The sequence below is a fragment of the Larus michahellis genome, chromosome 5, assembly GCF_964199755.1.
Source record: "Larus michahellis chromosome 5, bLarMic1.1, whole genome shotgun sequence".
Classification (NCBI taxonomy): Eukaryota; Metazoa; Chordata; class Aves; order Charadriiformes; family Laridae; genus Larus; species Larus michahellis.
The window spans coordinates 75504880-75576292 of record NC_133900.1 but is presented as its reverse complement, the minus strand read 5'-3'; the positions used below and the strand labels follow the sequence as shown (position 1 = coordinate 75576292).

The 71413-nt window shown below is 46.8% G+C and overlaps 1 protein-coding gene across 1 annotated transcript; it reads right to left on the bottom strand.

Moving 5' to 3' along the window:
* Positions 1-22845: 22845 nt before the first annotated feature.
* Positions 22846-56436, bottom strand: PDGFRA (platelet derived growth factor receptor alpha). Its single transcript, XM_074588080.1, has 23 exons — positions 56258-56436; positions 48900-48960; positions 47211-47525; positions 43983-44246; positions 43102-43232; positions 41549-41720; positions 41256-41445; positions 40655-40770; positions 40055-40181; positions 38891-39084; positions 38324-38418; positions 38084-38216; positions 33479-33583; positions 32662-32772; positions 32224-32377; positions 30927-31093; positions 29773-29888; positions 28761-28883; positions 28039-28150; positions 26176-26275; positions 25961-26066; positions 24568-24803; positions 22846-23517 (listed from the first exon to the last, which is right to left on the bottom strand). Exons 2-23 carry the CDS (start codon positions 48946-48948, stop codon positions 23370-23372), a joined length of 3264 nt encoding a protein of 1087 aa, XP_074444181.1. The 5' UTR covers positions 48949-48960; positions 56258-56436; the 3' UTR covers positions 22846-23369.
* Between the last annotated feature and the right edge of the window lie 14977 nt (positions 56437-71413).

Here is a 71413-nt window from a genome sequence, read left to right as displayed (position 1 = left end):
TGCATTCCACAGCTTCCCGTTTCCTGTAAAGGAAAACGATCTTAAAATATATAGCTAAGCCACAGGCAGACAGGAACAAGCTAATGCATAGACTGGCTCCACCTGTATAAGCCAGAATTTAAAAAAAAAAAACAACAGCAAACAAATAAAAAGTCGCAAAGGTGAAGTTAAAGCAGACAGCACCCCTTCTTAAACTTTGAAAATTTTTTCACTTCCAAGTGTCAGGAAGCACAAAACTGTACCCTGTGTAGGCTTTCAAGCTCACTCCTCACTGGAGGTGGCCTCTTATTCCTTCCACAAGCTTTCTGGCTCTGAAATAATTTGTTCTGGAAAAGTGGTGTCTGGCACAAGGATGCGGGGCCGAGGGAAGCTGCAGTTCACAGGGTACCGAGCAGCTGCCCCAAGGAAGCAACATGCAGGGATACAGGACTAACCTGGTCTAGCCAGCTTTGAATAAACACTACAAGCGTCCCTGCTTCACTTCAGCTTTCACAGCAAGGTGGCTTTGCCTCTTCCACTGCTGCCATGCGTTTGTTACCTCCTCTGTGCATCACTGGCTTTGTGTGGGCACGGGCAGGTAAGAAAGACAGAAAAAGACTTTTTACCAGGGTCTGTTGGGTGAGGACAAGGGGCAACAATTTTAAACTAAAAGAGGGTAAGTTTAGATTGGATATAAGGAAGAAAAAATTTACAGTGAGGGTGGTGAGGCACTGGAACAGGTTGCCCAGAGAAGCTGTGGCTGCCCCATCCCTGGAGGTGTTCAAGGCCAGGCTGGATGGGGCTCTGAGCAGCCTGGTCTAGTGGGAGGTGTCCCTGCCCACGGCAGGGGGTTGGAACTGGGTGATCTTTGAAGGTTCCTTCCAACCCAATCCAGCCTATGTTTCTATGATTTTATGTAGGACGAAGGATGAAGGCCAATCTGACAGTGAAATCAGCAGAGATGGCTCTCACCATCCTGGTTGTAGCCTGGAGGCTCCTACCGCCCAGCTGGGTAGACACTCAGTGCAAACAAAAGTTAACAATCCTGCCCAAAATAAAAATTAAAGAAAATACTGCCACTGCAAGGCAACCTCTAATTCCCTGGGAAAACTATGGACAAAGCCACATCAACCCATGGAGATACTAGGCTGGTAAAGTGGCAAAGCCCTTGAAGCTCCCTTCTCACTGGGAGCCAGGTTGTAACTCCCGATGAACTTGGCAGAAGCTGGAGGACACCCATCAGGTGGTGGTGGCATCTCCGAGCCTTTCCCTGCTGCGCTGGGAGCGGCGTCGCGGTGGGTGAATCACACTTGTCACCGGCTCCTGCCGACATCCAGTTAGTGCTGGCACATGAGCTGCACCTGAAAAATCATTTCTGACTTCTGCTGGTGCTCAGGTTTATTAGTCTTGAATTGAAGGGCTGGAAAAGGCTGGGACTGGGGTGAGAACCTCAGACATCTCCTCGCCGTCTGTGATGATGGAGCTCTTCAGTGCTGCTGGTAACCAGGAGGGTGGTATTTTCTGTGCTAGTGTAGGCAAGGAAAAGTCCTATTAGAGAACCTGAGAGGCTAGAAGAGAAAATAAAAACCTGAGAGTAGGCATATCCCAGAGCACGAGAGTCTGTTTTTGTCTCGTGCCTTTGACTTTGCTGCATCTTCTGCCTCCGCTGATTACAGAATCAGCTTCTTGATTTTTCTGACATTTAGATGTTGTTTTCTTTGTTTGCAGATTCTTACACATGGTTTCCAGTTCTGAATTTGTCGAGCCAGGCATCTCAGAAATCTTTTTTAATATCAGTTGCAATTCCTACTTTGCTGGCAACCCTCTTCTGGGTTTCCTTACTCACAGCTTTTACCTGTGTCCCAGGATGACAAGAATCTGCTGTGTCCCCATTTCCCTTCTCTTAGATATTCGTTTATGAGGGGCCTCTCTGGTTGGCAACAACATTTTTCCTGCTTCATAACAACAAGAAAAAACTGTACCATGATGTTTTCAGAAGGCAGTGAATGCAACAGAAAAGCTGCCGCATGAATTGAACGTACAGGCTGGTAGACCCCACGAGGTCTCCAAGCCCTTTGGTGTGACGGCAGTCACCTCTACCATGGTGGGGTGGGACTGCAGATCGCCTGAGGTGTGAGGAGAATGACTGAATTCCCTAGAAACATGTGAAACCGAGAAAGTGGCTGGTCCTACAACTCTGTTTATCCCGTGTCCTTCAAAGTCAGTGGGGGCTCTACAAAACTGGCTGGCTTTGGATCATGCCCCCCTGCTACCTTCCTGCTGGTTTGTATGAAATAAGAAGGGCCAAGTGTCTACACAAACCCCATCATTCATGGCGGGGGTCTACATACATGAAACAGAGCTGCACACAGATATATGTGTGTGTGTGTGTGAAATAACTGCTGTGCTACGGGAAGTTAGCTTAAACCGACTTTTTTTTTTTTTCCAGAATTAAAACCAGAAGGTTTTTCCAACTTCAAATATTTATACGAACAGGAGTACTGTACTATATCAATCAAACACTCATGGACTAAAGACGCATTGAAATCTATGTACCTGATCTCTCAGAGAGCTCTGTGAGCTGCTCGGAGCTAGTTTATGTTAAAAAAAAACCCCAAAACCTAGCCCAAATGACAATACCAGAGCTTGTTAGTTCTCTGTTTACACTGTGTGAACTTAAGTTACCAGCACGACAGGAGAGGATGTATATTTTAGATAACACAATCTGGTTTCTATCTTTTGTATTTTTAGATTTTAGTCCTATCAGTCTTTTAGCCAAGCAACCGAGTATCAGGTTTGACTATTGTTGTATAGAGGGAAAAATCCCAGCTTATCTTAAAAAAACAATAGGTTTGAGTATAAAAAAAAAGTTAAACCTAGTAATTCCACTTGGAAACTGAGGCAAATTGCTGAAACCCCGCTTTCAGTTCATGAACCTTGCAGTGATAAAATAAAAGGAAATGGATTTGCAGAATTTTTGATTCTGTTGCATGCCTTTTTGTCCCCCGTGAACAGAAATAGACTCTGAGAACTGCCTTCTAGAGGCATTATTTCTCAGCAATTTCCATAACATTTCAAGTAAAACATCCACTTTTCCTCTGCCTGCCCTGTAAACACCAGGCTGAGAGTCAAGCCAGATCCTCCGCTCCTTCCACGGCCCCATGCCCAGAGCAGCTCCAGGGGCTGTGGGACCTTCTGGGAGCATCTCTGCTGCACGAACGGGCCACCTTCATTTTCTGCCTCACTTACTGCTGCTTCCCCTCACCCTCTTGCTCTCTGAAATAACATTTCAAGCTAATGAGTCTGCTTCCGGCCTACTGAGAAAAATTCGGGGCCTTGGAAGATTTATTAGTCGCAGATGAGGTGGTTGGGCAATGCTGCTGGAGTCGCAAACTCCGGTTTGGGTGGAATTTTTGGCAAAGATCTGACTGCTCTTGGCAAGCAGCAGACAGAGGTCATGGAGGTAATTACCTGTGGAAACCCACCGGTGCGATAGGGCAATAATTGTGCCCCTTGGCACCAAACATGAGGATAATAAGGAATTGGTGAAGTGCCATCTACAGTTGGGACGATCTTGCATATTCCCAGGGAATGGTGTATCGCTACACGAAGCTAAGGCCACCTCTGCACCCTTGAAAGCCATCCTGCTGTCCCAGGAGAACGGGTAGGTCATGAAGATCTACCCAACCTACCCCTAGGGGCCTACAGGAAGGATGGGGAGGGACTCTTTATCAGGGAGTGTAATGACAGCGCACAGGGTAACGGTTTCAAACTGGAAGAGGGTAGATTTAGATTGGATATCAGGAAGAAATTCTTTACTGTGAGGGTGGTGAGACACTGGAAGAGGTTGCCCAGAGAAGCTGTGGCTGCCCCATCCCTGGAGGTGTTCAAGGCCAGGCTGGATGGGGCTCTGAGCAGCCGGGTCTAGTGGGAGGTGTCCCTGCCCAGGGCAGGGGAGTTGGAACTACATGATCTTTAAGGTCCCTTCCAACCTGAACCATTCTGTGATGCTGTGAAGATGACCATACCCTGTTGTGCCCAGGGTTCAGGAGCTGGCTGTGGCCAGGCAGTTTCCCTCCCTGCCACTTCTGTACCTGTTGTGATAACCACCGCCTGCACTGGGCTAGCAAGGCTAACTTGGTTAAAGAAGGTTCGTGCTGCACTGTCTGTGAAGGTCAGGATATTATCCAAGCTGATTTCCACAAAAGCAAGCAAACACAGGATGCAACGGGAGCCGAGTGCATGGTTAAAATAAATGGGAATTTTGCCTGAGTAAGGGTTGTAGCTCAGGTCTTTAATACAAACCAAGTCAAGAAAAATATGTTTGACTCAGCACTAGGCCAGCTATTTTAAAAGCTTTGAACAACACCTCTGATGTGACTGACCTTGAAGAAATTTGTTATTTGTGGTGCCATCAGCCAAAAAGATTTGAATTCTTACTGAGGCTTTGCAGGGTGGTTTCCTAGGAAATTTATAGCAGTGGTAGCAAAAGCAGCAAAAGCAATTCAGATAAGCAAATAAGTAGATCCAGACCTGCATTTTTCAGTAGATGTAAAACGTAGAGCCAGAGAAAGAGCAGAAAATTTCTGTTTCACATAAAGGATAGTACTTAGTAATAGATAATATACCATTAACGCATGCTTAATTTCCAAGGGGCAATAGATAGCTCGTAACTATAGTGTATAACAACCATAGCAGCTTTTACCGATGGGCTTCAACTTGCCAGGATGACAGACTAGATACCCGGGTGCTGTGTCGTCTCTCCCTTTGCCAGTGCATTCCTCACGTAGGCTTTCTCTGCTTTCGACAGGGATGCATCCTGCTGCCCTCCCTCCCGCCCGCCACAGCCACCCACGCTCCTCCCCAGCCCCACCACCCACCCCAGCGCAGGGATCGGGCTTCTCTGCTCCCGCTTCTCACCCCTCACCTCACAGCTCTGTTGATAAAGATCCTGATATAGCATCTTTCAGCCACTTAATAACCCTTTTGAAACAGTGCCTTAACATACTCTGTGGAAAGAAGTGCAAAGAGATACTTGGGGTCGGTTCCATCTCAAAAGCAATCTTGGAAAATGTATCTACAAACACTGGCAGAGTCTCCCGCATGAGTTTCTTTCCCCTCATTACTACCAACATATTTATTCCTGTCATGCCTGCACAAGCATGTCAAACTTCGGTAATGCCTTAGAATCTGCAGGAAGATTTCTGAAGGTTTGCTTGGCCCCTGCCTTCCTCCTCTTCCTCCGGTGGCCTCCCCTGTGCCCTGTGCGCCCCGGCACCCATGGCACCACCACCCGATGGACCGATAGGCAGTGCAGGAAGCCCTGAGGGAGGCTGAATTCATATTGATTCTGGAACTTCTGGGCACTCAGATAACCTCACCGCAACTCCAAGCTGACTTTTGCTTCGGTGGTGGCAACGCTCAGCTGTCCCCACCGCCTGGCTGTTTTCAGCCCTGTTGCTTATTCCATGGGGTGACTTACGATCTTTGCTCTGTTGGCCATGAGGAGCACTACTGGTAAAAGGACAGAGGGAAGGGTCTTTTAAAGACACAGGTGATTACAGCCCTGTGACAAGAGTCTGAAGACTTTTGAAGGTTTCTCTTGAGAACAAATGAGGTATCAGATGTCATCCTAGGAACACACTGACCTGCTCACTTCAAGATATGCTGTCAAAGAAAATAACTACCTGATGAGTTTTCTTGTTCAGCACTATAAATGCTTCATAGTCATGTTTCCATAGTTTCATATTTTTCTGTAGCCACTATACTTATACCACACGAGCAATAGTAAATACAATACTTGTTGCATCCACAGCTACAGGGCCTTGGGACATTATCCAAGATTAACCTTTTGGTTCATCTGCAAAATCCTCTAGGCACAGCGTCTGCCTGTGTCATCCTTTAGTTTAATATGTCAAATATGAGGGAAGAGGCAGAGGCACCGGCTGGAAGCTGTAAACGCAAATATCTGGGTGCCCTACTCACCTTTTGGCATTTAAACTCCTCTTGGTTTCAGCAGAAGTTTAGGCACCGCTATGTCACCTCTCTCTGCGAAACCTGAACACGTTGGTGTGCCTGCAGTGAGGGTTTGGAGAGGGTCATCTCCTCAGGAGACTCAGCTCATGCCCTACAACAGGGAACAAACGGGCTCCTCTTCAGTATCCTTGATTTTTTTTAATGCCAGCTTTGGTGCGCATCACTCCAAACGGGTACCACAACCTCTCCCCCGACTGCAGCAGGGCCAAGGGACAGCACATGCCCGACGCCGTGCTCTGGGAGGTGCCCAAAGCCAGCCTGGATGCATTCGAGTGCGGGTGTGCCCAAGGCATGGGATGGAGAAAGCCAAGAGAAATGCCCGAGACACAGGCAGGTTGAAACCCAGAAACAGAGGGGGCTTAGCAGAAGAGGAAAGCAAGAGGGATGAATCACTAAATGAACAGCAGCGCACTGTTTCTTGTTTCGTACCCCACTTAGGAAAGGATGTGATTTTCTGATGAGCGATCATGGGACGGAGCAGAGGCTAGCCAACAAGCGACTTACATAATAAGCTTACACTAAAGGATGTGATGCCAGAACACCCTGCAACAAGGATACTAGAGAACAGTTTTAATAACATATTCCAAACTTCCTGAGGTTGTTTATACCTTACTTCAGACTGATGAAAAGCTTTTCCTTACATGTGGACTGGTGTGAAATACCTTTTAGCTAGTGCTAAAAGACCTGGGGGTAGAAGACAGCACATACTTTCTCAGCTAAGGACTGAAGAACTGCTTATGTACCTCAAGAAAAAAACCAGTCATGCAATTAGAAGATATGGGGTTTACTCCAAAGCCTTTCCTCCTATAAATTAACATCTCAAACAGGAGATTAGCTGTTATTTTAAAAGTAATTTTATGGTGTAGATGTTATTCTGCAGCTTTTTCTTTCTCAGACATTGGAAAGGCTCTGGGAATCCATGAAGAGCTGTGAAACATCACATGAAAATTGTTAGTCTGACCAGAAAGAGGGCCAGATTCGCTTCTGCACCCCAGATGTATTGCTCATGCAAACCCCACTGACAGTGGCACAAAGCTCAAGAGTAACAACCATGAATCAGACCCAAAGTCATTACAGATTGAGACTAGTTACTAATGAATGGCTTGTTTGGTGAGCCGTATGAAAAAAGATGGTGTTTTCAGTACAGATCCTAGAAGACAGATGTCCACATTTCAGAAATTACTTCCAAACTGGCACTACTTGGCACTCTCAGAAGAGAGAAAAAAAGATTTAAAAGAACACTCTTAATCTAAAAACATATTTGTGTCTGAACTATATTTACCCACTATGGCCTGTGAGCTTTTGAAGGAAAGACTCAGTTCTGCAGTTGTGTTGTTGATTGTGGCAGTCTCTAGATCTCAGAAATACTTTAACGCCCCTCACCTGAATTGCTAAAAGCCAAGAAAGCGTGTAGATATTTCTAGTTCACTTTCTTCTACTGGGTGTTGTGCCCCTTTACCCAAGCATCTCCTCCACTTGTTTCCAGCTCTGAGTTACTGAAATCGTAGAATCATAGAATCATAGAATCATTTAGGCTGGAAAAGACCCTTGGGATCATCGAGTCCAACCATCAACTCCACTCTACAAAGTTCTCCCTTATACGATATCCCTTAACACCACAGCTAAACAAGTCTTAAACACATCCAGGGATGGTGACTCCACCACCTCCCTGGGCAGCCTATTCCAGTGTCTGACCACTCTTTCTGTGAAGAATTCTTTCCTAATGTCCAGCCTGAACCTACCCTGCTGCAGCTTGAACCCATTCCCTCTTGTTCTATCGCTAATTACCCGTGAGAAGAGACCAGCACCAACCTCTCTACAATGTCCTTTCAAGTAGTTGTCGAGAGTGATGAGGTCTCTCCTCGGCCTCCTCTTCCTCAAACTAAACAGTCCCAGCTCCTTCAATCGCTCCTCAAATCCCCCAGAGTTGCCAGGTGAGCACCCCGGTACAAAAGGATTTAAAATCTCCCCTGCAGGCTCAGGCTTCTTCATGACTTTTCATAGTCCTTTGCGTAGCTCGGAGACTGGAGAAGTCTCCACACCCAGAGAACCCCAAGGAGCTGCAGGCTGGGCACGTATTCAGGGTGAAGGAAACCCCAGTTTTGCCCTGTTTTCCTCTATACAAGGGGATTTGTACCTGCATCCCTTCCCTGGAGACGGCCTTAGCCTTGCAAAGTGTTGTGCCTTCTGCAGTCTCTTGATGTGGTCTCACTTCGCACATTACATTTGAACATGAATGGCTCCGGAGAGACCATTACAGTGCAATGATTAGGGCACCCAGGTGGGAGCTGGGACACGCGGGACCACCAGCTCTAATAAATATTTAATCTTTGTAGGCAAAGTGTTAACAGCTTCAGCGGGGGGAGAGACTCTGCACCCGCCAGCCCCGGCTCAGCCCGGAGCCTCCTCAACCAGGACTGCGGGAAAGCCAGGTTCCAAACAGATGGTGGAGTTGAACTTGGATCTCCCAAACCATAAGCCTGTGCTTTAGTCAATCTGCACATCCAGCCCAGTTAGTGAATAGCGCCAGGGCCGCCAAAGCCGCATTTTTTTTCTCTCACGCTAAACGATTGATCAAAACAAAAGGAAACATCTCCCCCAGGCTCACCAGTTAGTCTTGCTGCCGATCACGGCCCCACAGGCAGAGCCAACGTTTCACAACAGCTGCATTCTTCGGCTGTCAGCGCGCATCCTTTAGACACCAGCAGGAAATAAAGCACGAAACTGGAGACAGGAAATTGTTTAATGACAGAAATTGGCAGAGACAGGTGTAATCCTCAAGCTACTTTTAACTCGTTTTAGGAAACAAGCAGGTATCATTTTGACAGCACCCCTTAAGCAAACAAAGGTAGAGATTCCAGTGGTGAGATGTGGTCTTCCTGGAGCGCCCGGCCCTCGTTCTGTTGGTAAATAGAGAATGCCAGATTTATCACAGCTGGAATGGGAGTCTTTGTCAAATCAGTCTAGAAAAGTACATTTTAAATTCAGCTTTCGCTGCCATTTATTGTTACTGTTAGATGACGGTTATGGCGTGATACAAATTGAAAGAAGTATATCAGTATCTGCCCTTGATTTCACAGCTGCCGAAGAAACACCAGCTTTGCCTCTGGTATTGCCATTTCCTTACCTACAGCTCCTCCTTTGCTGAAAAATTTGGGCCAGGTTTAACTTTGGTTCATTCAGTCTTCCCTACCTGTGGACTTCTCTCCGCTCTTTTCCTGCCTTTTCTCATTAGCCTAAAACACACAGTTTTGCTTCTCAGTTCTCTATTCCTCATTAATCTTATTATATTTTTTTTTCAAGAAACTCCAGGAAGCACCAAATTTAAACCAGGGAGATGATTTGCATGCTGGGAAGAGTTCGAGGTTCACACTCCTCTACTGCTCCTCGTCGCGACCAAGAGCCCTGCAGCCTCGCTGACGGCTTCCACACACACGGACGGGGTGGGTGGGGGGGGAAAGGACAAACACCACCCCTCTCCAGCTGTGCCTTCACATACACAGACAAATCCTGCTAGGAAATGACAGGGAACAGCTAAAGGAAATGGACTTCAGAGATACAAAATGCTCATCTCACCGAGGAATGGGTGAGATGAAAGAGGAGGTGGTGTCAAATCCCAACCAGACCCTGCCCGGACACCTGCGACTGTGTACATGCAGCCATCCGAACCCGCAGAAGACAAAAAGCAGACGGACAGCTCAACTTGATAAGGGAATGTGGGTATTTCTCTCGTTAAATGCTAACGACTGCACATAAGCCAGAGTATAAACCTGGCCTTTGTGAAAATGGGAGAGGTAAATAAAGGTTCATCATCGTTTTCTTGCAGTTCTGCTTTATGGATGTGAATACTTGAGACTGAAGGCAGTGCCTGGATCTCCTGTTGAGTATAACCCTTGAACTTTCTTTTGGTTTTATTCAAATTACTGCTAATTATCTAAGCTCATCCAAGCAAATTCTGGTACTGTTTAGCACAGCTTCTGGGATTCTCATTTTTCAAAAGTTACTAGCAAATTGAAAAAGACAAGAGGAAGGATTTTTATTTTTTTTCCTGCCAAAGCATGTAACTGTGCACATACTACTACTTAATCAGCTGAATGCTGGTGGTTTTCCCAGAGAATGAAGCTCTGGAGAAGGAGCTCCGAAACCTTCTGTGAACTCCTGTGGACTTCTGTGCTGGCAGAAGGAGAGTTGGACTGGCTGTGTGCTGTATCAGATTGCTCTGCCATGTCTTAGCGACGGATAGTGAAGTCCCAGCTGCTGGAATCGCAGCTTCTTCACTTTCATTTGTACGCAGCGCATTGCTAGCTCTCATCATTGCAGATGAACATCATCTTGTGAAGCAAGCACAACTTGAAAGTCCACCAAGAGGAACCGAAAGAACTCAGCGTGTTTTGGCTTGGTTTTAAATTATGCCTCGGAGGATCAGCCTTGATTTTTTGTTATTGGGTACAGCGATGCTTCAGGTTTTTCCTGAGTGCCATCATCATTTTGCCCCCCACCACCATTTTGCCCCCTAGATGTCTATTAGCATTAATAAGGTCAGCCAGTGAGGAGCATATAGCACACTATGTAATCAAGACAAACTTTGAGTCAAAATCCTTCTAAGTCATTAGGAATCTTTCCAGATTTGTACCAGAAGATACATAGGGATGAAATGGCGTGTGAGGACATTTTGGATAACTCTGTTTTAGATAACTCTTTGATAATATATTGGAAGCAGAGATGGGAATGGACCTTCATTTACAAAGGATTGAAGGGTCATGAATTCAGGATCTGGAGATGGAACTGGGGGGCTGCGGCATATTGTCCGTTTATTGTTTTGATAATACCATTTCTCTGCTTTTTCTTTCTCTTCTCCAATAGACAGCTCTTGTATCAAAATACTTATTTTTTAAAGAGGCTGTTTTCCTGGACAGTCACTAACATGTACGTACGTCCCTTCGAAATCTGTAGGTTTTGAACCCAAGACCAAGCCGTGATTCAAAGTATTGCAGAGAGCACGGAGCAAAGTACCGCAGTGAGCACCGAGCAAAGCATCGGTGTCCTCCAGAGCGATGTTCAGGAGGATGAGTCACAGCACCTGCAGGGAGGGAAGAAGGAGTCAAACTGATTTTCCAAAGTACTGACCACTGACATATCATGGGGGCGATGGGGCCCCAAGGGAGGGGAAGGACAAGAAAGGACAAGGGTATTGCTAGTTTGTGGTGTGATGTGATAATGATATGTTTGCACAATTAAGAGGAAGCTTGTTGCATGGTTGTTCTGGACCTTTCTGCTAAATTCTTCGCAAAAAGAGCTGAGCTTGCTGAAGCCTAAGCTGGGGGTGGGGTATATTGGGACAGGACGCATTGACACAGACAAGCCCGGTCACTGCACAGGCAGTCCCTGCTCCTCCTGCTCCCCTAGGACCCTCTTATTACCTAGCATCCTTTGCTTTCATTGCTCCATAGAAAACAAAATTTCATTTTCATGCAAAGTTTTCTCTCCAGAGAGAAACTATGGCCCTTTTGAGCAGACGTATAGCTGTACATCTACATATTTAGCAGAATTTATTCTACAGAATTACTGACAACTAAGGTCACATGCAAAGGTTGATATGCTGAAACCGCGTGTCTGCATTTTAGACAAAATTTCAACAAAGCCTTTTGATGTTGTCATGTTAACATAATAAAAATTTGGAAAGATGCATAACCTCTGCAGTAAACTAATATTCTCTTTTGCTTTGAAGTAGTTGTATCCCGCCTTTGAGGACTTAGAATTGCAGAGCTACTAAAGCAAGAAGAATTCAGACGGTTAGCAAAAATGGTATGTCTTAAAGATGCGCCTGCTCTACTAAAAAGATTTGATCTTAGCTTAGGCTGTGGGTCACATAAGATAGATAATAATTGATTTTCCATTGCTGTTACTAAAATGTTTTCTATAAAGGTCTTTTTGACTAAATTAAACCTCCTCTTCTCTCTTCTCATCTTATTTTTCCCAGATTCATGAAAAAAAATGAAAAACTTCCAACAGTCCCAAAACTTTCTGCTGGGTATTTCAATGAAATAAGCAAATTGTGTGTTTTAATGAAAGCATCTTTCATGTGTATTTCATGAAAGATACAGAGGATATATTTCAATGCACCAGTTGACCAATAGTTGGAGTGGTTGATCATTCAAAGAGAGAAGAAGATACAGGCATGTACTTGTTTTTGGACATATTAACAATGCAATCTCATGGCATCATGCCAGGTTCAACAACATAAGAATATCATAAAAATCATATTTTTTCGATATTTTAGCTACTACGTGGCTACTTGCCATAAAACTCTAGCTAAGTGGAAGAAAGGGTGGTTTGGGAAGTTGACAGGAGGATTAGTTGTCAGCTGTTCAAATCTAGCCCAGGTTGCCAACAGCAATAATGGAACTACCACTGCTACCATCCGACAGCTCTTTGGCCTAAGTGAAATGAGTCAGTGGACTACTCCAACATTTTTAGGTTACCCGTCCCTCCAGTTTCTAGACAATATCATAAAATCTCTCAGACCAGTCCCCAGAAGAGAGGTGTCAATGCACAAAACTCAGCGAGGGTGTCTTGAGTGACGGTAAGCACATCTAGAAGTAAGAAACTTCAAGACGGAACCACAAAATCCTCTGAACCTTAAAAGGGCATCCTTCAGTGCAGGCTGGGACAAAGTGGCTGCTTTTATGGTTTTCTGAAGTTCTCCTGGTGATTTCCTCAAGGCCAAATCCTTAACTGTCCCTGTGTCCTTCTAAGTGGTCCAGGAGTGTCAGGCTTTTGGACTTACTGTTCTTGGCCAGATCCTTGTGCAACGCTGCTTTGTGAATGAGAACTGAGGTGCTTTGTCCTGGACAACGGTGACAGGGTTTGGTCCTTACCAGGACTGTAGGGTGTGTTATATGACAACATTTACCTTGTCCCAGTGTTTACATGGTCTTGTTCCCTCTCCCACCACATACAACCATATGGGGGTCCATCTTCCTTCCTCACCAGCAGCAGATCCAGTGCCACCTCCTGTTGTTGGATGGGTCTCCTGGGCCAGAGCTACCGGTCCTCCCATGGCAAAATTCAGACAAGTCTCAGCAGTAGGGCGGGCAGTACACCTGTGGCTGGGGGACCTCAGCAGGATCTTGGGGACAGCATGGTGGACAAGATGCTGGGGCACGACACATAGTGTTGGAGGGAGGAGAAGAGAGGGAGAGAGGTTTGCCATGAGCTACATCATCACCGTTGTGTAGATACATGAGAAAACTCTTCCCTTCTGCTTGACTTGGCACTCTCACAAGTCCCCTGCTCACTCTTTGATGTAGGAGAAGACAACCTGAGCAACATTGTGACAAAATTCAGCACTGGCACAGCAGAGCTCCCCTAAATGAGAAGGTGTCAGGATTAAAGTGCAGTAGGTTTGCAGACAGAGGTGATGTCTCTTGCGATCCCTGCCTTGATGGCTGGTAAATCCCAGGCAGCACCAGCAATGTCTCTGACCAGTGTGAGGTTGCAAGGCCATGGTGGGGTTCGGATCCCTCCTTTATGTTGCTCCTGGGACATAAGGGTGAGGGCCCCCTGGGCCGACAGCAGGCAGGCAGCAGGCAGAGATGTGCCTGGTCACAAGCACCGCTGTGGTCTCGCTCACGCATGTGAGCCCTTGCGTCAATGATGTTCCCAGGAAAGGAGGCTCTCACCGGCAGTGTTGCGGGCGGAGTGAATAACTTCACTTGTAAGAGAGAAGCAGTGAAATTTTATTAACATAAAACAGTGATTTAACAAAGTTAGTAGTGAACGCGACAGTGTTTTACGAGATTCGATGCCAGGGTACACTTGATTATTTACGGCATAGAGGCCAGGGTCAGACAAGCTCTCAGCGAGACCCTCCCGTTGAGTCACGAGGTTCAGAAAGGACCCCCTGGCTTTCTAAACTCCTTCTCAGACAGGAGTCGAGGTGCGGCTGAATCCAATCCTAGTCCCAGACTTGGTCAACGGTTTCTGTCTAAAGGATTATATATGCGCAATCAATCCTTATATCACTTAGCTAAGATTTCAAAGTTTAGCATGCTATTAGTCACTTATCAAGAATCTGTTGCGGCAAGGAGTCTCTCAGCCTCGAGGAGAAGAACCTTAAGCGAGCTTCCCCACTCAAAGGGAGGTCCTGTCATGCAGCCCGCTGCCGTGCAGGAGAGCTCAAAGGGCTCTTGGGCCGTCCGCTATTTATGGAGTAAGATAATTGACCTATAGTCATATTCCCATGGGAACAGGATACCTAGGTTTCCCACTCCAGACAGTGTTTTGGTTATGTTGCCAGCCATCTCCCACAGTTCAAGTGCAACTCATAACAACTCCCGCTGATGGCCATGGCTTGAGCAGGACCTGGGAGGGGGGAGAAGGGGAGAGCACACCGCCACAGGCTCCCAGAGCCCGCTGCCACAGGGCAGAGAAGAGGAACAAAACGCATCTTTCATGCCGGTGCCCTGCCCGCAGCCTTGGCAGTACCCCAGCCAGGGCGGCTCTCCCACCTCCATCCTCTGCCGACATTTTTTTTGGAAGCTACCAGAATAAGAAATCCTGATAAATACTTCCCTGGAGTTGCAAGGCAACTTCTAACAGCTGTTCCTATGAAAGGTCTTTGTAGCAGCACAGTCTCGGTCTCCGCGCAAGGTGTCATAACACACGGGATGGGAAGGGGGGTCCTTCTCAGGAGGGAGGAGGTAGAAGTGGATTTCAATGGGGGAAAAAAAAAACCCAAAAGCTTGCTTTCTACATTCTCCATAGAGAACACGGCATTTTCAGGAGAAAATTTGAATACCAAAATATTCGAGCCAAAAAAATAAAGTTTTTAATTTTTGGCAGCTCAGGACAGGTTTAGGCTGCTCAGTTTTTGACAGTAAAGCAACATATATTCGCACCATTTTTTTTTTCCCCTCTTCTTCTTCTTTTACAGAATGCTGACATTTTCAAATGCATTTTCTCTCAAAAATGCAGTTTCTCTTGAACATTTTCAACGACGCTTTCTCACGGTATTTAATTCTGAGGGTTTCTCACTGCCAGGGGAACAGCCGCAGATGTAGGGAGGAGCTGTGGAAACGCGTTAGCGATGCAGAGTCTCGGGATCGGCTTGGAGCGGCGCTGGACCACTTCAAACCCTGGCCTTTGGTGTTGTCTGATTCTGAAGCGGGGCAGGGATGTGGCAGTGCTCCCAGCTCGCTTCTCCCGAGAGGGGGGAAAGCTGAAAAGGTTGGGTGGAAGGAAAAAGAGCCAAGTCAGATGTACCTTTGAGCAAATCATGCGGTCTTGGCAAGACAGCAGAGAAAAAAAAGCAGAATATGCCATGCCCCAGCATCGTCTGGCCAAGCCTTACAGCCAGGGAGGGCATCTCTTGACCAGCCCACAGCTGTATCGGAGCAGGGACCGTCCCCTGTGCTTGCAGCCAAAGGCAGAAGCCCAAACCTCCGTGTTGCTGCACTATGTCGTAGCTGGGATTGGTATAGAGGGTCCTCTACCCATTCCTGCTTTTACATATATAAAAGCGAAGCGCAGGCAGCTCTGAGCGAAGCCCTGGGGGGTCAGCAGCACCTTTCTGCTCAGAGCAATCTCCCTGGGCCATCCAACGGAGTCACAGCTTGGAAAACCGTGGGAAAGTCTTGGGACAGAGAGGGAAAACACTCACATTTAACTGAATTCGCCCACATTTTCTTACTGAGTAGAAACGTTATACCCGTATTTTGGCTACAGGCATCTTTCCTCCCTCAGGCTGGTCCACCTCCACTGACTTCCAGCCAGAGGAACTCCCATTTCATGCACGGAGCATCAGAGTAGTGTACACACATAACCAAAACTGCCAAAGGCAGCCACCAGAAACTGCACCGAAAGTGACGGAAATGTGCTGATGAAATCCCACTCCCCCGCTCATCCAGCCGATCAGACTAGAAATGATGATGGCTAACGGGTTTCTCAGCTCCTCCGAGCAAACAGCCTGGAAATATAAGTCTTGGTTTGGTGCATGCCCAGAGACTTGAACTAATAACACTTGTCTCACATGTAAGCAGCTGCAAAAACTGATATTTACACAAGGATTCACAGAGATGAAAAAAGACTGCTTTTTTTTTTTTCTAGATGACAAGCTCTGGTTCAAATGGGAATTAATTTGGGAAAACCCTCTGGTCTGTGTCATACAGCATGCCAGGTTAAATAATGACAGTAGACTCTTTTTTTTTTTTCTTTTTTTTTTTTTACGGTTGAAGATTGGCTTTAAAGCACTGACATCATTCCCACATGAATATAGCAGCATTTTTACCTACCAAAGCACCCATCATTTTGCATGTCAAATAGATTGTGAGCAAAACAAAACTCTATCTTTGAAAAGCAATCAATCAACGGGCTCACAAATGCACTCGGTATAAATACAAATACACCGAAATGCGCTTGCTGGTGGGAGACTCTTTTTTACAGAGCCGTTGCTGGTAACGCATGCGTGCTTGGCTTACCTTTGACAAGGTGGGTCCAATTTCAAAGCTTAGAGCTGCCTTTAAATAAGCATTTCTAAGGCGCGGGCATCAGCTGGCACATGCTACTGCTGGCAGCGCAATGGCTGTTGTCTCAGCCACCCAGAAGTAACATGCAGAAGATGTCTTTTACGAGGCCAATTAGTAGAGCTGGAAAACACAGCCCAGTTTTTAAATATCCAAGCCCTACCTCAGGTCCTGACATTCCTTACTTCTCGTTTTTTTTCAGATGGTTTAATAAATCACATCCTCCTTCTCACAAAGCTTGCGTCACTTTTATGGAGAAATGATGGGGCAGGTGATGCTGCCGCTGGCAGAGCGCAGCAGGGCTGATGGCAGGGTGGGTACGGCAATGTCTGGTACATTGGGTTGCTGCAGGATTTGGAAGCGCTTACAAACTCGAACTAACCCTCGAACCTGCATGCCTTCTGGGGGTTAGAGTTTGGGGGTCTGGCTACGTACATTAGACTTGCCCCAACTCTTTATTTTTTTGAATCCCATGAATGCACGTGAATCCGGCCCTTGGCTCAGGGGTGCTTCTGGCTCCTCATCTAGCATCCACACAACACTAAACCCAACAGAAGAATGAATGCAGAGGAGATGGACGCAGTCTCAGCTGAGTTTGGGATATCTAAGGTCTCACTCCTCACTATATTTAAAATCATATTTTGTTCTAAATCTCTCCTTCTCTCCACTAGAGGTAAGTTTCTTGAGGGAAAAAGGCAGAGTGTCCTTCAGCGCCGTCAGGGATAGCCTGGCAGTTGCCAGTGAAGTCTCCAGCTTTGCAGAATCTGGGCTGTATGCTGTAACACAAAATGGATAACCACGGCCCAGAAAAATCCCAGGCAACATCCCTGACTCCCGTGATGCTGTTTCAGTTTTCACATTGGTAAGAGTAGACTTGAGTACATATTTCATTCTTAAAAAGGAGTGTCTGCTGCAGGCCTCATCCTATGGAAAACTATGGTTATCATAAAAGGTTCAAAGTTCTTCCAAACAAAACTTTTGGAGCTGATGGACACCACATGTATTCTTTACCTCCTATTGCTATAAAGGCTCCAGCTGCTCTGCCTCTGCAGTAGCAGCACATCTGTGCTGCTGTGGAAACAAAAACAGAAAAGGGATCAGGAAAAGAAGAGCTATTTAACAGATTTTTGTCTGATGCTTCCATCTTGTGGCCAACTCGGAAAAGAAAAGTCTGGCTCTTTGTTTCGGTAAAGGTATTAACAAATGTAAGGAAACATTGGAAATTGCAAAGGTGTTTCAAATCCCTACCTGCAGTTATATGGATGGGAATGAATTGGGTTTGGAAGGTAGCTGAGTTTTCAGTGCCAGCAGAAGAAGGGGCTGGTGCCTCCTCTGCCACTCGCTGTGGTTTTGTCTCACGTGAGCTGGCTGTGCCGAAGGGCGCAGGACAGAAATGGGGACAGGTGGACAAGTCCATGAGTGCTGAGCCCAACCTTCACCTTACTGTAGGCATCAGTGGTGGGAATCCCATGGCTTATGGACTCTTCCTCAGCTCCTGGCTTCATGGGCCAGCCCAGGTCCATGAGGTGACTTTCCCTCTTTGTTTTTGAGCACATGAAAGGCTCTCCTTTGCTTTCCTTTTATCTTTCCCGGGGATTATGCCAGCACACAGCTCCCTTAGCACACAAACTCTAAAGATGGGGATAAGGTGATGGGACATGGCCATCCTGCTGAGACAGTTGCAAGGGCACCATGCCTCAGGTTCCCAGAGCCACCTTGGGGTGGCTGGATGACTTGCTTCTGGCTGATGAATGTGCTTTTGCACCACTCATAGCAATCCAGAAGCTTAGCCAAAGGTCTGTTCACCTTTGCATTTTGTTGATGTTTCCTTCTCTTTCCACTACCAAGAAAAGCTCCACCGTCTCTGAAGCCACCCTTCAAGCAGGTGGGTGCACAGGGCCCATGTGGAAAGCCATTCCCTACCTTTCCCTTCCCATCCCAGCCAGGAGCCCACCCATCTCCACTGGTCCGGGCACCGTGCTGCTCTCCCCCCAGCTCATCTCTCCGGCCTCTGCCGTGTGCCACTGTGCTCCCTCGACATATTTCCAGCCAAATACTCCACGGACCTTGAGACAGGGAGCAGGACGATGAGCGTGACTCCCACCAGCCAGCCAGACTGTGGTCATCAGTGGAGTGAGGGGTTAGGCTTTTGCCCAAAATGGATCTGCTTCAGCAAGAGGGTGAGACGTTCACCGTCCATGCTCCCCAACATGGACGCATGCACTCACAGGCACACACAGCCACGTATTCTGAACACAGGAGCTTGCATTCTTCCTCTGTAAAGGGCAAGAAGAGGATGGGGAACGGAATCCAAGCTCTGTTCCCAGCTACAGGCTCTTGCGTGGAGAGGGATTTTGGTACCACCACCCCTTACCGTGCACAGCAGGAGTAATGAGTCCATCGGTCCTCATGTCTCACACAGCTGCTGAACTTCCAGAAGAGCAGATGCATGGCCAAGCAGGACAGGAAGTAAGGACACAAGCGCTGCCATGACTCTTTCCCCAACCCCTGGGGTGGCAAGAAGTGTTGCTTGTCCATGCAGCGTTGTAGGATAAAGACTCCTCTTCGACAAGGACACAAAGAAGGGGGAACCTACTCTAACTCTTATCTAAGGCAAGAGCCCAGGCTGCTGCACCCTGTTTGAAGCAAGGAGGGGGTTTGCTTTGTGAGGAAGTGGTGAAGGAGAGGAAGATGTTAGGTGAAGAGTTCATCTCCAAGCACGTTCTAACAATGGTGACCACTCCATAGACAGGAGGTTGCCAACCTGCCTGTTCACAGGGCTTTCCCACGGCCAGCCTTGCCTGGCTCCCACTGGAAAACCAGGACAGGCTCCAGTGCAGAAAGTGCAGGTGACCAGTTTAACTCTGTTTTCAGGTTGAAATCTTGCAATTCTCTCCCCATTCACATTCAGTTACGTCCACTGTGTAAAATTCATTACTGCTGGAGCACAGGACCATGGGACAAAAATCTGGTTTGATTCATAAAGAAAGTGAGCCCAGCATAGGTTTAAAAAAACCCTGCAGCCGGGGGCAGCGAAACCATGACCACCTAATCCTCTGTAATCATCAAGCGCTTTAGGCTAAAGACTGACATAAGTCCCTTGTTGAAAGCAACCTTTGCATAAAGCCCTTTATTGTACACCAGGGCTAGCAGCGGCGGAGCGTACATCGCAGACAGGAGGCGCAGCATCCCATGCGTCCCGTGTCCCCCCTGCTCCTCGGTGTGTGTCGACCAGCGGGCGTCGAGCCCCCCAGCACAAGAAGGGTTTCATCTCCTGCGAGGAGCCCCGTGCTCACCTCCAGGCAGGTGCTCAGCTCCGGGCAGCAGTCGCTGGAGCACCACACCTGCCATGTTTTGGGGGACAGCATGGCTCCCCACAGATATCACTGGCTCTCCGGATCATTTGCCGCAGGCGCTTCCCCACTGTGCCCGCTGGAAGGGCTCAGAGACCTGCTCCTCATTGCTGCCCGATGGCTTCGCAGGGCACTCAATTAACCAGAAACATTTTAGGGGGAAAAAAACCCAAGCAAGACTAATTCTTTGTGACCATCTTTCAATAAGTGAGTATAGACCCCTCACATATCCTTAAATTATATATCATTTATTGAAATATAGAGATCTTAATTTACAGGATTTTTTCAAAGACAAAATATCAACAGGGGCATTTTTTGAAATACATTTTGTGCCTACCGTCACTCAGGCCACTTTGCCCTTCTTCAAACATTTCACAACAGCCACCATTTTGGAAACACTTCCTTTTTTATTATTCTAAAATATAACTTTTGGACATTCAAAGTGCAACAGTTAACGTGCCTGTGGAATATATCACAGTAAAAAAAATATAAACAAAGGCAGTGATATAGCTGTCATAAATGTTTTGGCAGTATTCTAGAAGTCTATATAAAAATACTTATATACATATTGATGTATAACATCATCATATCTCACGTCCTTCATCATGTAATAGGACCATTTTGTACAAGTTGCAGACCACACTGTAAGGAATTGGTTGGCCATTCCAAATCAAAAGCTGTGTTTCGCAGGCTAACGCTGATTGTCGTTATACAATTACTGTAGCGAAAGGTTTGGGAATATCTCTTCCAGTGGCTTCTCAAAAATTAAGCCATAAAAGAAAAAGTCTGTAATACTGATAATATTGTAAAACTAAACGAATCATCCTCTCACACGTCTCCCTCTCTAGTCGCTCCCCTCTCTTCCTCTGCTTCTTATTCCAGTTTCCAGGCCAGCTTATCTGATTCCAAGCCTGCAGCGAGCTGGGTTTGGCTAGACCCCCGCCATGGATGCAGTTCATCTACACAATATTTATGACAGGATGGAGAACCAACGTTCCCATGCACCGGAAAGTGAACCAGCTCTCGTTCACGTCCACCGTTTGGGTCTAGCCCCGAGGTGCGCTGCGAGATACTGAACGAAACTGGTGAGGGGAAGGGGAGACCACATGAAAATGTCCTTAAATTCCAGTAACTGGTATAATAAAGCGCACTGGGGCTGATTTTCAAACCCTGAAGAACACTAGGCCATGTGCAAAAATGCAGGTGAAATTACTTGCCTAATTTGAATGTGTAGTTGTACTGACTACACATGCAAATTAAGGCACGTGTGGTCTCAAGTGGCCATTCAGATATCTGGGATACCAAACAGATAATTTGTGTTTCCTCAATTCATAGTTCATAGCTGGAGGGGGACTTGACATCGTCTCATCTGTCCTGGCTGTATGGAGAGTCTTTATGTTTCACAGTTGTCCCCGTACAGAGCCCAGTGACACGCATTTGGCTGAAGCACGGCTCCCGGGCAGACACTCGGTCGTCATCTGTTGAGTGCAAGAAACGGAGGACGCGCCATCGCTCACGGTTCCTTCTGATTGTCAGCCTCCCTCGGGGTGGAAAATGTGGGTGCCTCACTTCAGGTCCCGTTGTCACATCTGCCGGATGCCTGTACGTGGCCTGACGTTTTGAAACCCAGGCCCGGAAGCATTTGCCTGTAACACTGACAATAATACATTCGCTTTCATTTGATCCACAACTGTCCACAACGATGAAGTCAAGGGGACTTGCGTAGCTTTTCGTAGGGCCATTTCAAGTTAAACCGTAGTTTAACATGGCAGCATGTTCTGTCGGGCACTGCTGGTCCGTCTTTCACACTTCCTAGGAAAAATAACTGCAACAGAGGGATGGGTTTGCACCCCGTTTGCATTGGTTGTGTCGTGCCAGAGGCTGCGCGCCTCCTGCAGGGCGCTCATGGCACTGAATTAAGGTTAAGTTTGAAAGTTGAGCACCAGAAAGGATGGGGCCCTTCGCAGTGATGTACCTTTTTTTCACATGTAAGTCTTCCAAAGCATCGTATCTCAATAACACGTCGTACAGTGATAGCAGTAATCGTAACACTTTGCTTGTATAAGTGGTGTCAAAAAAACAACTATTGCAGGCTGAGAGCAGGTTCATTTTCGTGCACCTTCTTCTGAAAAACACTCTTGGAAGCAATTATCGTTTGTAGTTACAGTCTGCAAAGATAATAGTCAGAGTTTTCTGTTCCTGTTTAAACCTGAAAACTAAGACAAGAATATTTGCTGCAGAATTATTTCTGCTTATTTAAGCTGGAGTTCCAGGCTGGGAGAGATGTCTTTGTTCCTTGAGCAGTTCAAATATCAAATCAATTCTTCACAGCTAACCGCAGGATAAGATTTCTTTTGAGTACCCATGAAACACTAATAATGGGATGTTGCTGGTGATTTATCATGAACTTCCGTTCTCGAGCATCTTGAAAATATGGCATAAATTAATATTTTTTAAATTAAATTTTTATAACCTCACTTAATCAGAGGGCAATAATTTCTTCCAGTATATCTGATTAGAAAAACTACTCAGCTCATGATAGAAAACTAAAACTTAAGTTTTTCTCCACATTAAAGTAGTTTTAGGTAACCAGAGCAGTTACCATACTGCGTACAGCCAAATAACAGAATTGTTTCATAAAAATTTTCAGGTCATGAATTTTTTCTTGAGAAAAAAAGAGTTTCTTGAGACTGTGCTTTTGCTGAAGGACAATGAATTATAAAATATACATTTAGTGTTACTGAAAACAGTAGTAGTATTATCTTGAAAACAGCTATCTTCTATAGTTAATAAAGACTTACTAGGTTTCTAACACCTATTATAGACTGGTTTTTAATTATTATTATTATTATTATTATTCCCCTTTACTTGCATTAATGGTAAAAAGTAACACGTTTTGTAGTACCGGTCAGTCCCTTGTGGTTTTAGACCTTTTTGGTCCAAAAGTGGTTTTTGCATGTTCTTCAATTCACATGATAGTTCAACAGCAGCTGACATTGAGATTGAGGGAGGAAGTACACAAAATTCATGAACGATCTCTTCTAAAATCCATGGCATATGTTCAATGTGCACCTCAAAAGATCCTTGAGTAGTCAGTTATTTACATAATTACAACGGCGAAGTATTGCTGCAGTGGAAATTCGATCCATCAAAGTCATATGAATGCCCTTGAAACACAAAACTGGTCTGTTTGTGGCCTTTTCCTTCATCCTCCTACCAGTTCGAATGGCAAACAACACTGAGATGCTACTGAAGTACTGCAAGAAGCAACACTAAAAAAAAAAAATCCATCTTCAACGTGTCTCTTTCATTCATACTCAGGCTGATTCCTCTGCCCATCACTGGGAGTTTCTCTGTACAAATCCACCTCCTCTTCACATCCTTGACATTGCAATAAAGTGGTTTTCTCTGTGGAGCAGAAGTCTGTAGATGACACGGCAAGCTTCCCCGTGTGCAGAGCTGGAAGATGTCCGTGGGGTTACAGGAAGCTGTCCTCCACCAGGTCTGAGGAGTCAATCCCAATGTCGTCCATCATGTCAATGTCCTCAATGGTCTCGTCCTCTCTCTTGATAAAAGTAGAGCTACTGGAACCAGTTTCAATGGCACTTTCTTCAGAGGTCTGGGAACTGGAAGAGACAAACATCTCAGAGAGAAAATACTTGGCGAATGTGGCTGGGTAAGTACTCCAGTCTCTAGCAGAACTGAACACCATCTCTCCATGTGCTTTCTGACCCATAATGCAATTTTAGGTGTCTCTGACCGCCTCTTTCTTAGGACAAGGCAGATCTTGTATCTCAAGAGTAATGAACAACCTTCAGATTAAAAGGAGCATGTTGTACATATGTTCCTCCGAGCGCTTTCTGCCAGAAACTCATTAGAGAAGTAGCTTTATGACACTGCTGTGACAATAGGTCATTTGGGTAAATCTAGGCAGGTCAGGTGAAAATAAGATAACAATAACAGACAATAAGATAATAATAACAGAGGGAGGTAATAAATCTTAATCCAGATAGTGCTTCTTAGACACTTCATTCATCCCTCTCTTGAAAATTGCACAAAAATATAATAAAGAAGACGTTTCTACCTTGCTAATTCTATAAACTATGAATTAAGTGTTGAATTAAACCCTGCCATTCACAGTAAGGGTTACACAGTGTTGTGCTCTAGTGGAATTGGTCATGCAAACTGACAAGGCAGCAGCAAAAAGTCCTGAATACCCTGCTGTCCATTAAAAGAATACCATGGAAGATATTAAAAACAGCTTCTCCCAAATTTTAGAGCTGGTCTCACGCAAAAGAAATCAGTGCCTTGAGACCTCACATGCAGCTCCAAGGCATTGAGCTGTAGGGGCAAGATGTGTTGCAAAATGTGCCCACAGAGCCACCAGACAGCCGCTGTGACTTGGCCAAGCTAGCAAGGGAGTCCCAGTGACATGCAGGAGCACTCTACCAACATTCACCTTCCACTGGCAGTCACAAAAGAGGCCAAATTACGTTATTCCGATTGAAATAACTATGACCATATTGCCATACTTACATGGGACCTTCACAATAAGAAGTCCCAACAGAGCCAAGGAAACCATTTGAAGATTAGGATGCTAAAAAGTGTTAATGCGTGTCACCAAACGTGACCCAGAATGGTGACTATGGGCTACGTGGTCTGTAAACCTCACATACCTGTGCCTGTTCCTTTTGCCAAGCTCATCTTCAGAAACAGGGTCAATGTCGGGCAGGGGGATGATGTACCCGCTGTCAGCACTCAGTCTCTGCTCATCAAATCCGCTCTCCCTGTCCTTTAACTTGTCTTCATTCTTGTAGGTGACACCAATGTAAGCGTTGTCACAGTCCCCTCTCATGCGTGTGACAGCTGGGTGGTCACTTTTCAGGAAGTCCAGGTGAATCTTCTCATAGCTCTGAAAATCACAGAATCACAGACTCACAGAATGGCAGGGGTTGGAAGGGACCTCCGGAGATCATCTAGTCCAGCCCCCTGCCAGAGCAGGGTCACCCAGAGCAGGTTGCACAGGAATGCATCCAGGCGGGTTTGGAATGTCTCCAGAGACGGAGACTCCACCACCTCTCTGGGCAGCCTGTGCCAGGGCTCTGCCACCCTCAAAATATTCATTTCAAACCCCTCATTAGATGCTATTCACTAAGACCACCTTTCTTCAGATGGGTAGCTGTGATTCATTAACCCAGCAGATATTCTGCCCTGTGAGCCAGCAACAGCGGATGGAGAAGCCCAGCATCTTCAAGTCGTTGGGAATTTGAAGCCAGTTTTAGAAGATGCAGGAGTGAGTGTCGCAGCACAGAGCAGACAAACAGATGGGAAAGAGGGGTAGTGAGAGGGGGAAAGGAATGAAGGAATGAAGGTAGGTGGGAAAATGAAACACTGAATGATACGACACAGGGTAATGGCCTCAAACTGAAAGAGGGTAGATTTAGATTGGATATCAGGAAGAAATTCTTTATGGTAAGGGTGGTGAGACACTGGAACAGGTTGCCCAGGGAAGCTGTGGCTGCCCCGTCCCTGGAGGTGTTCAAGGCCAGGCTGGATGGGGCTTTGAGCAGCCTCGTCTAGTGGGAGGTGTCCCTGCCCATGGCACAGGGTTGGAACTAGGTGACCTTTAAGGTCCCTTCCGACCCAAACCGTTCTGTGATTCTATGATTCTGTTAATGATGGGACAGGCAGAACTTGTTCAGAGGTATCAGAAGTGTGTCGGAGCCAAAGAGGGAATAGGGAGGTTATACGTGTGGGCCAAGCCGTGCCTTTTCTAGAATTCTTTCACTGTCTAGAAAATCCCATGAAAATATGTAAAACCCATACTCCAGTAGAAATATTAGGATTCATTAGAAATGGAGAGTTCTGCTTCCCAGCTAATACTGCCAAATTGCTTCTCTCAGTAACCTTAGTTTCATGCTCCCCCAACATGCAATGACCCTGTCCAAATCATGCAATTCATGTAGGGTAGGATGTGCCAGTTCAGTGGTCATGGCTCTGATGGCTGGAACAACACTAATAATTCCCTCTAAAACAGTATTTAGAAAGAGGAAGTTCCAAAGAACAAACCTTTTTGTACTCTCCGGGCAACAAGCTCTCCACAATTTCACTCAAATGGTAGAAAGAAGGTCTCTTCTCTGGTTCACTGTTCCAGCACTTCACCATGATCTCATACCTGCAGATAAGAGGGAAATCAGTTTAACCAAAATGAGCAATCAGACAGAAACTAAAGCCAAAATTGTCCAGAGACTGGCCAGGTGGGGGAAAGCCAAATGCAGACATACACTTCATTGGTGGCATGATCGGGTTTGGCCATTCGGTAGCCGCTCTTGATCTTGTTGTAGAAAGTAGAATCGACCATCATGCCAGGGTATGGTGTGCCACCTGCACATAAAAGAGAAGAAAAATTACTACTCCCTACTTGACTATCCATGCAGAGATCCCAAAGACTGTCTCGCTGTTAATGTCAAAAATTGTTAGCGCTGTAATTTGACATGCCACCAAAATTAATCTTTCCTAGCCGATGTTTCACGTTAGAGCTGTTGCCTTGACCATGTTAAGCCCTGATGTGAAATGCTGACTAAGGAAGATTGAAGCAGGTACTACCTGGAAAAAGATCCTCTTGTGGTGTTTATAGAGTGTATTAACTGGGCACAGAGGCTGGGTGATACCTGGATCAGGTCATCAGCCTGCCTTCAGCAGACCTGAGGTCATGGCTCTGCTCTGCCACTGACTTTCTGTGCAACTTTAGGCAAGTCACTTGCTCTGTCTGTTTTTATTGCCTCTGGCGTCTGCACAACAGCTGAGAACGACGTGGTCTGAGCTATTCTCCTCATCCCGGCTGTAAGGGCAAAGCCTTACTGTGGGTCAGTCCCTCCATGCCCAAGTCTTCCCACCTGGGCAGGTGGCTTTAGACAACAGCAAACACGTCGGGTGAGTGAGTTGTCGAAAGGTCTGGACTCAGCCCCTGAGCTGACACGGTCAAGTGATCATTTGGGGCTACAGCGTACAGACACCGCTGATGTATAAAAGGACCGTTCAAGCTGAAGTCAGTGTTGCAGCAAGATGTCAAAGTTGACTTTCTTAATAAACACCTGAGAAATATCTTTCTCAGGCATAGGAGGCGTTAGACAATGTTTACACCAGAAACCTCAGCCCTTTCAAAAGCAGGATTTTCACCTAAAACTGGGCTTCAGAACGTTCCTTGTAGGTAGGACAGCGAAGCACGGGCTGAGCTGTGCCTCGGTTCCTGAGATATCCAACAGCACTCCCATGCCTCCCAGGGATGCGGGTGAATGGATGTTTACAGGACCCTATGATGCCCAGAGATTACAGTAATCCGTACTGCGAAGAGTGGGGCAACTGCTGTTTTCTGAGAAGCAGCTCTATATGATAACTTATTTTAGAAAATAACATTAGGCTTGGGGCTGCTGTGGGGCAGCAGTAGATGCCATACAGGCGTGATTAATTCTGCTCAGAGTAAATGTGGGCAATGCAGGCCTACTGGAGCAGGCCAGCCACCCGCCCGGGAGGCTAATTAATCAGGCTGAGGAAAGAGCCAGGCTGTTCCCAGCTGGGAACTGTATATTGTCTGTAACTGCTATAGATTGTCATAACCACTTTACGCTGCCATAAACCAACTGTGCGAACAGTGCTGACCTGGAAACGAGAAATCAGCGTCCCAGAAGATTGACATTTGTTTTCTTTCCGTAATGGGACTAAGACGGGCTTTTCTGAAACGTATACAAAGAGACTGTTTCAAACCAGCCGCTGGGCTGGGCTGCAGCCCCCGGCGCCCCGTTGCAAGGGAGAAGCATGTTCCTTCTCCTATTATCCAGGAAATCTATCCTGGCCCAGCATACCAATACTTTTCCATAAGAGCTTTTCACTCAGTGCTTTCAGTTTTCTAGTAAAAAAAAAAAATAATAAGTACCTTGCCAAAAAAAAAAAATCTAAAGAGAACTTTGGGAGAGTATGGACATTTCACTTCACACCCAACGTGGGGATCTGAAACCCCATATAGAAGAATAACTAACAGTTGATTTCACATGTGTATTTTTACTGTAGAATTTGAAATACTTAATGTAGAACAGCTGGAACTGAAAAAGCTTAATCACTACACACACAAAAGTGTTCACAGTACATACCAAGAGAAAATATTTCCCACAGCAGAATGCCGTAAGACCAGACATCACTTAACGTTGTGTACAGATTGTCAAAAATGCTTTCAGGTGCCATCCATTTTACTGGGAGGAAAGTCTGTAGCAAAAAGAAAGAAACCCCGAACCACTCAGATTAGCCATTAACACGCTTCCTATTACAACTGCTATTAGATAGCCAAGATTAAGTTATCTCTAATAAGGAAAGTTGTGTTAACCTGGCTAGTATTTCTTTTTGATTCCACGTAACACAGCCATACCAGGATTATAAGGAATGTTACTATTTGCTCCCCACAAAAACTAATTAAGCCATAACTGTATTCGTTTTATTACTAGCAAATGACCAGGCTGATTGAAGGTATGATAGGAAAGCTGTCATTCCTGATCCAGGTCTGATATGTCATCGGCTGAAGTGTCACTACTTTACACATCACAGTGACAGTTCCTTAATAATTTATCCAGTCACAAAACTTGCCGGTTAAATTGTAAGCCTGTGAAGTCCTTAATGTGGCCAAGTACATTTCAGCTTTAAAGCAGAATTAGGGAAGTTACAGGAATTAATGAACTGAGGAAAAGTTGTTCTCAGGAGCGTTCACCCCAACGGTCAATTAGTGTAACTAACGCTGAATGGGAAGAACATTAAACAGCATTTAAAACTGATACTTCTCATTTCGGTTAAAGCAGAGCCCAGGAGATTAAGAAGTACATACACTGCCCTTGGAGACATAGTTGGAATCATGCATGATGTCTCTAGCCAGCCCAAAGTCACAGATCTTCACGATTTTTCCCTGAGCCAGGAGGACATTACGAGCTGCCAAGTCACGGTGCACACACTGTACGGAGAAGAAAATAAGTTGTTCACAGATGTGCTAATTCCACAAGGGCCATTTCCCTTGCAAAGATCGCTGAAAGAAGATCTGTTAGCTGATGGGCACAGACTTAACAAGACCTTCTACTGAGCAGGCACCTGTATTGCCCCGCTGGCAGGGGCAGGGAGGCCACCAGCCCTCAGAACCAGCGAGGGCTCACCCAGATGTACTGCAGTGGGAAGAAGACAAACGATGCCACCCTTTCCCCTTCTACCCATCAGGTACTAATGATATGTCTATGGTTCTGACCATGGAGATCAGACCACGGGAGGGACTGTTTGCAAGGGCATGTAGCGATAGGACGAGAGGCAATGGCTTTAAACTAGAGCAGGGCAGGTTCAGATTAGACATTAGGAAGAAGTTCTTTACAATGAGCGTGGTGAGACACTGGCACAGGCTGCCCAGAGAGGTGTTGGAGGCCCCATCCCTGGAGACGTTCAAGGCCAGGCTTGATGAGGCTCTGAGCAACCTGATCTAGTTGAAGATGTCCCTGCTGACTGCAGGGGGTTGGACTAGATGGCCTTTAGAGGTCCCTTCCAACCCAACACATTCTATGATTCTGTGCTGGCTTGTGACACTATGGACCCTCCACCCGGACTCTCCTTAGATCCACCACTGTGTCTGGCTTGCTGCCTCCATGAATGTTGCCGGCTGCAATGGGAGAAGAGGACTGGCGGCTGCTTTGATCTTTCCAGCCATGGTCTCAGTTGCCAGGTAAGCAAGAAAGCTGTCTACAACCCCAAAAATAATATTGTGTTGTGTCGTATTTTCGGAATCTAAATCGAAACGCATAGTTGGAGATGAAGATGTTTCTACACTTCCATATAATTTGCTTACTTTTTTATTTACTTACATTTTTAGAAGCCAGGAATTCCATTCCTCGTGCAACCTGGTAGGTGAAGCTCAGCAAATCCAGTAGGCTGAGGCCCTCCGAACTGTCATCTGAGAGAAGGTTTTTGACTTCTGATTCTATTGAAAAAGAGAGAAAAATGTGTTTATGCTGTGGAGTGTGAAAGTAACATCCATTTCCCCCTACCTATCATGATTCTGAGCTGATGACTATAACAGAATGCCATGACCAAAGCAGTCTTTTCATAATAACTAACCACTTTTAATGTCTGCATCAGTCACTGACGCGTACTGCATTCTTAAAAACATCCAGTATTAAATATAGGTCTTGTTTTTTCTCCTGTCTGTATTTTTTTTCCCCAGAGAACTGCAGGAAAAGGTGAAGTTGAAAAGGCCCACCGAAGTGTTTAGCAGGTTGTTTACAATGCTCAGTGCATGGTACGAAAACTTTTATTCAGAGGTGGTGCCTTCATTAGGTTTTTGTGTATGCAAGTGCATTCTTATCCGTTTGCTTTTGCTGAAGGCTGTTATGTTTCCCAGCAAGTATTCACTGGGACTAATCCAATACCAGCAAAAAGGGTTAGGAATTCTATGGCAACAGTGTTTTTTTCTTATGAAAAATGTCAGCAAAAATCACAGTCAAAATTCAGTGACTCATTTACCCCGACTGTCCTAGAGCGCAACATGAGTACATTAGTCTGCCATGGAAATCTGGGACTGGATAGGGTTCAGTTTCTGAGGCCTAGAGGCAGAAGTGACGGTGCCTATTTTTAAAGCAAAGCATATTTGGTTTCTGAGAAGAGGGCCGGGGAATGGGATGCATTCGTTATCCTCATTACATAATCCAGGAAAGTATTTGGGAGTGTTCTGCATTCACTAAGTGTCAGTTAATGTGACATGTAAGTGGGAACAGAGCGATATACATTTACTATTATTATTGTCCACTGCTATTGCTCAAAATCTGGCGAACTACGAGGCTAATAACATCGCTGCATCCAAAGAGTGCCTCCAGCCCCACTGCAGAGCGCAGCCCCTCAGCGCTTCGGCAGAGAAGCGAACGCACACCACGTCCATAGAGACATCAAAAAAACCAAATTCTCATTTGTGCGAGAATTATTAGTATCAATGATGTATGCAGAAGGGACAATTCTCTGTTACCTGAGATAGATTTCTTCTTATAGGAAGCAGGCCGATCATACACAGACCTCTGAATATCAGAGTATTTGGATCCCTCCTTCCTTTCCAGCATTGGCACGTACTGAGTGGTGTCAGCTTGTTTCATGTCCATGTATTCTCCAGTGTTTTCAAATGATAATATCACATAACTGAAATCGGGAAAAAATACAGGTGCATCAGCTACTATTGCCCAGGCGACTTCCCTGCCAGGGCATCCTGTAGCTCTAACAGTTCTCTTATGGTGTACGATTGTGTTACTGTGAAAAGTAAGAGTGTAAGAGCTGGCTTCTTGGTAGGGGATACGTAAAGATTATGTATTACATCATAGTCATGAGTTACCACATATTAGTACATGTTACCATATATCACTGTAGTCATACACAAGGGCTTCAAACTCATCCTTTTGTCAATAGCCAAGCATATAAACATGTATTGTCTAACTTCCCAAAATGCCACTAATGCAGGTATTACTACCTAGGGCTTTCAGTCCAAGGTATTCCAAACTATAGATGTAATTTATTCATCCAAACAGTTTTCATCAAATCCAGTCCTGCTGAACAAACCCCTGCTGAGGTGAATAGTCCTGCCTGTCCTCGGCTACCAACTCAGTTGGTCTATTTGCCTGAGTGGTTTTTCTGAAGGAATCTCTGTTCACCTTCTAAATACTGGCTAATTTTATGACATTGCTTTACTGATGAGTGTATGATGACAAGCTTCCTCCTCCGTCATCTGGAAAAAGTTATGGGGTGAACATTAACCATAAGGAAACTATTGAGACTGGCTAAGCCGCCGGTAGATAAAGGAGAGTACTTGAGTTTGGAGAGCAAACTCTGCCAGGTTGTTTGAAAGGAAGGAGTTTTAGACAGTGGAAATTCCCCAGGCAGGGAAACAAGGAAACCAGGTAGTTGCGCTTTACTTTTAAAACTTGGGTGGGTAGAGGCAAAAGGATGTTTTTACAGAAAAGAGGAACACTGGGCCATGCTTTATTTCTGTTGAAATGTTCTTTGGGACCTCAGGATGCCTATGGAGAAGCCATGGTGGTCCTGGGGCTGCAGGCATCTCTACACAAGGGAAATGTGGATCTAGCACATGTGTCAGGGAGACTGGAAAAAAAGTGCTGAAATCTTCCCAGATCTATGAAACCTGATAAATAAAAGTCTAATAAGAAGAATGAGGGAGGGGTCTAAACCAATGAGTGAGAGGGATGGAGTAAGGATTAGTAATGACATTTCCTTAAGTTGCAGGTCACACTTTTTTTTTTTTTTTCCTTTTTTCCCACCTTCTTGTGCTTTCATCAGCTGGGTTCATCCCAAAGATATCCAAATCTTTCTTTGGCTTCTCTGGGTGTCGGCTCAGGAAATTGTCCCTGTTCTTATGCAGATAGTTCACCAAATCGCCATAAAAGCAGTATTCAGTGATGATGTAAATAGGACCTGATGAAATAAAGCAAAATAACGTATTGATGAGTGGAGTCTTTAAAGAGAAAAAAAAAAAGACTTCAAAAATAGTAGAAAATAGCATATAAAGCATAAAAAGCATTGGGGGTTAATACATTGTTATTTACTAATTATGACTGCAATTACCAAATATCAAGTAGGTTTGTGAAACCTTTTATTTGCTTATATCTGTTGTTAAATCCTTTATTTGACAATTGCGTGCTTGTTAAACAGTGAACAACGGCTCGACAGCAAACCTCCATTTTGTCAGCCAAACCCACCTGATTTTGTACAAGCTCCGAGCAAATTCACGATATTCAGGTGGGGCCCGAGGTGCGTCATTATCTTCAGTTCGGACATGAGCGCCTGTTTTTCACTGGATCTCGCGGTAGCTGTTGGAAAAACACACCAGCCACTCAGTGAGAGCGATCGCCTTTTTCCCCATAACAAAGGATTTCTCCTTGCTTGACTCATTACAGCATTGTGACCATGGTTTCTTGAAGAAGACGGTTCCTTTACTTGACAAGGGGCTTTCTTAAGACGTGGAGAGGAGGCACAAATCACTAATAGGGGACTCATGTAACCCAGCTCAATAGCTGACCCAGCCTATTTGTCCCTCTGCAGGGGTACAGTGGACTGCCCAGGTGGCACAGAGGCACTCTACAAGCTGCTAGTTTCAAGACAAGAAAGTTCCTTGTGGTTCCTCCGGAATCACTGCACCAGATTCTCAGCTCATGAACCGGGAAATCTTCAGGGAACTTAAGATTCTCGCATGAAACCTGCCTATTTCTGCTCTGTTGCATTTCTTTCACTTGTTCACAAACGTTCATGGTTATTCTATCTTCTTCTGAACTTGTGGAGTTATCGTGGCTGCTATGGTCCATACAGCTAAAACCAAACTTTAGATGTTTTCAGAATACTGCCTGAAACAACTGAAAACACCATGAAGCAATCTAAGATATAATTTTAAGTTTCAGTCATTCCACAGTACAGTTTCAACTTTGGATATGGAGAAACTATTGATACACCAGCAATGCTGATACAGCCCCGTGGGAATGTGCTCTACCTAGCTCGGGAACCGGAGCCGCAACAACTTACGTTTCAGCATTTTCACAGCTACTTTCATCACCGGCTGAGAGCGACTCAATCCATATGCAGTCCCTTCGACTACTTTTCCAAAGGCACCAGAACCAAGGATTCGACCTGAACACAGGAAAGAGGGTTATTTATTTCAGAGAGTAACAGCAATTCGCCTCGTTTCCCACTGCCTCTATGGGTTGTGATTCTTGTGTGGAAAGAGCACGTTCAAACAGCCAGGCCACTGGAGTACTGTGTCCAGTTTTGGGCTCCCCGGTTCAAGAGGGACAAGGAACTGCTGGAGAGGGTGCAGCAAAGGGCTACCAAGATGATTAGGGGACTGGAGCACCTCTCTTGTGAAGAAAGGCTGAGGGATTTGTGTCTCTTCAGTCTGGAAGAAAGACGGCTGAGGGGGGACCTTATCAACACTTATAAATACTTAAAGGGTGGGTGTCAGGAGGATGGGGCCAGGCTCTTTTCAGTGGTGCCCAGGGACAGGACAAGAGGTAACGGGCACAAACTTGAGCATAGGAAGTTCCAGCTATACATGAGGAGGAACTTCTTTACCCTGAGGGTGGCAGAGCCCTGGCACAGGCTGCCCAGAGAGGTGGTGGAGTCTCTGGAGACATTCCAAACCCGCCTGGACGTGTTCCTGTGCAACCTGCTCTGGGTGACCCTGCTCTGGCAGGGGGTTGGACTAGATTGATTATGATTATGATTATTACTGTTGTTGTTAAGTAGAAAAGGCAAATATATGTTAAAGAAATGCTGTCATTAAGTACAATTCTTAAACAAAAACAAGCAAGCAAACACCAGGAGCACATCTGCATGTGGGAGCTCAACTCACTCAAATTCGTCTCAGACTTTGCCCTGCCACTCTCACTTTATCCTTTCTAATCATTGATTCTCCTACGTTGAAGTTGACTTCTCTGCCACAGCCAACACCTGACTACAGTACAGTTGTGCCCTTTACTTAAAAATCCGAATTGATCTCCTTAGCCGTAGTTTCGGGCTGTTATATCGATGCTGGATGCATCTAGCGGTAAGATAGACATCAGCAGCACGTCTAGAAATAGACAGGCAGGACCATCAGTGATCTGCAAGAAGCTGAAATACATGTTGATCACACATGAGGGGAAACTTCTCTGAAGTTTAATGTACAAGTGTGTTTCATATGCTTGAATAAATTTTATTGCAAATTTCCAAGAGCTGTAATGAAAAGGCTAATGTTTATACACACTTTACTCTTCCCACAAATCAATTCAGACGAAAATTTTGGAGTATCATATCCTGTATCCTGGTATGGATGCAGCGTGCGGAAGAATTGTGTACAGATTGAGTGAGATTTTAGAGAAATATGAACTGCACAAACATACTCCAAAATACTATATTTCATAGTTTACATATTGAAGAGTAAGTTCACTAAGGCAATGTGTACTAAGTGAATATTTTCAGATTCCTGACAAGCTCTTTATTTTGTTTTATGTTACTTTTTAACTTCCAGCACGGGAAGAATAAGCAGTGACTTTTACTATGGAGATATATGGCATTTTGTCTTTGACGTACGTTTGCAGTTTGAACTTGCCACCTTTGACGCTTCTGAAGGTGTTATCTGGCATGCGATGCCATATGTTTCTGTTATCCTCTAGCAACATCCCCCACTTTTATTGTATGCACGCTTTTAAAAGAAAATTTCCAGCCGAGCTATATCTACGTCACTAACAAGCACAAGAAACAGTTAAAGCATGCTTAGCCGAGCTACCGCTGAAGAACCTCTCCAAGACTATGACAGCATAGTTTGTCATGCGCTCAAAAACTATGCGATTTCTTTTCAAGATTCCGAAGGTTATTCTTCCCAGTCAGGATGTGAGAAAGCTTCCCACTAAATTTCAGACTAATTCAAACAACCTGAGCCTGAAATTTGGCCCCTGAAACTTTTCAGACCAAGGGTCTGGGAGCCACATGGCAGGATGCAGCCCTTCAGAATGTGATGGCATTTGCTGATGCTCCTTGATCTTCTTGTCTTCACACGCCAGTTCCTCCCCAAACCATATTGTCGGCTGAGCGGGAGGCGCACATCTCCCCCTCCATCACCTCTGCTGAGCCGGGGTGCGTGTGGAGACAGTGAGAGCGCTTCCGGAGTGGCGGGGAGCCATCCCTCCTCCTTCCCCTTTTCACCCTTCTCCCCAGACGCAGCCCAAGCCCCATGCGTTTTAACAATTTGGAGTCAGGTGGGAGCTGACTGCTCAAGAGCTGGAGGCATCTGGGATGCCATCACAGTCTTCAGTGGAGCCCAAAATTCTAGCATGTGTTTACTTCTCTTAGTATAAAGGCACCGCTGTGCTCCTCCCACCAGAGGAGCAGCACTGCTTCTCCACCACAGAGGGACCTCCTCATACTAGTGGAGGAACCACCCTTGGGGTTGAGAGCTATTTCAGCCTCTCTTCCCCACCCACGGAGCTTATCTGCTGAGCCTATCGGAAAGGTGCTGGTTTTCTGTGTGAGGGGGACACAAATACAAAGGTGAAGTCTGTGAATTTGTTCCAGACACCACCTTCTCGACTGGATGCTTCTTTAGCTAAAGTTGAACTGGGATGATCAGCTCACCCCAAACTAAATTTTTATTTTCTTGGTCTCCACCAAAAAACCAACCAAGTGACGAGCTTCATAATCTACATCCAGTTTTTAGTCTTATGAAAAATTAGACACCACATCCCTAAACGCTGCATAACTTGAATCTTAACTTGCCTTTTCCAAATGGGGATGGGTCTGACTCTGTGTCAGACCAGCATTTCATTTTATTAAGGCCACCAGGACAAATGGGTGGCTTGCTGGGTAGCGACGGGAACGACTCTGACACCTCCTTACAGCTACCCCAGCATCCTGAGAAACGGCAGCACCTGGACCCCGCTCCTCAAAAAACCCTGCCCTTGGCCATCTCAGCTGAAGAAGGAGGTCCAGGTCCTGCTGGGACCTCGCTACTTCTCAGCAGAGCCAGGAGAAGGCAGTGGCCTGCCAGCAGCTCACTGCATTACCGCGTTTCTCATCCTGTTACACATCTCTGTGCTGGCTGCTGAATGCTCTAAATAGCAGAGTACTCCATACATTGCGGAGGGGCGATACCAAAGGGAAATTTGCAGCTCAACCCAAATTTATCAATTGAAACTCCAGCCAGCCAACGCTGAGAGTTGGCATTTAACGTGGCGCTGCACTCCAGGCCCTACTAGCTAGAAAAACAAATAAAAGCCAGCTGGCTTACACAGCTAGGATGGGAAATGCTTGTCTGGCTGAGCCAAAATGGGTTTGTATCCCGCTTCAGAGCCTCCCGGAGCTAAAGGTGTAATTGCTTTGCCGCCGTTTCCCGCTTCGATAAGAGAAAACCCGCACAAACCAGCATTATCAGCCCCAGAAACAAAGGAGGTCCCCACCAGCAAGAATTTTATACAGCAAAACTGCCAGTGGGTAAGTGTTAACCATGTCGAGAAGAATGCTTGTACAATCCAGGCTGCTAAAAGGGCATGTAGCATTAGTTTTTTAAGCACCGACTATCCTGAATATACTTGTAAACAGGAAGGCATTGAAGTAGGCTGGTGCTCGTGAGTCAGAGGGAGACAAAGTCACAGCGGTGGTCTGTTAACGGCTCAGATCTGACAAATCCTATTTAGGCATATAATTAAAGTCTGGGTTGTAATAAAATAATTCCATTAAATATCCACCCTCCTCTAGTTTTCAATTAGCAACATGAATTTAATTAAAGGGTATCATTCCTGAACCAGAAATTTTTGCGCTGCCGCTTTGAAGAATTAACATCAATTCTTTCTCTGTGGTGGGCGAAGGAGAACTACACCAGGGGAGTGTGTTTCTTACAATATATCAAACAAAAAACGTCTTTCGTTTTCTTCTCCTGTATTTTGTGTATACAACTTGGTGAACAGACACCTCCAAGAGAGGGATGCCTTGTGAATTTGAAGTGTTATCTAGATAGAACATGAAAACTGTCTATAATCATTACACTTTCAATTGATATAAATGACAGATTGGGCCAGCCCTGAAGAAGTAGTTACTAACTGAAATCTATATGGACTCCAGTGCAGGGATAGCAAAGCAAGAAAGCAGAAAGGGAGGGAAGGATAGTAGCCCCAAAAATAACTTACTAAGTTACTCAGTACTGATATATGCACATCGTGGATTTATAATTTAGAAAATATTTTTAATAAAACTACGTAACTACTTGCAGATTTCCCTTGGCCTCTACACATAAGTGTGTAAATGCCTTGCAAATAAAAAATGCTGATGCATTTCTTGTGGGTGCCTTAGCGGAAGTGTTGAAGAGGGAATTTAATGCTGGGAGAAGCCCCCTAAGCCATGTGGAGGTGGGCATTGCACGAGAGGCATATGGAGGAGAGCTGGACCAGAGGCATGGGAGACACTAACCCAAGGAGCTCAAGGCTGACACCACTGCAGGGGGAGAGGAGGATGTGGCAGGAGAACAGACAGGTACAGAAAGGCTCTGGACTTCATGGCCATGAGTTACATCGCAAATCCCAGTAGCAGAGACCTCAGAGTTGTCCTTAATTGTCCTTCTCCCCAGAGAAGGATGGGATTAATCCCTCAGAGGAAACTTACCAAGCACTAACCCGTCTCGAGGAAACTCCCATCTGGAGTCGTAAGGCAGTTGCATTGGGTCCACGTAAATGTATTCGTGGCCATCAGGGCTGATAGACTCAATGACTCTCCATCTTATCTCATACCTCGGCTTCTGCAAAGCACATCGAATGCAAAACCAACCATTAGTCTGACTTCAGAGCAGATCAAAACCCAGCAGGGTTCAGCATCCAAACTGAAATAGGCTTTTTTCTACATTACCTGTTTCCATATGATGACCAGGACAATCAGTGAAATTATCACAATCACTAACAGCACTAAGACAGCAGCAGCCACTGTCAGTTCTGATCGCAAGGCTGTGGAATAAAAAGAGAGACCATATTTTCCTCCTGAACCACGAGGAACATGACACACACAGAAAACATCCACCTCCCATACCGTCGCAGTTCCCATGTCCTGCAGATGTGGCAGGAGTGGTCCCTGGGGCTGGTGACTGTAAGGTCTTGCCAAGCCCAGAGCTGCTCTGCCTTTCTGTTTCAAAACCAAATGTAGAGATTGTCTGGAAGAGCATCCTACAGCCAGTGGCCATAAAACGATAAAATGAATCATGGAACCACATAACAAGCAAAAAACTGATGCACCATAAAACCCTGTAGAATGCCTCACCCTCAGATGTCACAAGTGGAAAAAAAAAAAAATCCAACAAACATTTCCATTAATTTTTATCTGCAACAATTCACATTTTTATCTATTAAGACTGAACTGGAGTGTGTTAGGGAGGGGTCAAACTGGCTGCTGTAATTTCACAGAAGGACAAAGCAAACTCACTGGGAGCCACCAGCTTTAGTTCCCGAGTAACAGCACCAAGGTCATTCCTCGCCACACACCGCACAGCCAGCGTTTCCTCGACCTTCTGGAAGGTCACCTGGCTTTGCACCATATTTTTCTCATCTAGGTGGGCTTCCATGTGTATATCAGAGATATTGCTAGTCAAAAGAGTCCATGAGGTGTCATTGCTGCACCTGCAGGGAAGAGTAACAGGGGAACAGGCATTGGGCTTAGATATGGGTAGAGAAGAGTGAACAGAACAGCAATCACCTTTCCCTCTTTCTTCTGACAACGTTCATTTTAGAGACCAGAAATGCTTAAGACCACCTCTGCAAAAAGCCTACATCTTTCTTCCCTCAGAATAATTTGCCTTCTGATCCTCATTACTGCTGCCACTTTGAGGGGCTGACAACGCAGCCCAGCAGGTCTGGTGTAGACAGACCTTGGTGTCGCTATGGATCCCACAGGGTTACAGTACTGGATGTTATCTCTATTTTTCCCTGAATCCTTAGTGCCGTACAAGGCTCCCTGGGGCAGGGCGAGGAGGACACTCGTCCACCAGGCAGTAAGAGGTTTTAGCACGATGTGAGTAGAACAAAGTTGGGAGGTACCCAGGGCTCCTACCCTCCTCCCATGCATGGTCTCCCTCTCCCTGGTGGATAACCTCCCAGGGCAAAACCAGCCTCCCAGTGGCTACAGGAGCCTGTATAGAACTACCAAAACCAGGAATAACTACTCCAGATGTCTAAAATACTTTGAAGGTAAGAATTATAATTTGGGGGGTAATAACGACAAGTTAAAATTTAGAAGTACGCAAGAGTGTTAAGGAGGCAGACGGAGCTATCTGTGAAATGATAAGACCTCCCCGAATGGAAGGACAGCTACGCAAACGGGGATTGTGAAATCTGCTGAGTTCGCTCATTGAGCACAAAGATTTATGAGAGAAACCTCCTGAATCAGCACATTGTGTCTTCTCCTACAGGATGCAATCACTGGGAAGGGCACTGACAATCTCTCGCAAAATATAAGCCTCTGAAAAGACAAATCAGATTTGTAGCTTACTGGCCCTTAATGAGGAAAGCGTGGTACAGTAACTAATACTGCTAAGCTAATGAAGGACACAGCCAGTCGTATTTTAGATAAGAGAGCACCCGCTCCTCTTACTTTTTAATGTCCTTGCAAACCAGCCATTCCACATCAGGAAGCGGGGTCCCCTCCGCCAAGCACCTCACTGTCTGCCCGCCGGCGGAGCCGTGGTGATCGTCCACGAGGTCTAAGATCAGGGCTGGAACTGGGAAGGAGACCGGAATTTGTTAAAATAACTCATCGGGGTCTACAAAAGCAGCCTGAAATTTCAAATAAGCCGGGACAGGTATTGTTTGGCCGACAGCTTAGTGCCAGCTAGAGACCTGGACTCATCCAGGAGGTCCTTAACTCCTGTAGCAGAGAGTGGATCCCAGGCTAGGGCCATGAAAAGGAAGTGCTGCGGTTATGCCACGTCCTCATGTCATACTAAACGAGCTATCGTCCCCGCTGTCAGCTGGAATAACTTAGGCGGGAGGATAAAGTTTCTTTTTGGCTCGAGGCCAGCGCCGAAGTGAAAGCCAGGATCGGGGTACGAGAGCTCCAAGAGCTCGGCACACACGCACTCCTCCGGAGACCCCGGTTCACACCTTTCTTATCGCAATACTCCAGGCAATCGGATGTGTAAGTGGATCGAGTCTTTGCTGTGTGCCATCAGTTCTGGTGGGCAAAGCTCCTTACCTTGTATTAGCAAGGAGAAGGTGTATCTTTTAATCTCATCTTCATTTTCAGCAACCAAAGTGTAGTATCCGCTGTCTTCTTCCTTGGCCCGGATCAATTTTAATATACTCTGAAACCTGCAGAAATGAGAGGTTTTGTTTGTGTTTTTAAAGCAGACCTTAAAAAAAAAAAATCCACTTCAATGCAACATATAACCTGCGCTTGTGGAGATTATAATGCAGTGGCATTTGGCATTTCTAGTATGCCTTTACACTAAAATAATTATTCAAATTGTAAATAACTGCCAAAATACAACCGAGAAACAAGTGGGCATAGTTATATTCTGCCAGGATCTAACAAAGCCTTGGATATGATTGGAAATAGCTAGAAATTATTGGAGCGGAGACATCTTGGAGGAATGAAGGGGCTTAGTGCTCAGAAATGAAGATTCCTATGATTTGGAGAGGTTGATGTTACGAAGGGAATAAGAAGAGGTAGATTAGGCATCGCTCTTTAGAGTAGAAAACAAAGAAATTATTTTAATAGCAGATAATATTATAAATTGGAGCGGTGCCCAGGTGAAGTCAACACGGCAAAGTAAGAGTCAGAAGAATATTTTCACCTTGTTTCCTGGACTCTGTTGGAACTAGTAACAATCTCAGTAAGATTCTCAATCAGAGTCACGTTATCCTTCAACCAGTACATTTTTGGCGCGGGGTATGCCTGCACGTCGACGACAAAGTTTTTGACTTCGTGTAGGTTGACAGCTTCCAAAGGGCTAAACTGAGGCTCCAGGTGAACGAACCCTTTGTCTGGAAAAGAAAAAGCCTTGCGTAAACAACGCTGTGCAGCGTTTTTCAAGATTGGTGTTTTCCAACACGTTAATAATTTTTGGACACTAAAATCAGACTATACCATGGACTGTAATGACTACTTTCTTATTTTCCTTAACCTCCTTGGTTGCATGCCGAGCAGTACATTCATAATCCCCTGTGTCTTTCACTGATGCCTCAGGAATGGTCAAGGTGTAAACCAGCTTCTGCGATGGGACTTTGATATCATCAAGTTTTATCAGACCTTTTTCTTTCTGTAGTTTGGAGAAGGAAAAAAAAACCTTACTTAAGTAACTGAGCTGAAAGCACACCATTGTGGATCTATGATGCCACTGGAGCGAGAGCAACCATCTAAACCCTGTACGGCAGAAGACTTTACTCAGTCAGGGATGTATTTTCAGCCACAGGCACTGAAGGTGTGTCTATAAAAATACACCCTTTTGGGGACAGGCACAGAAGGATGAAGAGGTTGAAAGCTCGTATTTCGTTCACTCAAAACCAAATGCCATTCAAAATCTAGGTGGGCAGCCCGAAAGAGTGTTTTACTGCTTATGCACTACCTTCTCCTCAGGCATAAACGCTACGGCTTTTTATTTTGAATTTTATTTGTTCAGTTTCCATGAAGTAGGGTGAATTTTTATCCCCTCCATCAGATAAAAAGTAAGTAGCTGCTAGATGCTATGTCCTGCCAGCTCTCAAAACAAGAATAATTTATTGACAAGGACAAGACTGCTATAGGTAAAAGGATGATGAGAATGGTAGACTATGTCATCATGAGAGACTGGAACAAAAAATATGCTGGGGACAGTTTTGAAAGGTAGCGTATAGCAAAGATTATAGCAAAGCGCATAGCAAAGATGGAAAATAGAACAAAACCTTCTTAAATCATTTTTTATCTTGGGCTCTTAACTCACTTAAATAAAAGGGGGGTTTGGGATCGTAATTAGGTAGTCACTTCAACTACGCCACCCCTTCAGTGACCAGACTTTTTACATGGGATACTCTGAAGTTCTCAATTGACAGGGATGGGCTCTACCCAACAAAAATTCTCACTGCAGAATGTTAACGCCAGTTTGAAAACTTCTGAGGTTCTCCAAAAGTCTTAAGATTTTCTTACTTGGTGGTTCTCATTAGTGAGTAATTACACTGACTGTAAGAGTCATTTTAATTAACACCTGCATAATGAGGAACAACAAAGCCTGTGAACTTGATTCTTCATCATCCTCCATTATGCCCAAGAACCCGAGGTTTACGAGAGCCATTTTAGAGGTTCAACCTCCAGCAGCAGAACTCTACGCAGACGTCTGGCACATTCCTAGGCCTTTCTATTTCCACAACATTTCTTTTTTTTCAACCAGCACAAGACCTGAGAGACAGCATTCCTCCCTCGGAGGATGGACTCCTAGTCACACCTCACCTTCCTCTCATACTTTGCATACTTACTAACAGCAAACTCTAACTTTTTGGGACTGACTTTCTATTGTGGTAACCTAAAAGTAAAACAAATTACTTTGTTTTCTCTCCTCAGCTGTCCTCATTCGGAGAAGAGAAGAATATTTTACAACTCCACCTTCTTCCCCAATAAGTAACTACAAACATTCAAACGAAAAATGAAATAACTAGAGAGATATTTACCACTTTCCCAGGATAATTCCACTGTAAATTAACCACCTCATTGTCAAAGACCACACAAGTTACTACGATGGTCTCGCCTGTTTTGTAGACAGTTTTAAGAGCTTCAATTTCAACCGGCAGCTGTGAAGTCGCTAAGAGAAGAGAAAGAGAGCAGATTTCGTTTTTAAAAGTACGCAATTTTCACATGGTGTGATTTCAGGGGGAGATTTCCATTTCACTTCCTCTACTGAAGAAATACCTAGAAAATTCAGTGTTTGTACTGATTCAGGTTTATACTGATATAAACTGATTCAGGTTTATACTGATATAAACAAAGCGTATTTAAAGCATGAAGTGCACAGGCATTGAGTTCAATCCCACAAAGAATGATCTGTGCTTAAAATTAGAAGTTTCTATCACCTCAAGTGCCCCTGTGAAAAGGCACTCGGTATAAGAGAAATTCACATTTTGCTGATCAGTGACTGTCTTTGAGAATCCATTGCTGGCCAACAAAAACTTTATTGTCAAAATATTTGAATGATGGTATTTTTCAGACTACTTGAAGTCCTACGACTTGCAGCCACTGGGAAACACCGGTCTTCTAAGTTACATTTCAGCCAACAGGATGAAAACACCTGAATCACGAAAGACTTTTCTTGTACCCATTTGGGAGAGGAGGTAAAGTTAAGGACACTTTATGCTCATCAAAATTGTACGTAACTGCTAAGTAAACTAGCAACTAAATAACAAGTAATACTGGCAGAAGAGCAAGGAGCTCATTGTTGGGGAAGTATCTGATATAATCCTGTGATGCTGGTGCTAATATGGCTCTTACAGTATTGAGGAAAGGACTGGGCTGAGTATTATTATTTCTTTTTTTTTAAATGAACAAAAATAAATACCTCTTAAAATATAGATGAGGAACTCATCGGACTTGAACTCCACGCCCTTAACCATTGTTTTGCATGTGTATGAGCCCGCAGGGAAATTCCCTATGAAGCCTTGTTTGCTGTCATAGAAAGCGTAGATAGCCTTGTCCAAACTGTTAACTAAAGTCACTTGAGCAGCTGGGTCACTTGTCCGACAAGGGATAATGGTGGGATCACCTTCTTCTATTAGGATGAACTGGTCTTCTGGTATAGAAGGGACAAAAGGCATGTCTGGGTCTGTAAAATACAAGAGGTAATTTTACACTGTCTTGTTTGTAGTAAGACCGTGTGCAGAAATTGGATATCAATGACCACTTATAGATCATAACCAAAACTAGTACAGTTTATTACTCCACTTTTTCAGAGATTGCAGGTAAGGCATGTTAATTGTATGCAGTATCTCCTTTTTCTTATTTGACCTAAGCACGAAACAGGAAAGAATGGGAAATGCAAAGGACCCCAAGGAAAAAAAGCTAAGTAGTATTATTCCCCTTAGACCTGGTTCTGAGATATTCCTACAGTGAGGGCAAAAGGTATTGTGTGACAAAAAGCAAGAAAATCACTACTGGCTGTGAAAACATTCATGCAATTGCTGGGGACCAAAGTAAAGATGAATTCACTTTATCACAGACAACTCTATCAAGATACATGTACAGCAAAGATCTCGGGGGAGAAACTGGACTTAAACATCCTATTTTTATGACACGGGATTTGGCACTTAGGTTCAACATCCACTGCACAAAAAAAAAATATTAAAGATTCTGCCTTTTATTGGTACAGATCAGTCATCTTCTTCAGTTAGAATTTTTTTTTTCTTTGTTAATAGTAGCTATCTCCTAACCAATATATAAGCTGGGGGGGCAGGGGGGGAAGGAAAAAAATCCGAACACTTTCAATGTCAAAACTGTAGAAATCAGTTTCATGTTGTTTATGTTGAACACCAGTAAAACCACATTTCATCAAAAATAGTTCAAGGTACTTAACTTCATGCATTTCTAACATGTCTGACATTACAGTTACGAGACATAGTTAATTATGGTCACAGCATGTGGTTTTCAAAATACAGTATTCAACCAGAAAAAGGCAAACAAACACCTGGTAGTTTTATTTCTTTTAAAGTCAACAAAAGACATGCCAACTTTCCTATCCGGCCAATCCAAAGCCTGAGTTTAAAACATAATTGCATAACATATCCAATTAAAAAGCACAGCCCTCAAATTATCTCCATTTGGCCATTCGGAATAAACAAATAATCCCTGCTAGCCTGAAGCTTCTGTGCGAAGCTTTATAATAAAATTTAATAAATAGCAATCCAAATCCCTCCAACAATAGACTTTCTGCTGGACTGGCAGGCTCTTTGTAGCAATATTCCAAACACAGCGCTCCATCCCAAAGACGCTGCCAACTCCATGTATTCATTTTCCCACTGTAATTTAAAACAGAAACAGGATTCACCTAGTTTGGTTTTCTGTGTGCTGTTAGTGAAAATGGGATATTGTGTGAAGTCTCAGTGTAATCCTCCTTGGCTAAAGTGGGTTGCTGCCACCCATTGCCCTGCTAATTCATTGCAGGAAAAACAATTGTAAAGACGAAGTTTATAGTGGAAACAGAAACATTCTCTATAATTTGAAGAAAAGGATATGTTACTGCATTTATGACATCTTGATGGTTAGTGAGTGGAAAAAATTACAGGGTGTCTCTGCCCTGCAAATCTGGTAGGCTGATGTCTAGAGGCATTCAGAAACCAAACCAAAAAGGCCTCTTGAAGAAATCTTCCATCTCTCGCCTTTATATTCCTTCACCGAGTGAGTTACAAGACTCCTTAACATCAACAACATCTTCTGGTGATTTGGTGAGAGCTGTTTGGAAATCGAGATACATGTGCCAAAGCCTGCAGCCTCTGCTGAGACATCTTCTCGCTTCAAGGATGAAAGCAAACGCTTTACAAGGAAAACGGAGAAAAACTCTCGAAAGAATCACTGTCCTTGAATTACACATCATGAATTGCAAAAACTTAATGCTACTGCAAAATTCCCTTTACGATAAGTCCCGTTAGCGCTTCCTGAGTTTTTCCCCCTTCCACAGTCTTTGTTGCAGTTGCAGACGTTGTCTCCTTCACAACTGCAATGCTGCAGTTTGGCAAGGTGATTTGCAATCCCTTCTTTTCTCTTTCGTTTCCTGTCCAAAATATTTACTGCAAATCTACTGGCTTGATCCTTCCTGGCCCTGCGGTTGTGCCACTCATCCCCTGAACCCCAGCCAACGCCGAGGAAACATCCAGACAGGGCTTTACGGAGGCAGTCGGTTGTGGCTCAGCCTCTGGTGCCTCTCTCAGCTATGACAATAAAGATCTCCATCCCATGGATAGCGTGGAAAGCCTTTAAACAGATTTCCAGTCGGAACAAGGGGGAGGGAGGGCAAAGCTGGGGATAGGTACTTCCGAAAAGAAGGGATGCCATTTCTTCTGGGTCCAACAGGTTTTCCACAACTACAGAGAAAGGCGGCGCAGGGCCTGGGAAGGCTGTGTTTGCTTTGAAAATTACAGGGCACTGCATGGTAGCACCATATTTTTAATCTTGCGTCAGACTGGCCACCAATAACACCTCTCGTTTCACCCTCCCTTGTGACAGCCACCTCCAAGATGTCTCCGTTGCTTTATGCTTCCCAGGCCCTCTGCACACATGAACTTCTTCCAGTTCTCGGTTCAAGCCTAATTCAAGGTTAAGAATGAGATATGGCCTTCCTCATCTGGCAACTGCTGTAGTGTCAGACATGGCACTGGTTTCATCAGTACAGGTCCCAAAACATCCACCCAAGTCACCCCTGGAAGGATTGGCGTTGATGTTAATCCCTACCTGGGGGCCAGGCAAACCTGAAGGCTGGACATGCCCCCACAGCTGAGATGACCTGGCCACCAAGGCCTACCACCCAGTCCCTGGTGGTCAGGAGACCTCAGGTCTGAAGTTGTGAATTCTTCCCTCTTGTTGAGAACTAAAAACTCTTACCAAAAAAGTGAAAGCCAATAGAAAGAAAGAGGAACATATCCGTAGATTCACAGGGGCTGGTCTTGATTACGTGTTAGGAAATAGCCCTGGGGTCATTTATCTTCCTCTGATGGTAAATTGCCACCGACTTCTGAACACCTACGGTTCAGCCCTCCCATCCAAACCTCTGGGTACGGCTGCGGCATCCCCCACTCACCAGGCACATAGATGTAGATGTCCTTCCCTTCCACTTCCCCGTCCTCCACTTGAGTGTGGTTATAATAGCAAACATACAAGCCCGTATGAGCGGCTGAGGCATTTCCTACTTCCAGCACTGTCACGAAGAGGCCACTGTTGTTTTCTTCATGTCTAATGTCTATCCTGTGGCTTCCCTCGGTCACTGGGTACTGCCAGCTCACTTCGCTGTCTCCAGAGCATTTGAGCGTGAAATTGGAATTCAGCTGTACCACCATTTCGTTCCTATTGGGAACAATAGTCGGCAGAGGAAGCTGGCAAAACGTTAGGAACGGTCCTGCAAAAAGACATGAATAAATAGCATATGAACACACAGAACAACCTCGGCGCAGGATGTGAAAGACAGCAGAGTGGATCAAGAGCGGCTGTTTTTCTAACCATTTTGGATGTGCTGATGGCCCAGGAAATCTGCCCTTGTTAAAAGCCAGTGTTTTGCCAGTGTTTTGGAAGGCAAACGGCTTCCCTTTGAAATGCTAAGTGTTTGCTTGCCGACTTGTGTTTGTCAAATAAGGAGGTGAAAGACAGAGCTGAAGTTAGAGATGGCTCCCCAATCCACACCTGGGCTTCCCAGACCCAGATGTGGGCACGGATCTGCTGCGGACCAGCGAATCCCACACCCCAGCTGCTGGGTCACGAGCATCTTGCAGCTCAGCTGAATTTTAGAAACCCTTTCCAAAGCCCAGCACTTGCATTTTACATCTGGCTTCTATTTCTGCAAACGGATGGAGCAGGAGTTTACATCCAAAATTTTGTGCATCAGGTCTACCTCTAGCCAAAATGTACAGAAGGCTTACAGCCAAATAAAACTGTAATTCACTGAACTAGATGTTGTAGATGGCACTGGCTTTCAGATGAAATCTATGGTTAGAGGCTCAGATTTGCAAGCCTAGGTAATTTGTAGGTGGGCTGGTGCAGGTCCAACTCCCAGAAGGAAAATTAGAGGATCTACACCCTAAAAAAGCGGGGAATTCACCAGGGAAGTGGAATTTGCTGTTTCAGTCTACCAAATGACCTGTACAAAACAGATAGGGTAGTCCACAATAAACAAACGCTTAGGCCCGTGGCGTGAAAGTGGGCTCTGTGCGATAAACCGCCAGCGGGAATCCAGCCTGTCTTTGAAACCAGTTTCTCATTCCCGCACGTGTTTCTCCCGGTCTGCGGGCCCCTTTCTATATTTGTCACCTTGTGGCAAAGCCTGCCCTCCCCTCCCGGCACCATGCGCCGGGCAGATGTCGGGAGGCCGGGCCGGCAGCCCCGGCGAGCGCGGTGGGGTGGTGGGGCGTGGGAGGACGCAGGGAGCCCACACAGGCAGCACCAGGCTGATGGAGAAACCCCAGGAAGGCAGGGCTGGGAGAACTGGAGGTAGGCAGGCTCACTTTCCCTGCGCAAGGCAGACAAACCGGCCGCGTTTGTATCACCGGGAGGTTATGGCAGCTGTAGGGGTGACAAAGCGGCCGGCACAGGCTGGCAAAAGTACTGTCTTCTCGGTGGTTCTTGCCTTAGCCTACCGAAGGGAAGGGTAGAAAAATGGAGCCTGTGGCCAGCTGGCAACCATTTGGCATTTGTTATCGTGGGCACAATGAAAGCAAGCTTAAGGAAGGATTTATGAAGGAGTAGGAGTGGAGGGGCTTAAAGGGCTGAGGAACATTACCTGTGAGAAAACATCCCAGGATCAGGAACGTCCGTGGGGAAGTACCCATAGCTACCAACAACTGAAACAGAAAGGAGAAGGCAAGAGAGAGACAGTTAACGGCGTGAAAATGGGAATGAAAGTCTGCAGGACCCCTCTCCTGCAGTGCCCTAGCGCAGATTCCCGGCATTCTGCATGGTGCCAGGGACAGGAACGTCCCTGGGACCACCGCTCGCACCTGCAGCCCATTGAGACTCGTGCAGCCGCCTTCCACGAGGTACGTGGGTCTGCAGGCACACCACACACACCGACACTTCGCCGGCACGGGGACTGCAGCCAAGGCTCCATAACTCCTTCTCTCCACTGGCAACGCAAAGGAGCCAAGTCCCGGCGCATCCCTCCCTCGAACAGCCCGCCAACACCTCTGGTGCCCGCTGCAGCCTCCGGGGCTGAACCCGCACAAACACCCCCCCACGGAGGCTGTACCCTCACAGGCATCGGTGAGGATGCAACGGTTTTATGCAATAAGTTCCGGCCTTTTAGCTGCAAGCAGCTTCTATGCAAGAAAAAGCATAATTTAAAAGCGACTTTTATTACAAATAGTACAATCCTGAGTGATATTTTTGTTTTGCCATTGTACATTTGTATATATATATAGCTGACTGAATACAATGCAATACAATAGTGTTTATTGCTTATTTAGCAAGAATTCCCTTGATCGGGAGACGTGCTATTTAAAACATATGCTGAAAATTTCTTAACGGAATAAACCCACGACAGACTGGAGGCCAGCGCTGCCACTCGCGGAGCATCTCCTCTCCCCAGCAACATGGAGAGTCAGAGATCACACGCGATAATTTTAGCTTTCAAACACAATCCTAAGGCGGCCGTCTTGAAGAGGCAGCGGCAGCAATAAGCATCTATGTAATTTTTGTGCCATCTAATGACATTTCTACTTAAAACCCTCAAGCAGCCAGCTGGATAATTTACAAAAGAGGAGCTCCTGCATCCCCTGCTCCCATTGAAATCAATGGACGTTTTGTTGGTGACTTTAACGGTAACTGGATTTGGCCTAAAGCCAACATAGATTAAAAAATGTCTGCACAGAAGAGCCCCTAATCTGAAACACAGACCAAGGAGTAAAATAAAGGATGATGTGCCAAGACAGGGACTACTTTTCAAAGGTTCTGGACATTTTCTATTCCCCTTCTGGTATTCGGCTCCTGAGATAGGAAAGCACGTAGGTACATCCCGTTATTACGACTATGCCAGTGCCGTATGGGAGTTAAATGCTTACAACACACCAAGGAGTGTTTCTGAACCGGTCCCTCTTTCCTTCCGCAACGTGTGGAGCAGACAGCCCGCTTTTGCAAAGCAAAAAGTATTCGATACGCGAATCAAACATAAAGGTCTCAGGAGCAGGATTAGAAAACTTACAAACTACCAGCCCCCAAAAACATGTACAAACAACATCGGAAATTCAGCTGACAACATTCCAGCAGAGACAAGGCATTTTGCCTAATTCTTCAATTAGCAATAATTGCCATGTGTTTATGTATCTGTCTCCCATCGATAAAAGACTCCTGGACATCAAAGTCCCTCTGTCTCAGCCTCCTTACTCATTTTTATCACATTTGTATCCTGTAAATTTTTTTTATGATAAAGTAACTCACTGTAAATCTTGAAAGACTTACCATGGTCTGCTTTATTGATCTGACTCCTAACCTCCCAAGACCCACAAGACAATGTTACCCCACTGTCTGCCAAGCTTCCTTCTGCCTTTTCTCTCTGAAAGGGCAGACCTCTCCCCGTTTTGTCCTGTTTTTGCAGACTATTCAGCGCAAGCGACACAGCACAAGAGGAGAAAACACAAAGCCAGCTCAGCTCTTGCACCGCAGCCTGCAGGAGCTCTGCTGTTGCAGACCTCTGTGTGTCAGTGAGGAGTGAAGCCCCACGACTGCACTGACATAAGTGCAGGTGATGGCATTTCCAAAGAGCTACTTCGAATCTGCTGTCTCGGTTGGGCTGCCACCGAAATCAGTGAGCTGAGTGCCTCAATCTACCCTTGCAGTTTAAAAACAGGAGGGCTTAACTAAATTTGCTTTTTCCAGATGGCTATTCTTTCACAACCCAGAGCTTTGATCTTTCCTCAACGAGCCGTTAATCTCATCAAGACCTAGAGCAACACTTCCTCGCTGTGAAAGACAGAATAATTTACTAACGATTCACCACCATATATACTCAAAATCTATTTGAATTGGATTTAGTTACGTTGCGCATCTGACTTAAGAACGCTGGAGTCCCATCTCCAACACATGCTCGCACATCAGGGCTGGAGTCAAGGTTTAATGCAGCTACAATTTCACACGTCCAGGCAACAGAGAGTTTACTCATTCCCACGACACCCAGCAAGTATGCTAAACATGTTTTTGTTTATCACCTAATTTTTTGTATGCACTTATTTGCCTTTTTTACCCCCCTTACAACAGTGCAGCCTTCTTTATCCTAAATCACCCAAATCGCAGCCCTGGGTAAATACACCAGGTTCAGATCCTAACACTGCTCCATCAAACCATAATTTGGTGTAGCTTCACTGAAGTGGACTTACGCAATCTGAAGCCCAGTATTGACAGCACACATACAACGTAAATTTGAGCCAACCTTAATTCCTTGCATACCTTGAACATTGCTAGCTAAAATAGAAACAAGGGTGTGTATCGTGAAAGCTACATGATGCCACGAAGGATTTGCCAAACTCTCTGCAGGGGAGGCTGACTGCCCAGGGTAAAACAGTCATTGCATCTGCTTTAACCACTGGCTTTTGAAAGGATCTGACTGAAATTTTGATATTCCTCTTTTCATGATAATGGGGCTCCGAGCAACCTGATCTAGTTGAAGATGTCTCTGCTTATTGAGGGAGTTTGGACCAGATGAACTTTAAAGGTCCCTTCCAACACAAACTATTATATGACTCTATAAAAATATCAGGAAAAGAATGTCTGAAGAACTGTTATCAGCAAGAAGTCAATCTTCTAAACACTCACTGCCAAGCGCTGGCTTCCTACCAAGAAGGATTTCATTGACTGCACTGTAGAAGACAAAGTAAAATCAATATCCAGAAAGCCGATGGAAATATGTATTTAGAAAATGATGCTCTTCCTAGGTGATCGTTCTACATGACCTAGGGAGAAAGCAACGTGGTAGACCAAGAACAGCCAGTGGTATATATTTTTCACACCCCTGTAAATCAAACAAGACCTCTTTCAAGACAGAAAACTAGCCCATCTACCAGAAGACCGGAGACTAACAGACTCATCTCCTACAGTCACTACAGTTCACGCTCTTGGCCACAGGATGGCAATGTTGATCCACATTAATGAGGGAAATGCCTCGTCGAGCAAAAGGCATCGCTACTCTCCAACACAGCAGATGGAATCTAGACTGGGTCTCCTGGCTCAACTTCACATTCAAATTTCTTATATTTTAATTTCATGCGCTTTCACCTATTTTTAAAGAACAAACCAACAAAAAACCCGCACTGGTCCCTATTGCTCTGTATTTACTTAAGTGATATGGCCGTAGTTGGATTCCAACCCTTGGCACGTAATGATGTGATTATCCTTGTTATGAGAGGGCTGGATAATTTCAGTGGTGATTTTGTCAGAGTGGCAGTCTGTCCTTCTGGGAAGACTGACCTTTTCCAGGAAGAGCTAAGGCCAGCCCAAAAAAAAAGAGGGGAGCATTTCCTCCTTGTGGTATATGTCACTAGCTGAATGTAAATGTTAGACAGGACCTCCTGAAACATTTCTTGGTTCTCAATTCCCAAATTGCGAGATCGGTTCTCCACAAGAGCAGAGCTGCCCCGCAGCGCTAACAGGCGGATCTGAACATTTCACTGGGAAAAGGCACAAACAACTAAAGACAATTTTGTCAACAACTGGCATAAGTATTCTCCTAAAATGAGACTTAAAAGTATTTGCATCCAGCACAGCCTGCATGCAGGAATAACTACACACAAAGACTAGCCCAGTGCTGGGCTCCTGCAGAGTGCTTTGGGCTCTGCAGGACACACTCATGGCTGCTACCCAGGGAGCCTCCCAGTCAGCCCCAATTCTTCAGCCTAACCCTCAAGGACACACTCCACCAGTCTAGGAGCTAAAGATGGGGGAAAATTTGCAGAGTCTAAATTTCCGCGCTTGTTCCAAAGAGGATTTTCCAGACTGCCCCAGCAAACAGATAAAAAGACTGGCACTTCCAAGGAATACATCTCACTTAGGTTTTCGGGATCAAATCAAAGAACGCCTCAAATCCCAACTCAAGTGCTCAGAAGCATTCCATGGAAAAACCAATCCATCTCTGTTGACCACAAGAGCTAGGAAGCCTTGCTGTTGCAAACTTTCCCCTTGGGTGCCCTTGCAAAGCTTCATTGGCTTGAAAGAGATGAGTCAAGCAGGAGAGCAAGGCAAGAGGGAGGGAAAGGACTGTTTGCTTACTTGCTTGGTTTTTTTTAAATTATCAGTAATTCTTGCCACCACCAGGAAAAATAACCTCTCGGAAATCATTCCCTGGTCTTTAAAACAAGTGAAGCAAACATTTTCTATAAAAATTTTCAGAGTTCACATGCAAAAGTAGTGCCATTGTGGCCATGATGATCTAAAGATGCAAGCAAGGCAAGGACCGGATAAGGTTATATATTTCGCCCTCGTTTTTAGACCAGCTGGAATAGCTGGAAATAACTGGCAAGGTCTGGGATATGCAAGATTTTTTCTGTCTATATACATTGTACTCAAATCCTAGCTCAATACTGTAGTACTGTGGAGAGGTATTTTATTAAAATATTTATTGCTTCCTGCTTTCTTGAAACCTAATACCTATATTACTCTCACAGCCACATGAAGATTTCCCATACATCAACGAACAAATAATAGCGAAGATGGCCCCAGTGCCCGACGGCAGTCGGACTGGCACATCTCCTGCCCCTTCGTGCCTGGAAAGGAGAACCAGCACAAGGGGTCTCATTTGAAAGCAGCGGGAGAGCGCCTGCGGGCTGGGAGAGCTGGTTTGCTTGTGGACTCCTAAATCCCAGTGCTTTGTGCGGTCTCATTTTTCTTCAAACTTTTTTTTTTCCCCACCCCCAAGCTTTGAGGTTGGCTAAACCGCTGTTTAGCTGAGGGCCTTTCTAAAATGCTCTTTGTTAACTAGAAGCAAAATCCGAAGTCACTTGCTGGGAGATCTTTCCTTGGCGTTTCTAGACCCAGAGTTAAAAGTTGGATCTCCACAGTTCAGATTTTGATCATCCGATGACAGAGGAACCTTTGATGCCTGTCTCCTTGCTTTGATCCCGTCTCTTGCCCCATCCAGGGACACGGAGTCAAGGCATCCAAGCTGGGACCCCAGATGGGCTCTGCATCGGCCCTGGGAGATACCGAAGAAGCAACAAGACGCCCCCCTTCCCGCGGTGCGCCCCGTCGGGGGGAGAGCGGACTACATACAGCCAGCCGGGATGGGGATGGAGATGGTGGTGGGGGGGTTGTATTCACACTCTGCAGCTCCTACCAGGCTGCCGGCGCTTGCCAGACCCTGCCTGCCCGCGGGGAGCCGGAGCGGCAGCCCCCAGGGAGCGGGGAAGCCGCGGCTCCCCCTTCGGTCCCCGGCCCCTCGGTTAGAGCCGCTGCGGATCACAGGCTGCCCGGGACACCGGGGGAACCTAGCAGAGATGGCAACTCCCAGCCACATCGCTGTTTGTCTGGGAAACAATAGGAAAGCCTTTGCCAAGTTGGAGTGATTTTTTTTTTTTTAAATGCGAGGTAGCCAGGAAAAAAAGAAAAGTGGGCTCGGGGAGATGAAGAGGGGCAAAGCAAAGCCGTGTTTCCCTCCGGGGGGGGGAATAATTCTGCTGGCGGTGCCACCCCAGGGCTTCTTCTCCAGCCCGCACCGTCGGGCGAAGTGCGGACCCCGAGGGAGCGGGTGTCTCGGCGCGGGGGGACAGACGTTGTGTCCCGGCTCGGAGCTGTGGGACCAAGGGAGAGCTCTGGGGACGGATCCGTCTGTCCCCACCGGGGCTGATGCCATGCCCTGCTCGCCCCGAGCGCGCAGCTTTGGGCCCCGGGGGAACGTCAGGGAGACGGAGCATTTGCAAAAGACCGGCCGAAAATGCTGTCGAGGGGCTCTGGAAACGTGCCCCCGGCGCGGGTGGGGGCCAGGGCATCGCCCCCGTCTCTGCCCCGCAGCCGCCTCCCCGCCGGGCTGCGGGCAAGACCCGGGGGCTGGCGACTGCGCCCCGGGGCTGCTGCTGCCGCTGCCTCGCTAGATCTGTCGCTGCTGGCTCCAGAAAAAAAAAAAAAAAAAGTTGTCCAAGTCCTGTTCTCTGGAACGGCTCCTGGGCTGCGGGATCCGCGTCCAAAAATGTTGAGCAATGCCGCGGACAGCCAAAAAGCCATTTCCTACTTGCTCCTAGGACTTTTCCAGGGGACTCCAGCCTGGCAGAGGCTGGCGAGTTTGCAACCTCCGGGCTTGACAAAATCCAAACGGTGGCCGCGAAGACTTTGCCCTCCCCCGGGGTAGGAGACGGTGGGCTCCAGCGGTCCGGCGGGGCCGGCGTTCCCGTTGCGAGCCGGGGGCTGTAAGCTGGAAAGGCTCCAGGTACCAGTCCTGCCTAAATTCAGCATCTTCCCTTCCGTCGAGACGTGTAAAACTAAAGACGGGGCGCGCAGGGATGGAGATCGGGTTGTCTGCAGCGGGGGGTGTTGGTTGTGTGCTTGCCCCCACCTGGGATCTGGGGGCATTTTAGGCTACCCGGGCACGGGGAGCGAGGTGGGGAAGGGGGATCTGAAGAAGGGAAGGTGGTGAAAAACAAAGGGTGGGGGAAGGGACGGGGGAAGCAGCGGGGCGAAGGCAGCAAAGGATGCGAGAAGAGGGGGCGCGACCCTACCTGACTTTGTCCCCCCGCTACCCGGCGGAGCCCCGGCGGGTCTCTTCCCCCACACCACCCCTCCCCTACCGCGGCAGGAATGCGGCGCGGTGGCCCCCGCCGTCCCAATCAATGTGTTTGTCATTAGCTCTGCCCGCGCTTCTCGCCGCCGCGCCCCGACGGCCCGCGGGACGCCGGGCTCCCCGCTCCCCCTCGGCGGCGGCCGCCAGCGCCCGCCGCCCCCCCGCCTGCGCCCCCGCGGGAAGGAGTCCCCGGCCCGACTCGGAGCACTGGGAAAAAAGGAGAAAAAACAAAAAGAAAAAAAAAAAAAGAAAAAAACCCCCAACCAAACCAACAACAAACAAATAAAGTGGGGAAAAAAGAAAAGAGGGGGCAAAGAAAGAAGAAGCGGGAGAAGAGGTGAAGAAAAAAAAAGGAAAAGGTGGGGAAACTGCCCCTCACCTCTTACCTTCTCCTTTATAATCCGCAGCCCCAATCCTGCAGATTGTAAAATATCCAAAATATGTCCACGTCTTTTGTGACTTTCCCCGCTCAGCCGCGCTCTTTCCCTCCCGCTTGCCCTCCCTCCCGATCCGACTGTAATGGTCTCACAAACCGCGTCCCGTAATTGATTCAATGTTATAGTCCATCCTTCCAAAACTAATCATTTGCTTTAAGTAAATAGCTGTCAGGAAATGAAGCCCCCCTCCGGCCCCTTCAGAATAAGAGCCGCCCTGGCTCGCCCGGCGCCCCCAGCCCCGCGGCCGGAGGCGGGCGCGCCGGCGGGAGGCTCTTACGCAGGCAGGGGGGCCAGTCTCTGCCTCCAGATTTCACCAGCCTCGCAGGGGAGGGGGGAGGTTGGCCATATGGCAGGGGCGAGGGGGAGGAAAGGGGGAAGAGGGGAGTTTTTGCACGGCAGAAGGAGAAAATAAATAAATAAATAAATAAATCACAACACCCCCCCCCAAAAAAAAAAAAAAAACAACAAAACTTTCATGAAAACTCCGAGCGCTCCCAATTTCATGAATGAGCCTTCCCTCCTCAGACCCTCCAGGACGAGCGGGACGGGCGGCGGGGCTCGTGTCCACGGCCACGGTGTGAGTTTATGGACGGGGGAGTTTGAGCTGGAAACGAATTTGCGGCTTCCTCGTGTCCTTTGTGCAGCACCGAGCTGGGGCTTGGGCTAAGAGAGCTGGATGGACGGCCGTGAGCCAGCCGGGAGCAGGAGGCACTGAGAGAGAGGGGGAGAGACGAATCCCTAACATTTATGAATGAAAGACACAACGAAAGGTAACCTCCGCCAGCAGCCGGCCCTCCCAAACCCCGCTGCTCCGACGGAACCGGGAAAGCTCTTCTCTTCCCCTCTGCTTTTGCTTTTCCCGGCGCAAACAAACCCCAGCAATAACCGAGCCGGGGGGGCACGGCGGGGGCCGGAGGTGCCTGCGGAGGCGAGGGCAGCGCACGTCCCAGTCCCTCCTGTTTGAACACGCTCCAGCCGGAGCTTTGATCCCCGCCGGGCAGCCAGCACCGGGGTATCTCTGGCTTTGTTGGCCGTCGCTATCTGCTGGCGATAAGGGGGTGGTCGGGGGAGGCGGCGGGGAGCTGCCCTCGCAGCCCCTTCTGCTGCAGGCTCCGTGCGGGAAGGGGCGATGCGGCGGCCGCGGGAGAGGGGGCACTGCAGCCCCAGGAAAGGAGCGGAGCGGGAGGCCCTGCCTGCTCCCTGCCTGCCGCCCTGCCTTCGCACCCGCCTCCTGGGGAGGGCACCGGCCCGAGAGCTGCGCCCCGGGGCTTCTCCCCTCCTCTGTCTGGCTCTCCTTCCTCCCCGCACCTCTTTTTTCCTTTTAGTATTAAACAAAAGAAAAGTTTGTCCTCGAAGTCAAGCGCCAGGATCCGGTGGTTGGGTTGTGGTTTTTTTTTTCCTCTTTCCCAAGCGAGGGAGAATTAAGCCTCCGAAGTGAAGATGCCCCGAAGGGAACGGGGGGACAGAAAGGAGAAGGGACTCCCGTGAAAAAAGGGCTCAGGCTGAGGTGCCCTGGCCGGGCTCGACGGGTCCCCGGCGGCGCTCCCGACCCTTCGCCCGCCCTCCGCCAGTGCATCCCCGGCTCGGGTGAGAGCACAACCCCGCTATTGCTTCCACATGTTCCTCCAGGAAATCATCGGAGTCAGATCTGTGAGCAGCCCCTGGTCGGAATGCTAACAGGATACCGTAATGCTTGTGAATAAACAACAGGCTCCCAGTGAGTCAAAAAAAAAAAAAAAAAAAAAAAAAGTACCACCAACCCCAAAACAATCCACAAAAAAAAAAAAAAAACCAACAAAAAAACCTCCAACACCGCACCCTGGAAGTGTCTGCCTGGGGGAGAGAGCGCTTCCAGCAGCCTGCACCCCTTAGTTTGTGGAGGGAAGAGTCCTATCGTGACTTGGGTCGGAGCTGCAGATTTAAGCCCCGCGAAGATGCGCAGGGCTCAGACCGGCGGCAAACAACTGCCCGTGAGCTCCGAGGGGATCCCGCCCGGCCCTGCCGGGATTTACCCGCTCTGGTTTAACGTGCGGGGCGGCGGAGGTGATTCCTGGCGAGGTAACCGTCAGGATGGGCTGTAATGAGAGAGTTACTCTTGCAAAAAAAAAAAAAAAAAAAAGAAAGGAGCAAAAGGAAAGGGGAGGAGGCGCCTTCTGGTTGCAATTACCTGCTTCATTTGAATAATGCCTTTGTCATGATCATTATCGAGCGATCGTTAACGGCTTCCACGTGGGATCTCACAAGACCCAGCGAAAAATAAAAATTGCAAATTGGGGGACTGGCAAAGCTGGTCGCCAGGCCAACCGGGCGCTGCGGGGACCGGGACGGCGATGTCCTGTCGCCCAGGGCCCCTCCGGGGGAGCGGTGACACTTTCCCCGACGTGGCTTCCCCACGCTAAGTGGGGCGACCCCGAAGTGCCGTGGGTGCCTGTGGATTGGTCCCGCCTGGATAAAATAAACCCTCCAGGAGGGCTCCTGAACTCTACCCCCCCGCCCCGTGTGGCGCAGGGGGGTCCCGTCCAGGGAGGCGCGGGGGACTTGGGGTTAACGAGAGGACAGGCAGGGGGTGGGGGGATTTTTAACCACTGCGGGCCCCCTCTGCTCTCCTCCCGCCTTCCCCTCCCCCGAAGGGCTGGAGCACAAGGCATCCCGCTAGCCTGTGTTTATGCGGCAACAGATGGAAACTGCACATCTTAAACAAAACTGCGGCGCCCGGACTAGAGCCGCTCTCGCCTGTTTATGCTCCGGGGTGGGGGGGATGGTCCCTCGGGTCCCCCCACGGGCCCGCAGTGCCGGTGGGTCTGGGCAGCGGGCATCGACGGGGCTGGTTTTTGCAGGGCGGCTCTCTCCGCTCTCGGGGGCTTCCAGCGGGGGCTGGGAGCTTGCCAGCCGCCCCGCTCGGCATCCCCCCACCCGGCAGGAGTCCCAATTTGCTGCAAGTAACGAGGCCTTTCCTGCGGTTCTCTCCCAAGGGTGATCCGGGCAGCCTTTAGCCGGCTGAGGCTATTAAGCAGACTAATAGGTGGCTCATGAAGGGTCCCAGTGGCCTCCTGCGAAGGCGGGGGTGGGAGATAAGGGGTCCCCCGGCTCGGGCCCGGCAGCCTTTTGTCTCTTTGGGAAGGCAGGTCTGGGGTTGATTATCGTTCCCCGCGTTGCAAGCGATGCGCCGTGCGGGAGTCAGCCACAGCCTGCTCGCCCTTTTTGGAGCAGGACCCCCCCTGCGTGGTGAAGAGCCTGGAGCAGAGACACCTCAAACCCCTCCAGACAGGGAGAAAGCGGAGCGGCCTCTCATCGCTTGTCACTATAAATCTGGTCTCGCATCTATCGCGAAGGGAGGAGAACACAGCAGTGGGGGCTTCCTGAGACAGAAGGGAAGCAAGTCAGGGGGTCATCAAGCCCCCCAGCCCCCCCGGGAGATGTGTGCTGCTCGCAGGAGGGCCCTGTGTGCTTTTACAGTCCTACCAGATTTTTATTTTTTTTTTGTCTTTCCTTCTTTCCATGAGACCAGATTCCCCCATTTTGTTTGCTCAACATGATTTGGCTCTGAATAGCAGGGATCCCGTGTCACCAGTGGAGCAGGGAGCCAGACAAAAGAAATTCGCGTTGCCCAGCCTGCCCTCCCCAGACTTTATTTTGATTCCCCACATGCCTGGCTCAGGTACTTCCCTGTGCCCGTCCCTTTTCCCACTGAAGTGGCTGCTGCTGCCACGTCGAGCTGTTTTGCTTTCGTTGTTGCATTTGGCTCTCAACGTTAAATGATGCCAAAACAGCCGTGGAAGCCTTATTCTTTGAAAAAAACAGGCTTTGTTTTTCCTTCTGCTCCTGCCATGACTTTTTGACTAGGACAGAATAAACAGGCCGCTCTGGTCCAGAAGCGGCCCGAACCCAGTTTAGGGGTGAGATAAGCCCAAAGGCAAGGGGAAAACGGGTTGTTGCTCCAGCTGGCCCTTCACCGACACTCTTGCTCCGCGCTCCGCTCTGCCCCGGACCCCCCCCAGCTCCCCAGGACGGGGAGCCCCGGGCCGCACCGACGGGGTGGGGATGCAGAGGTGCTCTCGGGGCGGGGGTCTCCGGCGATGCCACCGCCACCCGCGACACTAGAGGGCACCGGAGCCCGCGGGAGGAGGGAGCCCAGCCCAGCCGGGGCACCGCGAGCCCCGCCAGACTTTGATGTCTCTGTTGTTAATTAAGGGATGGAGCGGGTTTGGAGAGGATGGTGAAGAGGGGCTGTCCTCCCATCCCCGAGAATCTGAGGGCTTCATCCCTGCAGGTCGAGCCCTGCACAGCCCCGGGCCGGGTTCAGCAGCTCGGGGGATGTGGCATGCTGCAGGTAAAGCAGAGAGAGCAATTCCTCCCGTGCCACAAATGAGAAGTTTTCCCTCTGAAATCAAAGGACCTCCTCTGCTGATTCAGCCCAGGTTTGATTTCGGTTCGTAACTCCCGAGACCATTATCTCTGCCTTTGTTCTTTCAAGCTGCAGCAATTAATGGATTACAGCAGGACAAAACCACAGCCAGACCAGGCTGCTTTGGCTCTGTGTCTATTTGCTGTTAGTACCAGCCTTGCCTCCTGGGGCTGCTGTGCTCGGGGACCCAGCCTTTGAGGTCTGCACGGGGCAGCTGGCTGGTACGGAGGCCACCCTGGACATAGTGGTGACAACCACCCTCGACAGGGTGGGCATGGGCCAGCCCTGTACTGTGTCAGCGTCAGTCCCCGCACGTGCCTGGGCTGACCGCGTCCACCATACGTCCCTCCCATGGGCACAGAAGAGCCGAGGTAGGCTGCGCACCACCAGGTGCCAAACTCAGGAGAGACCCAACGTGTCTGTTTACCCCTGAATTGCCCAAGTGCCAGACAGGGGATGTCATTTTTTCTGCTTCATCCCACAACAGGTTTTCTTCTGATGCTTAGTGATTAACGATACATCCCTTTGGGGTGATTTGCTGTAGAATAACTGGAACTATGGCCAAGGTATATGAATCGTAATTGGCTTTCTAAAACGATCCCTCTCCTCCCTGGATGTTTCATGTTCCAAAATACCATCACAAACAAAACACTAACTCTCTATTTCTGTGGCACAGAGGGATTCTGAGCATGGGTCTTCCCCATCCCAAGGATAAAGGGGAAGGAAAGCCATCAATGCCTCCTAAGAGCTTGCAGAATTGGGGTTTGTGTGGAAACAGTGGAGATTATGGGTTTCACCCAATACTTTCCAAAACAGGTCAACCCCTAATCCACCATCAGGAATTGCAAGAATCAGCATCCATGTTGACGCAATCAGCAAAAAGCTCTAGACCCGGAAATTAATTTAGTCATTCCTCTTAGGCATTGAATTCAGTCATTCACTTTACTTTTATTTACCAAGATCGTGCTGGGGATGCCTTGGCAGGAGGTGTGAATCACATTGTTGTTCTTTTTCTAGCACTGTGTGTTTCCTGTACTCAAACGCAGGAGTGAGGTTCGTTCTATAACCCTAATCTATGATGGAAGAAATCAAGCAGGCGCCAATTGCACCTAGAGCTGTTCCAAGAGTGACAGTGACTGAAGCCCACGCATTCAGTTTTCTCTCTTTAGTTGAGAAACAGGAGAGACTGACACACTGAAAAGTCAGGGGAAACCGTTCCTCTCTTTTCTGTCATTTCTAGAAAAGACTATTTGGGCTTTTCCTTTTGTCTGAAGTCACCAAGTTTCAGTCTGTACCTCGCCTAATTCTGCAGGGAGCAATTTCTGCTTCAGTTACATGTTTATTTACCTGTCTCTCGTTCTCAATCCTCTGGAGTACTCGGTTATATGCACTTCACTTGAGCAAGGCAGTTGCAGAGGAAGAAGTGAATAAGAAAGTGAGATGAGAGGAAAATGCAGGTTTAAGTCCCTTCCCTGCAGCCATGGACGTGAAGCTACAGCTCAGGCTTAGCTCAGGCAGGGACGCTCTGGCGCGGCTCAAGAACAGGGGATATGGCAGCATGTAGGTAGGTTTTGATCCTCGGACTGCTGTCTGTTTTAGCCAGATACTCTGGTTTTTAACCTCAATTATCTTTCAAGAAAGACTCTAATATGGAAACTGGGCCAGATTCTGCCTTGTGTAAACCTGGTGTAACCAACTTCAAGGGAAATATTCCAGATTGAATAGGGTATAATTAAGATTAAAAATTGGCTCTGCAAGTCTTTTCTTTGGCAGTGAAGTTAGAGAAGTACTGTGAAGAAAAATAATTCAAACCAGAACATTGATTCAGTGCTCTTTTAAATAACATATGCTATAGGCGCTTTGAAGGCATTTGTTCTCCATGGCAGCAGTGTTTTAAAACTTTCACTTTGGTTCCACTAACCAAGTTAACCCTTGATAACCAACTGTGTTTAAAATATACTACGTACAGAAACTTATCATGTTGCAGGACATCGTCCAAATAACAAATAAAAAAAATCCATTAAAATGACGATTGCTGCTGTGGCAGTAACAAGCTGCTTCTTGCTGGTGCAGTCATGAATTTCACTGTTCTAGCCACCACACGGGCCTTGCGATGCATCTGAATTTATACCTTACTCGTCAGCGGGGTTTTTTCATGGTGCAAACCTTGTTATCTGACTGCTAGACTCAACACACTGAGAAGGAGCAATTTTCCGAAGGCGGTTGCTTAGTATCCCTGGGAAGCAAACTCTGAAAGGAGTCCCGAAAGGAACACTGAAAAACTGAAGACCCATAAATTACTAGACATTTTTCTAGCTCCCATGAATCAGACAACAAGAGGTCCTTTAGTAATTTCTGTGTCCGATATCACTTCATTTGTTAGGCCCATGTTCCTAATAGAAACTATTTCAGCATAATTTCATTGCAGTTGGTGAGAAGATGCTGGCTAGTTTTTTCCGAGGCTAACATTCATCCCCAATGAAATGTCATTCCCTTGAGTGGTCCCAGATTCTCACCAGAGGTTAATCAGATCTTTCTTCAGGGTGCGTAGGAAAAGAAGGGAAAAATAAGAATCAGCTGCGCCTCTCTTTGATTCCTTGTGGTGTATGAAGAATATGGACTTGGGAAATGTGTTTTGCTCTTTTTAAGTGGGGTTGGGATGTAGGAGGAGTCAAATCTTGTTTGCTATTTCGAAAGTACAGGAATATCAAGCCTTGTCTGCCCTCTTTTTGCTAGAGGACTCCTTGCTGAATCGGTGAACAAAGACATCATGGCGAAGCCAATTCTTTCACGGGGCAATCTTTTAAGCTGTTTGTGGAGCAGGTTTGTGGAGTTAGGGAGCAGCGAGACACACGTCATGCCCCAGCCTCCTGTCGCCATGAGCTTCTCCACCACCCTTCCTCCGCCCCGCGTGGGTGCCTCGGAGGGATGCAGGAAGCAAAGCTGGGAGAGCCCAGACAGCAGCTCTGGAAGGACCTGTACTGCAAGAGCCAGGAAGATGGCGCCCACTCTGGTTTTACCCATTTGAGGTTTCCTTCAGAGAAAGGGAATCGTGGGATAATCCCTCACCTCCCTGGCCCCTATTCCCATCCATGTTTTGCTTCCTGTGTCCCACGTTCACAGGCTAAATGCTGAAGGAATAGCAGTAAGGATACAAAAAATGCCCAAATCCGAACAGTGCTCTTTGCTGGCTCTCTTTGTCCATCAGTTGAGGACACCTCAAAGAAGGAATAGAATAGGAACAGGTCACTTCACCCCTATTTTCTGTTTTCATAGTCAAAGGGAATAGAAATGTGCTCTCAAGATTCTCAACAAATTCTCAAGAAAACACAGATTCTCAAGAAAACACAGAATTTCCTTTCCCTCTCTCTTTGTGATAGGAGAAAACATTTGTAGAGCCAAAGTAAACCCAAATCAATTCTTGCAATTCCTATCCATCACCGAACTTACATTTTCTCTTCTCAGTTATTTTTCTCCCAATGTGTTTTATAAGACTACAAGAAAAAGGTGTTATTTAAATCCATGCCTCTACAAAACTTCATTGGGGACCTCTCATTAAGAAAGCTTCAAGCAGAGTCTCCAGTGCTCTGAATGAATCTATGAAGCCTGCTCTGATTATCTTTTCCAAAACATAGTCGGATTTAGTCAACTTGACAAGATGAAGGGTTTGAGGAAATGCTTTACTCCAGAAACATCGGCAGCTTTACAGCTGGGGGCTGATCAAAACAGCGCTCACAAGGATAACTGTGGCCTCTGCTGTTAACAGGCAAGTTGGAGGCACGCAGTTCTGCATACAAGAGGTTAAAATATATAGGTAGTTAGACAGTTTGAGTGGACAGAAGCCATTGTAAATAACTGCAGAGTCGAGTGCTTTTTTTTTTTTCCAGGAGACAAATGGTCCCCCAGCCCACTTAGCACCTGCCAGTGCCCCTCCGCTGCCCTTTGCCCTGTGGGGCTGCTCGTTCTGACGGCTTCTGAAGCTCTCCCGGCTTCAAATTCCTTCTCCGTATGTTGGCTTTCTTCATTGCTGCCTGTCCCAATATTGACTTAGGAAAGAAGGAGAGTTAAAAATAGCTAGCTCCCGTACTGTCTACAGACCTTCTGCCTAGCTTTGCTTTAGGCCTGTGAATCACAAACATTGGTTTAAACTGTCATTAGCATCTGAATGGAGATAAGGGGGACAAGAGGAGCTCGAGTTGGCAGTCACCTTGTGTAAGCATCACCCCTCAATTATTTTGAAGAGTAGGAGAGAAGCAGGATCACAGCAGAGGTTGTTTGCATCCCATTTCAGCAGCAGGGATTATTTGGAATTAAGGATGTAACAAATTTGCTTTCAAAAAACCACGTTGGATCCCTCAAAGGGTCCACAATAAGCCTGCTGTCGTTCACGGGCAGCTTCGTTTCCTCCCTTCTCCTCGCTGCCATCCTTGCCCCTAAACTGCTCTGCCTTCCCAAACGCAGGAGTAGCAAGGGTGAAGTCTCAGGTCACCGGGGTACGCAGCGTGAAGGTGGGGGCTGTGTGTGGCATGGAGGGGGGTCTTACTGCAGTGGGTGGCACAGTTTTATGAAGGTCAGTAAACCTGGGCTCCATCAGACCACCAGAGAGAGTAGGTTTCCCAGCTGGAATCACTCAAACATGTGACCCTGTGCTGAAAAACACCTCGCTCCGGTCTCTAGGAATGCATCTCTGCCATGGTTAGTAAAAATGTCCCAGAATATCTCAGCGTCGCAGCATTGCACAAGAAGAGAGCCAGACTCAGAGAGTCGCATTCAAATTGGGATTAAAACCAACTGCTGGCTTCCCACCCAGAAGCAAAAATAAATCGAGCGGCGGCTGCGAGCACAGGCACCATGGGCTGCCTCCGCCCAGCTCCACAGCTTCGCCAGCTCCGCCAGCTCCGCAACTCCTGACGCATCTCCGGGAGCCGCAGCAGAAAACAGATATTACAAAAGTCAAACCCAAAGCAGGCTGTGGTGAGGTGTCCATCAGGGAAAAAAGTTTTCAGACCTCTACAGAGGTTAAAATGTGTTGGGAGTGACTGTTTTGATCCTGGACCTGTTGTTTTGATATGGACCTGTTGGAGCTGGTCCAACAGAGAGGCACGAAGATGATCAGATGGCTGGAGCACCTCTGCTGTGAGGACAGGCTAAGAGAGTTGGGGTTGTTCAGCCTGGAGAAGAGAAGGCTCCAAGGAGACCTTAGAGCCCCTTCCAGTACCTAAAGGGGGCCTACAGGAAAGATGGGGAGGGACTCTTGATCAGGGAGTGGAGCGATAGGACAAGGTGTAATGGTTTTAAACTGAAAGAGGGGAGATTTAGGTTAGATATTGGGAAGAAATTCTTTACTTTGAAGGTAGGAGGCACTGGAACAGGTTGCCCAGGAAAGTTGTGGCTGCCCCATCCCTGGAGGTGTTCAAGGCCAGGCTGGATGGGGCTTTGAGCAGCCTGGTCTGGTGGGAGGTGTCCCTGCCCAGGGCAGGGGGTTGGCACTAGGTGATCTTTAAGGTCCCTTCCAACCCAAACCATTCTGTGATTCTATGATTGATTCTATGACCCTGTTTGGATTCTGAGAGCAGGCAGTGAATCCAAACTATCACGACACTGTGGCTTTCTTTGATAAGGAGTCAGCACTGAGAGACATCTGATGTCATCCTGATGTCAGAACTTGAATGCAATACATTGATATGGCAACTTAATGACTAATCCACCTGAACTTGGGTCTCTACCACTTGCTGGGGAGGCCTGAGGACCAGCCCCACCATGCAGTGAGCCTGCAGATGTGGCCAAAGGGACAGGACAGTAACATGCTCGAGGACATGCTGGCTGGCGTGCCCTGGCCACAAGCTGGCAGTCCTTAGGCAGAACGCGGGTGGAAGGCAGGCAGCCACCAAACACATGGGCCATGGGCTGCTCGTGAGGCCACTCTTTCCTCATTGTAACTTCATGGCTTTGCAGCCTGGAAAAGAGCATCCCTGTGGCTCCAGCCCTGGAGTATCAAGAAGGTTCAGCTCTGGGGATCACCAGAAAGAAGGAGGAAGGAAGAGGGATTGTACAGAAGCTCTAAAATAGCCAGGAAGGAATTAGATATTTATGCTTTGTTTCATTCTTCAGGTTAACAGTGGAGGCAGAGCTGGACAGGGTAAGTCTGGGTGGTATCAGACATCTATGACCCCTCCCCAGCAGGCTGCAATGCCAGCGTTTCACATCTTTAGCAGGAAGAGGGACTGAATTCCCTCTGCACGGTGAAGTGAAACGGGAGCACTAATGATAAAAAAGCAAAAATCTGCCCTGCCCGCTCCTGTGTTCATTACCACCCAAAGTTTTGCCCACTCCCAACACCCGGCACGGCGTCCCTGATGCCAGAGGCATCCCGTGGCCTGACAGACATCTCCAAAGCTGAACTCTGTTGGGAAGGACCTGGGAACGGTCTGTGGTTTCCTGAATCCAGGGATTACGTTGAGACCTGGAGCCTGAACCAGACCACAGTGCAAGAGACGCTGCATGAAGAGGGTACAGGCAGAGCTTGCACTCTCTTAGTCTTTACGGTGGTGGTAGCAGTCCTCCGGGCTTATTGATGTCAGTCTGTAAATTCTCCAGTAGGACGGGAAGTGTTTCTGCTGATGATTAGAGCAGACACAGTGATTAGGTCCACATTAGGAACATCAGTTTGTCTGGGGCAGGGAAAACTCAGGGTAGAAGGAACAGCTTAAGCCTTTGGGGAAAGTACAGGCAGAGGTTTGTGTCTCTTGCTAGGATTTAAATTAACTATGCACTTAGCAATTCACTAAAGCAGCTTCAAGGCTGCAAAGGTGCGAGTTTAGGCTGCCTACCGTCTCTGTTCATGTTAGGGTGGAAACCTTTGGGCCCACGCGTACCACACGTGGTACAGCTGTCGGAGTTACAGCCCAGGAGACTGGGTTTGACCGACTAAATGAAATGCATCAGCTCCTGTTTGGTGCTGGCTGTACAGGCAAAAGAGACCAGTCACTTCACAGTAACTTTGCCTGCTGAAATCCACAGAGTTACAGCATTGTGTTAGAGAGAAAAGAACCAGACCAAGAGGATGAGTCTGTTTTCTTTGAAGTCGCAGTGACCACCCGTGATGCTTTTCACTTTTGGGAAACTGAAGTGGTAAAATGGAAAATCTGTAAGGACAACGTTATATGTGACAAGCTGTACCTACAAGGGTCTGTTAGATATCTCTATGAAAATTAAGTATCCAAAAGGTGGGATTCTAAGAAAAGTTTCTAGCATTTTCATTTCTCTTATTCAATCTATGTTAAGAATACCACCAAAAGGACTTTGTTTTGGAAACACATAAAAAGCAGAGCCAACTTTCCACTTCCAGCATCTCCCATTTAGAAGGAATGCGCAGAAGACCTTGATATGATATGAATTAAAAGGATTCTGTCTTTGCCAGCCCTAAATTCCAGGAAGCGAAACACAGCATCCTCATCTGCTCTTGCAGGGAACATTTGTTTTTACTCTAGCCTAAATACCAGACTGTTTCCTAAATCTCAAGAAGTTGACCGTTTGCTTAGATTCCTCAACCTCTCACAACAGAGCAGCAGGCTCTACGCAGGCATTTCAAGTGCTCTTGCACGCCGTCCAAAATCGGCTCCTGCCCCTGGGGATTTAGAGGCGCTGCTGGAAGAAACACAATGGGAATCCACTGTGCGCGGAGCTGGTGGGGCGGAGCTGGTGGGACAGAGCTGGTGGGACAGAGCTGGTGGGACACACAGGCTGCCCAGCCCCTCACTGGCAATGTGCAGAGCGATGAGACCAGGACATCCTTTGCTATCTGGAGCCAGGCTAACACACCAGCTCATGACCCTGCAGGGGAGTAGATTTTGTAAAGTAGAAGCTTCAGGAAATCCTTCTGTAGCCCTGCTAGGGCTGATTTCAGTTATTGCTTCTTTACTTCCTCTCTATAGTGCCTTCCATTATCCTACTTTCCGTGCCCAGGCAGTGGGCATCCTACCCATCTAGCACACATACTCCCAAAAATTCTCTGACCTCGGGTTCTGAACTGGGAGATATTACCTACCAGTCCCTTGCTCCCTGCAGGGAGCCCAGGCTGATGCTCTCTGACTGGTGAGGGGTCTGGAGCACAAGTCATACGAGGAGCAGCAGAGGGAGCTGGGGGTGTTCAGCCTGGAGAAAAGGAGGCTGAGGGGAGACCTTCTCGCTCTCTACAGCTCCCTGAAAGGAGGGTGTAGCCAGGTGGGGGTCGGTCTCTTCTCCCAAGTAACAGGCGATAGGACAAGAGGAAGTGACTTCAAGTTGCACCAGGGCAGGTTTAGATTGGATATTAGGAAAAATTTTAACACTGAAAGGTTTATTAAGCATTGGAACAGGCTGCCCAGGGAAGTGGTTGAGGCACCATCCCTGGAGGTATTTAAAAGACGGGTAGACGTAGTGCTTAGAGATAGGGTTTAGTGATGGTTTTTGTCAGAGTTGGGTTGATGGTTGGACTCGATGATCTGAAAGGTTCCTTCCAGCCTAGGCAATTCTGTGATTCTATGATTCTATGATTGCAGAGTGCATCCCGCTAGCAACATCTGATGCTCTTCAAAGAACTGATACACTGCATCTGGTGGAGACGCTGGATTTGCTGCTATCATTTAGAGGAAGGATGCAGATAAAGAGGCTTCTGCAATCACCAGACAGCTATTAACATTTGGAAGTCCTGATCCTGGGGACAGTTGGGTCAGTAAAAATCTTAAATTTGTGGGGACGCCAATGCCTGCTGTATGCTGGTAAACCAGCACCCTGCCTGCTCCCCCTTCCTCTCACCAAATTCTGCTGACGGTGGCATCCCTGGAGCACAGGACTGGTGCAGCAGAACAAACAGTCAAGCACACTGAAGTGTGGGGGTTTTCTTCTGGTCTAAGATAATTTAAAAACCCTCACAAAGAAGCTGCAACATACTAAGTATTTTACTAAATATTTTCTGAAGTTGCTGAGGGATTTACATAGCCAGCAACCAGTGACGTTGCTCAGAGGTTGTATAGTAGCTTCTGATCTTGAAAAATAATTAATTAGACACAATGGCATATTTTGGCAAGCATTGGTCTTTCCCAAACATTTTTTAAAAAATTATCATTGTACCAACTACATAAGAATTAATCAGGGAGTCGATAAGCAAAATCAAATACCTCTGTATATATATAAAAAATCTTTCTGTTTGCCTATACTACCTGGGGCCAGGGTTAAAATGAGGGTTCCCAAAACTCACTATAAGGTGGTTAAAAAACTTCAGCACGCTATAGCTATATATACATCGGCTCATGTCAGAGGTTCTCTTTCAGCACCACTACGGAAGAAACTCGGAACAGTGAGTGTCTTCCATCCAAAATCCCTCTGGGTCCAACAGTGCAAAATCACTGCTGCAAATGGGCTTCAGGCAGCTACTAACATAAATGAAAAAGCTTCAAATACCCTAAATAAGCCACTCCTTTTTGCTGGGAATTTTTCACAGATACTTGTGAAATTTTTTTCAATTTTCTCCAAGCAATCTCTTCCTTCTTGACGAAATTAAGAAGACCCAAACAGCAGACTAGAAAAATCTATTTAAAAAACACTGTCGGGTTCTCATCTCCCACATTTCTTTATGAGTTTTCTTCTTCCCTTTTTTTTCCCACAGCACAGAGAAAAAAAAATTAAAAAAAAAGAAAAAAAATAGAGAGAAAGATGACAAACGTCCCTGCTTCATGGTGACTCTCCCCAGCTCGAAAGCTGACACCAAACACCCGCATTATCTCAACTCCGTACTCGGGTTGGGCTTGTTTACTACTTCGTGCAATGATGCAGTCGTGCTGGCTCGCTCTCAAGCTGTTGCAACAGCCAGCCACATCCTGAGAGTCTTCCTCCGTCCGTCTGTCTTCAGGCTGAAGCACGTTCCCATTTACTGGACTGGGGACAGAGAAAAATTGAGTCAAGAGCAAGACAGGTCGACGCTTGCTCCTTTGTGGGTGCTCGGTGCAGTTCTGGACCAAGTCAGGAGACACATGCCCGAGAGCGAAGGAGATTGTGATGGGTTTGGTCAATGTAGGGATCCAAGACTTCTCTAAACAATTTTGAGAGTGGTGAAAAACAGGGACGGGACTGAAGAAATGCAAACAGCTCCTTTCCAGCTCCTTCTCCTTCTGCCCCCAGGATCATCTGTTTAGAGCTGGTGTGGCTGGGTATGGGCTCAACATGCAGAGGGACTAAGTGCTCCTTACAGTACATCAAAAGACAGAAGTGTTTGAAAAAATACATACTTTTATTAAAGTATTGATAAGTGCATGGTACACCGCCTCAAGAAAACGAGCTATGCAGTATTTTCAGTAACGCAGATAACATTCATACAAGAAAAACTTAGAAGAATGTGATTGCACACAATATTTAGGCTCATTTTTACTTTATTTGACAACTGCTTTGAACAGAAAATAGCATTTTATAAAGATTTTTCATTTCCTATACGCGTATCAAAAGGATTTTAAGATGCAAAGGTCACTCATTTTTCTAAAGAGTGTGGGGACGTAGATCAAAAACTTGCCTCATGGCATTAAATTTGCTTCATTACAAACTTTGATCATTATCAGGTTGTTATGATTCCTATTGGAGAAAAACTTTGAAAAAATCTAGTCCCGATAGCACAGTTTAGAAATGCTATCTCGAGGATTTCTTTTGAAATGCCTTTGAAATATTTTCAT

Bases quoted from the DNA above. Each gene is read 5' to 3' on its own strand.
- PDGFRA (XM_074588080.1), bottom strand. From the start codon at position 48,948: ATGGGTACTTCCCCACGGACGTTCCTGATCCTGGGATGTTTTCTCACA. The intron at 31,094-32,223 runs GTGGGAAAAAAG...TCCCGATTTCAG, and splicing joins GCTGATGAAAGCACAAGAAG to TTATGTGATATTATCATTTG. The intron at 26,276-28,038 runs GTATGTACTGTG...TTTTATGTGCAG, and splicing joins GTGGGAAATATTTTCTCTTG to GTGGCACACCATACCCTGGC.